At 42.0% G+C, this 62,809-nt stretch overlaps 1 protein-coding gene across 2 annotated transcripts; it reads right to left on the bottom strand.

Moving 5' to 3' along the window:
* Window positions 1-21,218: 21,218 nt before the first annotated feature.
* Window positions 21,219-32,248, bottom strand: LOC123519890. Of its 2 annotated transcripts, XR_006679123.1 has the most exons (3): window positions 31,270-32,248; window positions 21,814-22,109; window positions 21,219-21,697 (listed from the first exon to the last, which is right to left on the bottom strand). XR_006679123.1 is itself a non-coding variant. In XM_045281527.1 (2 exons), the coding sequence occupies exons 1-2, from the start codon at window positions 32,233-32,235 to the stop codon at window positions 22,038-22,040; spliced, it is 1,038 nt and encodes a 345-aa protein (XP_045137462.1). In that variant the 5' UTR covers window positions 32,236-32,248; the 3' UTR covers window positions 21,219-22,037. The 2 variants fall into 2 exon arrangements, 1 of the variants encoding a protein (XP_045137462.1); XM_045281527.1 differs by having other exon boundaries at window positions 21,219-22,109.
* Window positions 32,249-62,809: the final 30,561 nt, after the last annotated feature.

Here is a 62,809-nt window from a genome sequence, read left to right as displayed (position 1 = left end):
AAGAGGGAGACGAGGAAGAAGAACCTGTGCGTGGCCTGACAACAAAACTCTTAGAGAATGTCTCAGTGGTATCGAAAAAGCTCTGGAAACTCTGAAGGAAGGTGACCCAAATCTTGCCAGGAGTAGCAAAGAGGCTCATGAAAAAACAAGAAAAACCAAACAGTCCTCCATCTACTCGTTCTTCAAGCTAGTCAGACATGCCATCCCTCTCACACCTGCCGACCCTGCTACAGCTGGCCCTTCCTCAATATCCTCTTTCTTCAAACCATTGAAACATGCTGCCGATCCTGCTACAGCTGGCCCTTCTACATCTGCTTCCGACAGTCCAGACGACGACGTCTTGTCCTTGTCTGCTCACTCAGCGAAAGATGAGCAAGGGCTGAAATCCCTACTGTCCCTTAGCCTCAGGAAGGACATCATCTGGTAGAATACATGGCAATTGAAAGGTAAATAAAAATATTTTCTGTTTACTTCTTTTGTGCAGTACTTTACTTTTTTTTTTTTTAAATGATTATTTTCATGTATTTTCATTTCTGTAGGGGTGACTTTTGACGTGGTGGAACGCATTCCCTATTATTACATGTTATAATGGGTTCGGTATACAGTAAATTCGATATGTGGTAAGGTTTTCAGGAACGCATATGTACCGTGTAACGAGGACTTACTGTAGATGGAGTCAAGCCATGGTGGCGAGCAATGCTCACTTGGTTAACTCACCTGGTTGGCTACCCTTTAGCACTTTGTACTACATTGTTGGAGGTACTGGAGAAAAGTAAGGGCAGCACAGTTCAAAAGGTACGCCAGTCAACTAGTTACTAGCATGACAACAGAACAATTACGAGGTATAAAAAAACTGAGTTGTGTACTTTTATGAAACATGGAGAAAAATTCAAATGAGTATTAATGTTAGTGAAGTTAGCTATGAGTAATACAACAAAGAAACATTGAAAAGACTTTTACAAAAGTGTAAGTTGTAAGAGAAGTAAAGAAATAGGATAACTAGTCAGGGAATTTGTAAAGAAGTGGACCTAGAATATGATGCAAAGCTGATTTGTATGAGGTGATAGATTTTTGTGCCACAACTTCGTCTGGTAGAGAGTTCCATATGCTGGTGCACCGTAGTGAAAAGAATCTCCTCCTGGCCTCTATTGAACTGTGGGTGATCTGAATTTTGAATCTGTGTCCTCTTGTACCTTGAGAAGGTACCACGGTAAATATTTCCACTCTTTGTGGAAAATTTTCCAGTAATTGAGGAGGTCAGCACGCAGCAGTCACCCCTGGACTGAGTATAGGTCTAATATTCTGAGTCGCTCACCATATGGTACCTCGGACAGACTCTCAATGTGGCGAGTCCAGGTTTTTTGTACTGATTCCAGCAGATGAAGGTCTCTCGAGAAGCCTGTGTTCCACACACAGGAGGCATATTCAAGAATTGGTCGTATGTGAGTTTTGTAGAGAGTGATCATGAAGTCTTGGGATCTGCAGAGGGTGCTTTTGAGAAAATTTGCCAACATTCCAGAGGCTTTGTTGGCAGTAGACCGAATGTGGTGATGGAATCTTGAGACTGCAGTCTACTAAGACACCAAGGTCCTTGTGTTGGTCTACCATGGTGATGGGGAGTCCTTGGATCGAATACTTTAACAACGCACCTATGTGTTGCCAAGACACTGTACCACATTGTAGCCTTAACACTACACACTTGTCCTTATTAAGGTCAAGACCCCAAGAGGAAGCAACATCACAAATCTTATTTATGTCATGCTGACAGGACGAAGTTCCAAGGGCTAGTGATAGGGGGTAGATGGGCTGTACTTCAAGTAAATCTTTAAGTCATTGGCAAAGATTTTACAGTTGTTCTGTATCATGGATGGCAGATGGTTAACATACAGTAGGAAAAGTAAGGGTCCCAGTACCGAGCCCTGAGGTACACCACTCTTTACATCCTTGTAGCTGGTTTTAACACCTGCAACAGATACTCTCATGGATCTACCAAGTAGGAAAGAGCAAATCCAGCTTAACAGGTTGCCGGTGATACCAATGCTACAGAGTTTTTGGAGTAGCACTGAGTGGCTAACCACGTCAAAGGCTTTAGAGAAGTCAAATAGTGTCAAGTCCAGATGAGACAAAGTCGTAGGTAAGCAATAGTTGATCATCAGCTGTTCTACCGCGCCGCTATTAGTTTTCTTGTCTCTCTCGTGTCTGTGGATAATATCCAGCTTCACTTTGAGAGTAAAAGACTTCCTTTTCTTCTTAGCAATGCTAGGCGACATTGCTGGGCTGTTGCAGGGCGTTTTGGTAACATGTTGAACATGAGATGACGAGCTGATGCTGGATCCTGTTTTTTGTTTTAAATTAAGAGCAAGGAACGGTAGTGGAGTGAGTGGTGCGCGTTTTGTCCACGAGAGGCGCTGGTGTATTCAAAAGCCTGTCAGCTTGTGTGATACGGCAGGGCTTTCAAACTTGGAAAAAATTACCTGGATGAAATTTTGTTAAAGCGAGTTTGGTGCTCATTATACAAGCAGATAGTAGTAAAAGGAAACATTCATTGTAGCGAAATTTCGTTGTGTGAACGTTCGTTAAGCGGGGATTGCCTGTATATATATATATATATATATATATATATATATATATATATATATATATATATATATATATATATATATATATATATACAGTCAACCCTCGGCTATCACAACTTCGGCTATCACGTTTTATTGCTATCATGCACCCATGAAAAGCTGCTAAAATTTCATTATCAGGACCTCAGATGCCTGTTATCGTGCGCCCCGCCATGACGTCATGGAATATCTGAGCGCTCATTGGCCAAAACTGCCTTCCCGCCAAGATCAATTTGGCTATCGCGTTTTCGGTTATGGCACGACTATTTCGTCCCCAAATGGGTGCGATAGCTGAGGGTTAAGTGTATATATATATATATATATATATATATATATATATATATATATATATATATATATATATATACAGTAAGGTCCCGAGTTACGTCAGAGTTACGTTCCTGAAACATGACGTAAGTCGATTTTGTACGTAACTCGAGTTTTTGTACTTTCAAAGCATATTATCGAGTTTTCAACCAATAATTTTTTATGGTTATTTAGGTAAGTAAAAGGTTATATTGTTATATTAGTATATTATTTACAACTATGTAGGAATATATTGATTAGGGCCGCGAACGCGAAGGACTGCAGGTTGCGGAGAGGGGCGGCCTGAGGCCGCCAGGAGGGTGGGCAGGTCGAATGTTGTGACGCCCAGGGCAAACAGCTGGGAGCTTTGTGGAGTGCGGTAGGAGTAGAAGTGTTATATAAGTAAAAGGTTATATTGTTATATTATTTACAAGTATGTAGGAATATGAAACACAAGCTTGTTTTTGTTGTTGATTAGGGCCGCGAACGCGAAGGACTGCATGTTGCCAGAGGGGTGGATGCCTGAGGCCGCCAGGAGGGTGGGCAGGTCGAATGTTGTGACGCCCAGGGCGGACAGCTGAGAGTGTAGTGCAGTGCGGTGGGAGTAGAAGCGTGGGCAGCGGGGCAGGAAATGCAATAGGAAAGGGCAATAGGGATCAGCAGACAAGCGCAGACGGTGCAAGTGAGCTGCGAGTGTCGTGTGGCCCAGAAAGCTCCGGAGTTGTTATTGTTGTGATAGGTGCGTGAGCCCTCAAGGTTGTCAACCTCCCCGTTGTCATGGTAACGGGCTTCCCATTTTCTTCTTCACTCCCTTACACACAGCTGCTGCCTCCCTTCTCATGTCTTTTAATTATGTCCACTTTTTCTTGTAGCATAATGGTTTTCCTTTTCTTAGCATCACTGCTATCACTCAGGAGTTTTTTTTTTTGGTGCCATTGAGCAAGATACTAAGATAGATGTAGGAACACTCTTGCCAGGGGCGACGGTGTGGTGGAACTGAGGTACATAGAGTGTTTTTGTATTCAAGCATGAGGTGGGCGGTGTGGTGGATAACCACTAGTGACGCCTGGCGGCCAACAATAACAATAAACCCCGCGCTTTACGATTTATAAATTTTCAATTTTTTAAATCTTAAATTGCCTTATAGTGGACTGACGTAATTGCGAGTTTGACGTAACTCGAGACCGACGTAACCCGGAACCTTACTGTATATATATATATATATATATATATATATATATATATATATATATATATATATATATATATATATATATATATACATACATACAGTAAGGTCCCGAGTTACGTCAGAGTCACGTTCCTGAAACATAACGTAAGTCGATTTTGTACGTAACTCGAGTTTTTGTACTTTCAAAGCATGTTATCGAGTTTTCAACCAATCATTTTTTATGGTTATTCAGGTAAGTAAAACGTTATTTTGTTATATTGGTATATTATTTACAACTATGTAGGAATATATTGACTAGGGCCGCGAATGCGAAGGACTGCAGGTTGCTGAGAGGGGCGGCCCTAGGCCGCCAGGAGGGTGGGCAGGTCGAATGTTGTGACACCCAGGGCGGATAGCTGGGAGCTTTGTGCAGTGCGGTAGGAGTAGAAGCGTTATATAAGTAAAAGGTTATATTGTTATATTATTTACAATTATGTAGGAATATGAAACACAAGCTTGCTTGTTTTTGTTGTTGATTAAGGCCGCGAACGCGAAGGACTGCATGTTGCCAGAGGAGTGGATGCCTGAGGCTGCCAGGAGGGTAGGCAGGTCGAATGTTGCGACGCCCAGGGCAGACAGGTGGGAGCGTAGTGCAGTGCAGTGGGAGTAGAAGCGTGGGCAGCGGAGCAGGAAATGCAATAGGAAAGGGCAATAGGGATCAGCAGACAAACGCAGACGGTGCAAGTGAGCTGCGAGTGTCGTGTGGCCCAGGCGAAGGCTCCGGAGTTGTTATTGTTGTAATGGGTGTGCGAGCCCCCAAGTTCGTCAACCTCCCTGTTGTCATGGTAATGGGCTTACCATTTTCTTCTACACTCCCTTACACACAGCTGCCTCCCTTCTCATGTCTTTTAATTATGTCCACTTTTTCTTGTAGCATAATGGTTTTCCTTTTCTTAGCATCACTGCTATCACTCCAGAGTTTTCTTTTTGGTGCCATTGAGCAAGATACTAAGATAGTCAGCAAACGCAGATGTAGGAACACTCTTGCCAGGGACGACTGTGTGGTGAAACTGAGGTATGTAGAGTGTTATTGTATTCAAGCATGAGGTGGGCGGTGTGGCAGGTAACCACTAGTGACGCCTGGCGGCCAACAATAACAATAAACCCCGCGCTTTACGATTTATAAATTTTCAATTTTTAAAATCTTAAATTACCTTATAGTGGACTGACGTAACTCGAGACCGACGTAACCCGGGACCTTACTGTATATATATTTACAATAAGTCCTCGTTATATGGTACATATATGTTCCTGAAAACCTTACTGCAAATCAAAGTTACCGTATACTAATCCCATTATACCATGTAATAATAGGGAATGTGTTCCAGCACATCAAAAGTCACCCCTACAGAGATATAATCACCCTAACATACGATTTTTTTTTTATATACAACAAAAAATTTAATCTAATTCATGCCTTGAAATACAGCGATATTTTTAAGATATGAATAGCCATCAGTAGGTGGCGCAGCGATCGCTGAACTACCCGCGTCCAACCAAACATTCAGCCCACATTGTGTAGCCCACATTGATCATCCTTTGTGCATGTATGTGTTTGTGCTCCTCGGCAGTGTGTATTTTTTCTTAAGTTTTGTGAACTCAAGACCCATGATCATTGGTCCCAAAAGTAAAAGTTTGGTGAGAAACACACAAAATAGTCTGTATTCACATACTGATTACACATAGAAATTTAACCCGTACAGCGTCAGAGACGTACGAGATACGTCGGCTACTCTGAGCGAACCAGGCGTCAGAGACGTATGAGATACGTCAGCGAGCTTTCTCATGTTTTCAGAGGTATTGTGTCCTCAAAACCTACCATTACACTGCCATCATGCACTGTAGACATTGCTCATGCTGCCTCCTCGTCCCTGCTAACATGAATGCTTCCTGTATTTATTTATTACAATTCTGAACCCTAGCAGTTTCTCCTGCCTTCAGCTAGGTGTAGCGGGAAACTGACGCTTCAACTCCGCTAATATGAACAAAGTGTAATTTCCATTACTTACTCTTACCATTTCAGTTGTTTTTGGTAACTGTTATATTGTGGTAGTGAAAACTTTGTATGACATAAATAAGAATTTTCCAGTCGCTTTGTTATAAGGAAAAACAAGTACATATTACTCGGAAAATATTTGCACCGTGAAAGGCAACACTCCCTCACGATATCTTATGTCTATTTTTAGCCACAAACACTCCCAAACACCAAAACATGACATGTTGTTTTTCTTTCAACTCAGGAACGATATTATGGTGAGAAGCGAGGAAGCAATAAACTAGTCACATAAGGCTTTGCTAAGTCGCTAACCTTAGCGCAAAATACCTCGCACCTATTAATACCACTTCCAGTCAGTTCTGAGAGGAATGACTGTCATTTCCATTTGTTTCACATCATTTAAGACTGGTTTAGCAAAAAAAATAAAAAATCCATGATGTGGCCAGCACTGGCGAAATCACAAAGTCTCAGATCTGCTGACGCTGTACGGGTTAATAAACAAGTAAGTACAAATGGTTTTCTGCCCACAAGCAACTATTCTTCTTGCATTGCAAACAACAAAAAGTCTCCAGATGTCATGGTTACCAAAATATCACAGGTTGAATGAGGTAGTATCATCGGTTTACGTGACCTTGCGTCGGATTGGGTTCAGCGGCTTTGGCTAGAGCGAGAGAAAACGGGGTCCTTGTATCATCTCTCTCTCTCTCTCTCTCTCTCTCTCTCTCTCTCTCTCCTGTTCTGATATCACTCTCATTCAAAAGTTGTCTCCCCATAACATGGCAAGAGACGCCGAGGTATAGAAGTAAGGCACCCGGGAGAGGTGGCGGAATCAGAGACAGTGAAATCACTGTCGCTCCTACTATTCATCATTGGTGACACAGTGACGTAGAGCATATGTTTACTCCTAATAAGTGTTGTCAGCTGTCACAAGCAAAGAAAACGGGAAGAAAATAGCCAAAATATAGCCATAAAAAGCCTAAACATCTATCGACGTGCCCTGAGTCTTGCGTGATGAACATCTATCGATGTGTTTTTAGTTATTTTTTTAGGGGGGGAGGAGGGTAAATTCACATTACAAGAACGAATTTATTCTATTTCCATTAATTCCTATGGGAAAAATTAATTTGATATACAATTTTTTTGATATTCAACGATCATCATGAAACAAATTAAAAACATGTGTCGAGGTACCACTGTATATATATATATATATATATATATATATATATATATATATATATATATATATATATATATATACAGTAAGGTCTCGGTTTACGTCAGAGTTACGTTCCTGAAACATGACATAAGTCGATTTTGTACGTAACTCGAGTTTCCGTACATTTCAAAGCATATTATCGAGTTTTCAATCAATCATTGTTTATGGTCATTCAGGTAAGTTAAAGGTTATATTGTTATATTATTTACAACTACGTAGGAATATGAAACACAAGTTTGTTTTTGTTGTTGATTAGGGCCACAAACGCAAAGGACTGCAGGTTGCCAAGAGGGGTGGACGCCTGAGGCCGCCAGGAGGGTGGGCAGGTCGAATGTTGTGACGCCCACAGGGCGGACAGCTGGGAGCGTAGTGCAGTGCGGTGGGAGTAGAAGCGTGGGCAGTGGGGCAGGAAATGCAATAGGAAAGGGCAATAGGGATCAGCAGACAGGCGCAGATGGTGCAAGTCAGCTGCGAGTGTCGTGTGGCCCAGGCGAAGGCTCCGGAGTTGTTATTGTTGTGATGGGGTGTGCGAGCCCTCAAGGTCGTCAACCTCCCCGTTGTCATGGTAACGGGCTTCCCATTTTCTTCCCTCCCTCACACACAGCTGCTGGCTCCCTTCTCGTCTTTTAATTATGTCCTCTTTTTCTTGTAGCATAATGGTTTTCCTTTTCTTAGCAACACTGCTGTTACTAAGAGTTTTCTCTTTAGTGCCATTGAGCAAGATACTTAGAACTTGAGTCAGTAAACGCAGAAGTAGGATAACACTCTTTCCAGGGGCGATGGTGTGGTGGAACTGAGACAGGGTGTTATTGTATTCAAGCGTGAGGCGGGCAGTGTGGCAGGCAACCACCAACAATAACAATAAATCCCGCACTTTACGATTTATAAATTTTCAATTTTTTTTAATCTTAAATTGCCTTATAGTGGACTGACGTAACTACGAGTTTGACATAACTTGAGACCGACGTAACCCGGGACTTTACTGTATATATATATATATATATATATATATATATATATATATATATATATATATATATATATATATATATATATATATATATATATATATATATATATATATATATATATATATATATACATATATATAAAGCTTAATCTTGTCAGTCGAGAAACATCCATCAAACTAATTCCATAGTTTTATACCCACGTCACATCCTTTTGCTGTTTTCTTTTAGGCTCTCTGGTTTTTATTGCTTTCAAACCTCGTTTTTCCATACTAAATAGTGCAGGCACTGCAGGCACTAGTCCGGGTAATGAAAAGTCCGGATAACACAAATGGATCCTTCGTTTGCCAAATACGGTCATTTGTCTCCTCCCAGTGGATTGCCCTTTCCTTTATAGATAATAAGTTATCCAAAAGGCAGGGATAAAATGTCTTGAAACCTCCTTCTTAAAAGAAGTCAAGTTGTAGGAAGATGGAAATACAGAAATAGGCAGGAAGTTCCAAAGTTTACCACAGAAATGTTTAAATGATTGAGAGTACTGGTTAACTCTTGTATTAGAAAGCTGAACAGAAAAGGGATGAGAGGAAAAAGAAAGGATTGTACAGCAAAGCCACAGGACGAAAGGAGGCATGCAGTTAGCAAGATCAAAAGAGCAGTTAGCATGAAAATAGCAATAAAAGATGGCAAGAGATACAACTTTCTGGCAGTGAGAAAGAGGCTGAAAACAGTCAGTCAAAGGAGAGGAGTTGATGAGATGTAAAGCTTTTGATTCCATCCTATCTAACAAAACTGTGTGAGTGGAATCCCTCAAATATGGAAGGATAAGGCCCTTGTACAGAATTAGCAGTTTGAGGGACAAGAAAAACTGGTGAAGATGCCTCAGAACGCCTAACATTATAGAAGCTGTTTTAGCAAGAGTTGAGATGTGAAGTTTCTAGTTTATATTATGAGTAAAGGATAGACAGAGGATATTCAGTGTAGAAGATGGGGACAGCTGAGTGTCATTAAAGAAGAGGGCATAGTTGCTGGAAGGTTGTGTTGAATTGATAGGTGGAGGAATTGAGTTTTTGAGACATTGAACTCTATTAACTTTTCTCTACCCCAATAAAGAATCTTAGCAAGATCAGAAGTCAGGCGTTCTGTGGCGTCCTTGCATAATCTGTTGACTTTCTGAAGGGTTCATCATCTCTGGAAAAACGTGGAAAGATGTAGGGAGGTATCATCAGCATAAGAGTGGATAGGGAAAGAGGTTTGGTTAAGATCATTAATGAATGATAGAAAGAGAGTGGGTGACAGTACAGAATCCTGAGGAACACCACTGTCAATAGATTTAGGAGAAGAACAGTGGCCATCTACAATGGCTGCAGTAGAATGGTTGGAAAAGAAACTTGAGATAAAATAGTAGAGAGAAAGATAGAAACTGTAGGAGGGCAGTTTTTAAATCAAAGCTTTATGCCAGACTTTATCAAAAGCTTTTGATATGTCTAATGCAACAGCAAAAGTTTCACTGAAATCTCTAAAAGAGTATGATCAAAACTCAGGAAGGAAAGCCAGAAAATCACCAGTAGAGAACATTTGATGATCGAAAGCCATACTGGCAATCGGAGAGAAGATTTTGAAGTGACAATTGTTTAAGAATCTTGTTATTAAGAATATTTGAAAAAAAAATTAGACAGGCAAGAGGTTAAAGCTACGAGTATAGTACAGTAGTTTGAGGGATTAGAATGGTCACCTTTTTTTTAGGAACAGGCTGAATGTAGGCAAACTTCCAGCATGAAGGAAAGGTAGAAGTCAATAGGCATAGTTGAAAGAGTTTGGCCTGGCAAGATGCAAGCATGGAAGCACAGTTTTTGAGAAGAATAGGAAAGACTTCATCAGGTCCATAAGCATTCCGAAGGTTTAGGCCAGTGGGGGCACAGAAAGCATCATTACGAAGAACTTTATTTGAAGGCGTGAAATTGTCAAAGGGAGGGACAAGCCCAGAATCATCTAAGGTGGAGTTGTAAGCAAAGATTTGAGAGAAGATTTCAGCTTTAGAGAAAGACATGTGATGGCAGTTATGCCATTAGGATGAAAGAAATGAAGGAAAGATGAAAAATTTGTTATTAGAAATGTTTTTGGCCAGATGTCAAAATTCTTGAAAGGATTTGAAGTTTGAAAGATTTTAACATTTTCTATTTATGAAAGAGTGTTTGGTAAAGTGAAGAACAGACTTGGCATGATTCAAGGCAAAAATATAAAGTGCATGACATTCAGGTGATGGAAGGCTCAAGTACCTTTTATGGGCAATCTCTCTATCATGTATAGTACAAGAACAGGCTGTGTTAAACCAAGATTTAGATTAGAAGGTTTAGGTTAAGAAAAAGAGTGAGGAATGTACGCCTCCATGCCTGACACTGTCACCTCTCTTATCCAGTTAGCACACAGAGACATGTCTCTGACAAGGAAACAGTAATCATTCCAGGGAAAATCAGCATAATACCTCCTCAGGTCCCCCCAACTGGCAGAGGCAAAATGCTAGGGGCACCTTCACTTTGGGGCATATTGAGGAGAGATTGGAGAAATAGGGCAAGATACAGATATTAGGTTATGATCGGAGGAACCCAACAGAGAAGGGTAACAGCATAAGCAGAGGGATTAGAGGTAAGGAAAAGATGAAGAATGTTGGGCGTATCTCCAAGTCGGTCAGGAATATGAGTAATACGAGGAATACGAGTGTTGCACCATTTGCTCTAGGTCATGGAGGACAAAAAAGTTAAAGGCTAGTTCACCAGGATGTTCAATGAAGGGAGAAGAAAGCCAAAGTTGGTGGTGAACATTGAAATCTCCAAGGATGGAGTTCTCTGCAATAGGATAGAACAGGGTTTCTCAAATGGGATTCCCTGGAACCTTAAGGTTCCACAAAAGATCCCTAAGGGTTCCGCAAGAACAAGTGAGATAAGCTAATGCACTTTTGACCTTTTATTTAATTTCATATAAGAAATATAACTAAACATGCACAATATATTAGTGGTTATTGTAATATTATAATATATTATTTTTTCCTTAAACCAGTTATTCAGAAATTTATATTATGATATTTGTCATGTGAAATACAATGAAAATAAAATGAGAAATACTGTATATGGTATATAATTTTATTTTTGCACAGGGTGTTCCTTAAGACATGTAATTTATTTTAAGGGTTACGGAAAGGTAAAAGGGTTGAGAAACGCTGGGATGAAGGGATAGAATGTGCTCTACTTTGGAAATGAATTAATCAGAGTATTTAACATATGTAGAGGAATTAAATGAGAGATAGACAGCACAGATAAATGTAGTTAGAAAGTGACTATTGAATCGAAGTCAGATGGTGGAAAACTCGTTGTGTACATAGATGCAGCATGCAGCTTTGGAATGAAAATGAGGATAGAAAAAGTAGGAGGGAACAGAAAAGTTGTCTCAGACACCTGTGTTTCGGTGAGGAAAAGAAGATGAGGTTTAGTAGAGGAGAGGTTGTGTTCTACAGTTTGAAAATTAGATCTAAGACTACAAATGTTGCGTAAGTTAATGAAGAAAAAGTTGAAGAAAGTGTCAAGACATTTATGGTCAATACCGAGAGAGCAGTCCGATCCAGGGACATTCATGGTCCCCAACCTAGAGGCAGTCTCTGAGGTTGGTGTTGGAGTCGTCCTTTTTTTTTTTTTTTTTTTTTTTAAGCGAAGAGTGTGTGTGTGTGTGTATTTTACCTAGTTGTATTTACCTAGTTGTAGTTTTACAGGGCCTGGGCTTTATGCTCGTGTGGCCCCGTCTCCATATCTACACTTATCCAATCTTACTTTAAAAGTATGCACACTCGTTGCAGACACTACTTCTTCATTTAAACTGTTCCACGTCTCAATACATCTTTGCGGGAAACTATATTTTTTAACATCTCTCAGACATCTTCCTTTTCTCAGCTTTTTACTATGCGATCTTGTGCTTCGGATGTCATATTCTTCTCTCAGGATCAGTTTCTCATTATCCACTTGGTCCATTCCGTTGATCAATTTATAAACTTGTATCAGATCCCTCTCTCCTTCTCTGTTCCAGTGTTGGTAGATCCAAAGCCTTAAGTCTCTCCTCATATTTCATTCCTTCAAATTCTGGAACCATTCTTGTAGCCATGTTTTGTAGTCTCTCCAACTTCCTTATGTGTTTCTTTTTATGAGGGGTCCACACTACTCCTACATATTCCAATCTGGGTCTTATTATAGTATTTATCAATTTCTTCATAATTTCTTTGTCCATGTAGTGAAATGCTACTCCAATATTCCTTAGCAAATTATATGTCTCTGAAAATTCTATCAATATGGCTTACCAGTTGACTGTTTTCTTTCATTGTCACTCCCAAGTCCTTTTCCTTTTTTACTTTCTCTAGTTCTACTCCATCTCCCATCTTATAGATTCCCACTGGTCGTCTTTCACTCTTTCCCATTTCCATGACATGGCTTTTGTCCACATTGAATTCCATTTCCCACTTTGTACTCCATTCCCAGATCTTATTTAGGTCTTCTTGCAGTATTTCACAATCCTCTTTTTGCTTTATAACTCTGCACAGTTTTGTATCATCTGCAAACAGATTTATGTAGCTGTTCACTCCTTCTGGCATGTCGTTAATATAAATGAGGAAAAGTATTGGTGCCAATACTGACCCTGTGGCACTCCACTTTCTACTGCTCTCCACTTGGACTTCATATCTTTAACTACCGTCCTTATTTCTCTCCCCCTCAAATAATTTTCTATCCATCTCAATGTGCTTCCTTTTAAGCCACCCTTCTCCTCTAACTTCCATAGTAATCTTGCATGTGGCACTTTGTCAAATGCCTTTTTTAAATCCAAATAAATACAGTCAACCCATCCCTCTCTCTTGTACTCTATCAACTATTCTAGAATAGAAACTCAATAAATTAGTTACACACGACCGTCTTTTTCTAAAACCAAATTGGCTATTTGATATTAATTTGTTGTCTTCAAGGAACTCGATCCATTGTTTCTTTATTATTCTTTCACATCTTGCATATTACACTAGTTAGTGATACCGGTCTGTAATTTAAAGGTTCTTCCTTCCTTCCGCTCTTATATATGGGAACCACCTCAGCTCTTTTCCATTCTACTGGTACTGTTCCATTTTCTATTGAGCATTTTATGATGTTGTATATAGGACTTGCTAGTTCTTCCCTACATTCTTTCAGTATTCTGCCTGAGACTTCATCTGGTCCCATTGCCTTCTCTTCATCCAGTTCCTTCATTAACTCTTTTGTTTCAAGCTTGGTTACTTTAATCTCTTTCATATAGACTGTCTCTTTATTACCCTGTGGCCTTTCAAATTTGGATTCCTTAGTAAAGACCTCCTGGAATTTATTATTTAATAGTTCTGCCATACTTTTTGGGTCTTCCACCATCCCGTTCTCTCCTTTTAACCTTTCTATTGTTTCTTTTTGCCTAATTTTTCCATTTATGAATCTGTAAAGCAATTTTGGTTGCTCCTTACATTTTTCGACAATGTTCTTTTCAAAGTTCTTTTCCTCTTTCTTCCTCATCTTAACATATTCATTTCTCGCTGCCTTGAAGTTTTCCTTATTTACTGGATTTCTATTTCTCCTCCACCCCTTCCATCTCTTTTCTCCTTTGCCCTAGCACACCTTGCATTAAACCAATCTTTCTTTCCTTCTTCTTTAGGTCTATATTTCGTGACATATTCCCTGACTCCTGTTTTGTATATTTCCAAAATTAAGTTATACTTCTCTTGCATTGTCTCTGAGTTTTCCATCTCCTCACAGTTTACGTTTTTAAAATAGTTCTTGAGATTCTCAATATCAGCCTTTCTGTAATTTAATCGGTCTCCTTTGTATGAATCGTCTTTATCTTCCTTTCCCTCTTCTATATCCATTTCTAATATTACATGGTCACTTTCCCATGGGTACTTATATCTTATATCATCGTTCATTTGTATACCCCTTGTAAAAACTAGGTCTAATCTCGCCGGCTCGTCGTTTCCTCTGAATCTTGTGCATTCCTTTACTGTTTGGTCCATCATATTGTCTATCATTAGATTCAGGAATCCTTTTCCCCAGGCTTCTTCCCCCATACCACTTTCATAATTTTCCCAGTCCACTTCTTTACATTTGAAATCTCCTACTAATAATACTTTTCTCGTTTCTTTAACGATTATCGTTAGACTCCATATTGTGTCATCTATCATGTCTTTATATTTTTTATTCTTTCATGAATTTGTTTTTGGTGGCACATATGTTACAATGATTGTTAACTCTTTTTTATTAATATGCATCTTAACATACAGTACTTCTGCTTTTCCTTCCCCACATTCCACTTGGTTTAACTCTTTTTTATTAATATGCATCTTAACATACAGTACTTCTGCTTTTCCTTCTCCACATTCCACTTGGTTTATCACTATCTCCTTCCTTAACATCATCATGACTCCTCCTCCTCCTTTACCCCTTCTGTCTCTTCTCCATACATTATACCTATTATCCAAGTCTATTTTGATTGCCTTATTTAGTTTTGTTTCAGCCAGGCATACAATATCCAGATTTTCTTTCTTTATGTAATCTCTTAATTCTAATTTACTTGATAAAACCCCCGTCTATGTTCGTATACATAATTTTTAGTCTCTTGCCTTTATCATTTTTTGTTAAACTTGTTCCACTTTTTTCTCTTCCTTCTCTCTTATATACCAATCACTATCTCCTTCCTTAACATCATCATGACTCCTCCTCCTCCTTTACCCCTTCTGTCTCTTCTCCATACATTATACCTATTATCCAAGTCTATTTTGATTGCCTTATTTAGTTTTGTTTCAGCCAGGCATACAATATCCAGATTTTCTTTCTTTATGTAATCTCTTAATTCTAATTTACTTGATAAAACCCCCGTCTATGTTCGTATACATAATTTTTAGTCTCTTGCCTTTATCATTTTTTGTTAAACTTGTTCCACTTTTTTCTCTTCCTTCTCTCTTATATACCATTTTTTTATCCTGTCGCCTAGAATTCTCCAAAAAAATGCCCCTTCTTCCTCTTCTGACCTTTCATTATTTTTTTCCTTTACTGCTGCTGCCAATTTTCATTGTATCTCTTCTTTTCTTCCTCATTTCTATTTTTCTTTATATAGATATCCTTGCAGCCCTCTGTTTCTCTGAGTTTTGTTGTTCTATATAATATTTCTTCTGTTGCTGCTTGTGATTTTAGTAGTATCTTAATTGGTCTCGTTCCTTCTTGATATGGTCCCATTCTGTTTATTTCTTCTACTTCCTCTTCTAAGTTCTGCCTATCTTCGTCGTTTAGATATTTTAGTAGGTCTTTGACTGATTTCATTTTTTCTTTTTCTCTTCTTGGTCTATATTTTATATTTTTTTTCTTTTAGTCCAAATACAATTACACTCTTCTTTTTTTCTGCAATTTCTCTAACTAGATTTTCTTTTTTTCTTGAGGACTCCTATCATTTTGTTTGTCATATATTCTTCTTTTTCTTTTAGTTGTTCTTGAATCACCTGAAAATCAGCCTTATCTTTCTTATCTTGGACTCTCCATGCTTGTACAGCAATACTCCACTTAATGAACAGGATAGGGGGTGTCAAAGCTGTTCGTAGATCGAAAATTCGTTAAGCAGACGTAATTTTTCCATAGCAAATAATGGAAATAGGGGGAGATGTGTTCTGGGCTGGTCCCCAACATACCACATGGGTTTAAAAAAAAAAAAAAGTTATATAAACGTTTGGTGTACCACTACTTTTATGATGTCATATGAGTCATTGGAAGTTAGAGGAGCTACGTACAAATTCTCTCACGTTCTCGCATTTATGTTCACAAAACAACATTTCTGTTAGCATTTTACAAACCTTGCCCTCAAAGAAAGGATTGTTTTGTAATGCATAAAGTGAAATCTTACATGGAATACCAAAAAAATAAAGCAGAGATGAGATGAGCTACATACGAAGCGGGAGACTCGCGACGACTCGGCCGCTTCTTCTTCTTCTTCTTGTGACCCTTTTAGCCTGCGTGTTATCTTTCCCCATGATGTTTATGTTTTCACTCCTCTATTGCCTGCTATAATGGATATCACATCTTAGTGTGCATATACGCTCATGCCATGAGGATAACCTCAACTTCGTGGTACTGAGTGACAGTGAATTATTGATGAAATACCGCGGTATTTCATTAGTAGTTCACTATCACTCAGTGCCACGGAGTCAAAGTTATCCTCGTGGCATGAGCGTATATGAATACTAAGATATGATATCCATTATAGCAGGCAATAGAGGAGTCTATCATCATGATGAAAGTAACACGCAGGCAAAAGGGTCACAAGAAGAAGTGGCCGAGTGGCTGCGAGTCTCCCACTTCGTCTGTGGGTCATCTCATCTGTGCTTTATTTTTTGGTATTCCATGTAAGATTTCACTTTATGCATTACAATCCTTTCTTCATAAAAAGCTAATAGAAATGTTTTGTGAACATAAATGCATATATAAGACAGTAACACCATCTCCAGAGGTGGTGTTCCCAGCAACCTTAGAGCAACCTGATAGCAATCTTTTCACCGTCCCTCCAAGCGTTCATGGATGCCATTTCGCTGCAAGAGGTTGCTCTGACGTTGTTAAAGAATCTTGGATCCAGCTCCAGGAGCGCTAGAGACAGAGGTGGGGAGGCAGCCAATCACAGCGAAGCTGCCGCGTTCAGTCCCTCACCCGGCAAATTCAAACCCAGAAAATTCGATAAAACGGATGTGGTTATACATTATGTAGACTTTTTGGTCTAACTTTATATAGTACGTTAAACCGGAAATTCGTTAAACGAACGTTCGTTAAGCGGAGTATTACTGTACTTCTTTTTTAATCACATTCTGTACTCTTTCCTCTTCTTTGTTTACTAGATCTTTCAGCTTCTCTTTTTCTTTCTCGGCTTTACTGAGTCCTTCTTCTATCTGCTTCTTGTAGTTAGCTACTTCCTTTTTCAGTTCTTCATTTTCTGCTTTTAGCCTAGCTTCGTTTTCCATCCACTTTTACTATCCTTTCTCTCAGTTTTTGAAACTCTTTTTCCTGTTCTTCATTCTCTTTCATTCCCATATCTAGTTTACGTTCAATAGTCAACACTCTCTTAAGTAGCAAAGTATTCGCCATATCGAAACCTTCAAATGCGCTCTCTCCCTCATCAACATAGAGATCATCTTCTTTCATTCTTTCCCTATTCTCATACCTGCATTTTGATGGAATCTCTTCTTTACTCATGATTCTTTAACAGTTAATTTCATGAAAAAAACGAGTCCACACTACTTGCTCAGGCCACTGTAAATACTATACAATAGGTACGTAGTGAAGTTCAGCTGATTCTCTGAGCAATGCCACTGCGTCCTTCCTCGACCGCATCTGTGTGTCTATTTACCTAGTTGTATTTACCTAGTTGTAGTTTTACAGGGCCTGGGTTTTATGCTCGTGTGGCCCTGTCTCCATATCTACACTTATCCAATCTTACTTTCAAAGTATGCACACTCATTGCAGGCACTACTTCTTCATTCAAACTGTTCCACGTCTCAATACATCTTTGTGGGAAACTATATTTTTTAACATCTCTCAGAAATCTTCCTTTTCTCAGCTTTTTACCATACGATCTTGTGCTTCAACTGTCATATTCTTCTCTCAGGATCAGTTTCTCATTATCCACTTGGCCCATTTTGTTGATCAATTCTGTTGTATCAGATCTCCTCTCTCCCTTTTTTGTTCCAGGGTTGGTAGATCCATAGCCTTTAGTCTCTCCTCATATGTCATCCCTTCAAATTTTGGAAACATTCTTGTAGCCATTTTTTGTAGTCTCTCCAACTTTCTTATATGTGTCTTTTTATGAAGGGTCCACACTACTCCTGCATATTCCAATCTGGGTCTTATAGTATTTATCAATTTCTTCATCATTTCTTTGTCCATGTAGTGAAATGCTACTCCAATATTCCTTAGCAAATTATATGTCTCTCTGAAAATTCTATCAATATGGCATACAGGTTTATTGTTTTCTTCCATCGTCACTCCTAAGTCCTTTTCCTTTTTTACTTTCTCTAGTTCTACTCCATCTCCCATCTTATAGATTCCCACGGGTTGTCTTTCACTCTTTCCCATTTCCATGACATGGCTTTTGTTCACATTGAATTCCATTTCCCACTTCTTACTCCATTCCCAGATCTTATTTAGGTCTTCTTGCAGTATTTCACAATCCTCATTTTGCTTTATAACTGTGCACAGTTTCGTATAATCTGCAAACATATTTATGTAGCTGTTGACTCTTTCTGGCATGTCGTTAATATAAATGAGGAAATGTATTGGTGCCAATACTGACCCCTGTGACACTCCGCTTTCTACTGCTCTCCACTTGGACTTCATATCTTTAACTACCGTCCTTATTTCTCTCCCCCTCAAATAATTTTTTATCCATCTCAATGTGCTTCCTTTTAAGCCATCCTTCTCCTCTAACTTCCATAGTAATCTTGCATGTGGCACTTTGTCAAACGCCTTTTTTAAATCCAAATAAATACAGTCAACCCATCCTTCTCTCTCTTGTACTCTATCAACTATTCTAGAATAGAAACTCAAGAAATTAGTTACACACGACTGTCTTTTTCTAAAACCAAATTGGCTATTTGATATTATTTTGTTGTCTTCAAGGAACTCGATCCATTGTTTCTTTATTATTGTTTCACACATCTTACATATTACACTAGTTAGTGATACCAGTCTGTAATTTAAAGGTTCTGCCTTTCTTCCACTCTTATATATGGGAACCACCTCAGGTCTTTTCCATTCTACTGGTACTGTTCCATTTCCTATTGAGTGTGTGTGTAGTTTTGTGTGAAGGAGGATAATTTTCTTTAGAGGGCAAGCTGTGACTGTCCCCTTGAGTTCTGAAACACAAAGGAAGACATTCAGTGAGTTGACAACTAGCTTTAATGGTAAGTTCACAGCATTCTCTGAACTAGATCATATTTAAACTAGAGACCTCGCTTGGAGTAAATTATTGTTTTGGCAGATGTCTACTATGTCCTGCTTTTTACTGCTTATTGCATGACAAGGCACAAACACTCTACGATGTGTGTGTGTGTGTAGTTTTGTGTGAAGGAGAGAGAGAGAGAGAGAGAGAGAGAGAGAGAGAGAGAGAGAGAGAGAGAGAGAGAGAGAGAGAGAGAGAGAGAGAGAGAGAGAGAGAGAGATTATTTGCGATCATTTGTGTTAAGTACAGTGGAGACTCAATACTCAAACTTAATTCGTTCCAAATGGCTGTTCAAGTATTAAAAAGTTTGACTATTGATACCCATAAATCTGGTAATTCGTCCCAATCTTAGCAAAACCTCACTTTTATAAAAAAATCAATGTATATTTTTTTACAATTTTGATTTGTACATACCGTAAGTGAAGGCTGGTGATGAATAACTTAGAAGAGGAGGGGAGATGGGTGGGAAGGAGGAGGGAGGTCGCCAGAGGATAAGTCACCATCCATGAAAACTTCTTCGTAACTTTTCTCCTTGTGTGATTCCTATTGGAGTGCTGCAGGTCACTAACACTCGCAGTCTTATTAGATTCCTTATTTTCATCACTAATAAGCCTCTTTGGTGCCTTCATAAGTTTCTAAGTGAAAAACTACCATCAGAATGCAGAAGAATGCTGTTTATCTCAAGACTGCAGTAGGACTAGTGATGCACACTACCATCCGGTATTACCAGTAATACGGCATCAGAATGGTACAGTGGCAGCTGCGAGAAGGGAGATGACAGAACTTTGTATATGACCAAATTTGCAGCTGTTTGATTACCAGATATTTTCACCACAAATAAGCCTTTGGTGTTAGTGTAAGTTTATAGATAAAAAACTGCAGACAGAATGCAGGAGAATGTTATTCTGATGACAGCAGCAGCCCAGGTCACAACAGGCAGAGGGGGAAGGAGGATGCCAGGGAGCCTTTGTTTACCACCACGGGTGTGGATGTTCGACTATCAGGTATTTCTCGAGTATTAAATCGAACTTTTGCATTTGAGTATTGAAAAGTTCGAGTATTTAGACGTTTGAGTATTGAGTCTCCACTGTATTTGTATACCAAGAAAAGTAAACTTTCAGGCCAACTTTCATCTCATATAGTTTTTTTTCCTTTATCTATATGCACATACTATATATTTACAGGTCCAGCTATATGTTCACCCCCAAAGACAGCTTCCTACTTCTCACCCATGTCAACTCAAAATTAAAAACACTGTACAATTTCATTAGTATGATATGCCATCTAAATCTTCGTGGCACGGCTTACAACGAGAATAAAGTCTTCCAAGGTCATATTTATGGTAGATGACCTCAAAACATGGACATAAGACAAAAAATAACAAGTGTTATGGGATGCTCCTATGTATTTCTTTATGCTCAGCTGATAATGTTCTGATGTGTAAGGACAGCAGCAGACCATTAGCTCGTTAGTTTCACTTTTGTGACGCCATGCCGTCTTTTCTAATTCAACCTCCTTTGTATCACATGATTTAGTTGTTTTAATGTTAATGGACATGAGGCAGGGTGTGTGTGTGACGACTAGTGCAGCTCGATAAATTGTCTTAGAAAGTGACAGGCTTGAGGTTCCTTACTTAACATGTCAGAATGTCCTGAGGAAGGTCCAGCGTTGCTTGTTCTTTTGTGTGAATTTCTCGCCGTGTGGCTTCAAGCAGGTGAAGCGTTGGGTGTCAAGAAGCTCTGGGAGAGTATACTTAACATACCCATACTTAAAGAGTTTCCTTACCATACCAGAAAATGCTACAGATAAGAAATGGAGATAAGAAAAAATATGGATAAATAAGTCAGGGAACATGTTTTATTTATTTATTTTTTTTTTATTGTGTATTTATGCCGTTTTTGGTGATGGTTATGAAAAAAGAATTGTAAGAGTAGAAGTAATGTAGTGTTCCATAGGTATACAGCACGTAAAATAACGTAGCAGTGGTATTTGCATAAATCATACTCATCTGATCTGTATTCCCCCTACTATCTTTGTATGGGATTGTGCTCAAAAACTTTCGGAAAATGCTTAACAATCCTCAAAGTATGCTTTTCAAAATTATATTCCTCGCTTTAAGCTTCTAATGTGCATCCTATTATGCTCCCCAAAATAACCTAGTGTCTCTCACTCATCCGTCATCTTTATATTCTATTCCCTACCCTTCCTCCTTCCCTCTTTGGATCCTATCCATTATCTTGCTCTCACAGAGTTTTTGTGTCCACGTCGCTCTCTATATGTACCAGGTTTTTCTTCGCTTCAAGGACCGAAAATGATGAGAAGTCGGTCTGGGGTGGGATATTAGAACTGCCAGAGAGGAAATTAAAAAGATAATATGGAGCAGAACACATAACACAAATATAGGTTTATTAATATATAAAGGTCAGGTTTTCAACATGACAGGTTTAAGTCACCTTGCTTACCTTGTTCACATACATCTGGAGGTTTAGGGGAAGATCTACAACATACAAGAGAGAAGCAAGTAAAATGCCTGGAACAGGCCTTTTTCACAGTACATAGGTGTGTGTGAATACGTGTATCCTTCAGGTAGTCTTTGCTCCAGGTTAATAACTCACTTAAACAGTTGTCCATTTTCTCATCACTCTTCCTCTCTCATTATTTTTTCCTTCACTATACAAAGGGGTGTTTACAAGTTGTAGTGATGGGTGCTGTACATTAGAAGGGTGGTAGTGCATCTTTGTGGGTAACCATTGCATGTCTGAAACATTAGGAACCATCGTAACAAATAGTCTTTCATACAATATGGCCTCCCTACACACACACACACACACACACAACACTGTATAGAAATACCTATTGGTTTAAAAAAGCTGACTGAAGATACTATGGATAGGGATTTCTCGGGTTTCCAAGATGAACGAGGAAATACGAGGAGACTTGTAAATGTAGAAAGAGAATTAAGATATTTGAAGGAGGCGATGTCCAGTCTCATGGACAAACATGACCGACTGGTATCAGAAAACACAGCCTTGAAATTGAGAATAACTGAATGTGAAAAGGTCAGTGGAATAAACCAAGAATTAAAAGAGGAGATTTTAGAAATAAGGAAGGAAAATGACACTCTAAAAACCACATGCCAGAACTTGCAGGATAAAGTGTAGCAAGGGGTTACAGACAGGATAAAAGGTGGTCTAGGTGAAAACAAATTGAAAGAACAAAGAAATGAATGGAAACAAGAACAAGAGGAGGAAAAAGTCAAATTTTCAGAAGTGGTAAAGAGACAAATTCAGGAGAACACAAAAGTTGCTGTATTTGAGGTTATCAAAGAAAAGGAAAGCATGGTGTGGGATGCAGTGGACAAGAAAAAAAGCTTCGTGATTTATGGGATGAGAGAAAAGAAAAATCCAAATAAATTCACAAGAGAACGTGAAGAAAGGGAAATGGCCAAAACGGTTATCAAAAGGGTACAAGACAGCACACAAGAATTTGACCAGGAGGTGGAGGAAGTGGTTAGGCTGGGAAGGTACATTGAAGGGGGTAAGAGACCAATGAAGGTGAAAATGAGATCTCAAGTGGCTGTAGAAAAAATAATGGCTAGAAAAGGGAAGTTAGCCGATGATGTTGATCACAAGGAAATATGGATAAAAAAAGATATGAACTTAGAGGAAAGGGAAAAGAAGAAAGTGCTAAGAAGTGAGGCTAAGGAAAAAAAAAACGAGAAAAGACAGATAGAGAAAAAGAATTTTCACTGGAGGGTTCTGGATATGAGACTAAAGAAGTGGTATTTAAGGAAAAAAGAGGAGGTCGTGGAGGAGGCAATAAATTAAGAGTGACTTATACTAACATAGATGGTTTGTTATCAAGCATATTGGAAGTTCGGGACTATTTGAAAGAGAAAAAGCCAGATGTAATGTGTATTGTTGAAACAAAACTGAAGAATGAGATACATGTCAACTTTAAAGAGGAAGGATATAATACCTGGAGGAGGGACAGGAAGGATAAAGGGGGAGGAGGAGTGCTAATAATGGTTCGTGAAAACATTTGTGTGGAGGATATGCAATATGGAGAGGACAAAGTGGAAGCATTGGGAGTAACAATCAGAACAGAAGATTTGAAGAAGAGAAAAATTATAGTTACATATGTTCCACCAAAGACTAATACATGGGGATCAGAAGAGCATAAAGATATGCAAAGAAAGATGATCAAGTATCTGGATAACATGATAAGAAGAGATAGAAGAATACTCTTAGTTGGAGACTTCAACTGTAAAAAAATAAACTGGGGAGAGATGGAAGTAATGGACAATGCTGGGCAATGTAGTGAGAAAGTGTTACAGATGACTATGGTTAATACAATGGACCAGTGGGTAGAAGAGTCAACAAGATACAGGGAAGAAGAGGAACCATCGTTACTTGACCTAGTCTTCACAAAAAAAACCGGTGTCCCCTCCAATCATACAGTACCTTAGTCCAATGGGGAAAAGTGATCATGTGACAGTAGAGATGGAAATGCAGGAGAAAGATGAGATACAGAGAGGACTATAAAGGAGAGAGATTAAATTATGCAAGAGCAGATTTTGAAAAACTAAGGAGTTATTTTGCTGATATTGAGTGGAGTAATATTATGAGCTTCCTGGGAAGACTGTACAAGAGAAATATGACATATTCTTACAGGAATACAATGAAGGAGTAAAAAAGTTTGTTCCTGTTTATAGAGTTCAGAAAAAAATGCATACATGGTACAATGCTAGATGCTTACAAGCAAAAAAGGCAAAGGATAAAGCATGGAAGAAACTTTTAAAGCAGGGAAATGACTATAATAGTCGGCAGTACAAAGATACTAGAAATGAATATATTAGAGTAAGGAGAGAGGAAGAAAGAAAGTTTAAGAAAGATGTAGTGGATAAAAGCAAGGATGAACCCAAACTTTTTTACAAGTTTATAAATGGCAAAACAAAGAATAAAGAAACAATTGAAAAAAATAGTTAAAGAAGGGAAGACATACCAAACAGAGTAAGAAATGTGTGAAATAATGAATGAAAGCTTCAAAACAGTTTTCACTGAAGAAGATGACTTCACAGAACCTAATAGGACATTGAATTGCCTAGGATTACAGGAAATTGCAGTTCATAAAGAGGATATTGGAAGATTACTGGACAAGTTGGAAGTCAGGAAAGCAATAGGGCCAGATGGTGTATCAGGCTGGGTGTTAAAAGAATGTAAAGAGCAATTACTGGAGCCAATTAAGGAAATAATTAAAAGTTCAATAACTGAAGGTAAATTCCACTAGAGTGGAAGAGAGCCAACGTAATACCAATATTTAAAGGAGGAAAGGCAACTGAACCACAAAACTACAGACCAGTGTCACTTACAAGTGTCATAGGGAAGTTGTGTGAAATAATTATCAAAGAAAAATGGGTTAAATTTCTAGAAGAGGAGTAAGTCATATCAAACAGACAATTTGGGTTCAGGACAGGGCAGTCATGTGTATCAAACTTATTAAACTTCTACTCCAGTGTTATTGCAGGACTTGAAAGTAGAGATGGATGGGTAGACACAGTATACCTGGACATTAGAAAGGCATTTGATAAAGTCCCTCATGGAAGACTTCTTTGGAAATTAGAGAACATAGGAGGACTGCGTGGAACCTTGCTCGAATGGACAAGAGATTATTTGAAGGATAGAGAAATGAGAACTGTGATCAGAGACACATACTCATCTTGGGGTAAAGTAACCAGCGGGGTGCCACAAGGATCAGTGTTACCCCCCATTATGTTTCAAGTTTATGTAAACGATATTCACATTGGAGTAAACAGTTATATGAATTTATTCGCTGATGATGCAAAGTTGCTAAAAGTTATCAAAACCAGAGAGGACTGTATACTGCTACAGGAAGATTTAAATAAGCTCTATGACAAGAAGTGGAAATTGGAGTTTAATGCCAAGAAATGTCACATAATGGAACTAGGAAAGAGTAAGAGAAGACCAGTATGAAACTATTTGATGGGAAAGGAGCAAATAATGAAGACTAAAGAGGAAAAAGATCTTGGAGTGATCATACAAGAAAATCTGAGCCCTGATAAACACATAAATAAGATATTTGGACTATCATATAGGATGTTGACTAATATAAGAGTGGCATTTCATTACATGGATAAAGATATGATGAAAAAAATCATCACAAGCATGATACGCCCAAGGCTGGAATATGCAGCATTGATGTGGTGTCCGAGTTCTAAAAAAGATATAAGAAAGGATACAGAAGATTGCTACAAAGATGGTGCTGGAATTAAAGGACCTCACAGATGAAGAACGACAGAAGGAAATGGGATTGCCAACCTTACAAGATAGAAGAGAACGAGGGGACCTAATAACAATGTATAAAATAGTAAATGATATTGAAAAGATAGACAAAGAAGACGGTGTTGTTGGCGGAAGAGGATGGAAGGACAAGAGGACGTGAAAAGATCAGGATGAGGCAGTGTGTGAAGGATGTTGGAAAATACAGTTTTCCACACAGAACGGTGGAAAAAGGAATGCAGTGGATAATGGAATTGTTGCAGCACATAGTGTGCATAACTTTAAAGAAAAATTAGATAAATGGAGATATGGACAGGACACTATGAGCCCCGCTCGAACCCTGTACAATACAACTAGGTAAATACAGGGTGGAATAGAGCCATAGAGCTTTCCTATCTCCAAAATAGCAAGCTTTGGGTGCTATTTTGAGGTGAAAAATGGAGGGTGAGGCGGATGTAGGTGGCACTGCAAGACATGTGTTTTCAAAGTATTCTAATCATCATTTCTGGAGAACCCAAGAATTACTGAAACCACAAGAGTGATTGAAACTTCAGTTGGCCTAAGGAAATTGGGTGAAGAATGCACTGACAAGGAGTTTTCAGGTTTTAGGGAAGAAAAAGATAACATGAGAAGGCTGGTGAGTGTGGAGAGGGAGATGAGCTACATGAAGGAAGTACTATCAAGTATCTTGGAAAAACAAGACAGATTGATTAAAGAAAACACTGAACTAAAGGAGAAAATATAAGAATGTAAGAAAGTAAGAGAAGTAAACCAAATGATGAAAGAAGAGATGGAGGAGTTAAAAAAAAAAAAGTTTGTTAATGGCTTCATGCAACAAATTTGAGGAATCATTAAAAATCCTACAAGAGAAAATTCAGGGTAGGGCAGGCAAAGTTTAAAGTGGAACGGGTAAGATAAAATTGAAGGAATTAAGAAATGCCTGGAGGAAAGATCTGGAAGAAGAAAAGTCTAATTTTCAGAAGTAGGCAAAAGACATACAAGAAGAGATAAAGAACACAGTAATACAAGTAATTAAGGAGAAGGAAGATTTGGTGAGGGATGCAGTGGACAAGAGGAAATGTATCCTAACTTTTGGGCTGAAAGAAAAGAAAACCATAACAAGAGAGAGAGAGAGAGAGAGAGAGAGAGAGAGAGAGAGAGAGAGAGAGAGAGAGAGAGAGAGAGAGAGAAAGCTAGTTAAGACTGTTATAAAATTTGTTCAACACAGCACCCAGGGGTTAGAACAAGAGGTGGAAGAAGTGACCAGATTGGGAAAGTTTAGTGAAGGGAAAAGAGACCACTGAAAGTGCGAATGAGATCTCAACTGGCGGCAGAGATAATGGCAAGAACAGGGAAATTAACTGAAGATACTGAATTTAAAGATATATTGATAAAAGAGATATGAAGCTGGAAGAGAGAGAAAAGGAGAAAGTGCTAAGACATGAAGCTAAGAAAAAAAAATGAGAAAAGGACAGAGTTTGAGAAGAAATTCTACTGGAGAAGACTGAAGAAGTGGTTCCTTCAGGAAAAAGAAGAGATAATGGAAGTAGCAAGAAATTAAGAATGACTTATGCAAACATAGATGGGTTGCTGTCCAGTGTGTTTGAGGTTAGAAACTACTTGAAGGAGAAAATACCAGATGTAATGTGCATAGTAGAAACAAAACTTAAGGAGAAGGTTCATGTTAACTTTAAGGAAAAGAATTATAAAAGTTGGAGAAGAGACAGAAAAAGAAAAGGGGAAGGAGTGTCAATAATGGTTCGTAATAATATATATGTAGAGGAAGTACACTATGGGGATGTAGCAATCAAGACAAAAAAAGGGAGAAAACGGAAAATCATAGTCACGTATGTGCCACCGAAGACAAATACATGGAGAGCAGATGAACATAAGAACATGCAAGGAGAGGTGATTAAGTGCTTAGATAATATGATGAAGAGATGGAAAAATACTTTTAGTAGGAAACTTCAACTGTAAAAGATTAAACTGGAGAGAGATGGAAGTAATGAGTAATGCTGGATTGTAGAGCGAGGAGTTGTGAATACACTGGATCATTGGGTGGAAGAATCAACACAGTACTGAGGATAAGAAGAACCATCATTGCTTGACCTAGTATTCACAAAGAAGCCGGAGCCGCCTTCCAGCATTCAATACCTTAGTCTGATGGGAAGAAGTGACCATATAACACTTGTATTAGAAGTGCAGGAAGAAGATATGATAAGATACAAAAAGGAATACAAAAAAAAAAGACATTTTTTATGTAGGGTAAAGGTCCAGCCAAGGGGAAAAAAAAAAAAAAAAGCCCACTTCGGTGCTGGTTCTATACAAGAAAGAAAACCCTCAGCCAAAATTAGGGAGCAAATGCCTCGATATCTCGCTTTAAAAATTAAGACAAGTCATAGGAAGTCGGAAATACAGAAGCAGGAAGGGAGTTCCAGAGTTTACCAATGAAAGATATGAATGATTGAGAGTACCTACTGGTTAACTCTTGCATTAGAGAGTTGTACAGAATAGGGATGATATGAAGAAGAAAGCCTTGTGCAGCGAGGGTGCAGGAGGAGGGGAGGCATTCAGTTAGCAAGATCAGAAGAGCAGTTACAATGAAAATAGCGATAAAAGATACCAAGGGATGCATCATTCCGGCAGTGAGAAAGAGGCTGAAGACAGTCATTCAGAGGAAGGGAGTTGATGAGATGAAAAGCTTTTGATTTCACCCTATCTAATAAAACTGTGAGAGTGGAACCTCCCCCAAACATGCGAAGAGTACTCCATACAGGGGCGGATAAGGCCCTTGTATAGAGTTAGCAGTTGGAGGGGCGAGAAAAACTGGTGGATGCCTCAGAACGCCAAACTTCATAGAAGCTGTTTTAGCAAGAGATGAGATGTGAAGTTTCCAGTTAAGATTGTGAGTAAAGGACAGACTGAGGATATTCAGTGTGGAAGAGGGAGACAGTTGAGTGTCAATGAAGAAGAGGGGATAGTTGTCTGGAAGGTTGTGTCAAGTTGATGGATGGAGGAATTAAGTTTTTGAGGCATTGAAAACTACTAGATTTTCGCTGACCCAATCGGAAATCTTAGAAAGATCAGAAATCAGGCATTCTGTGGCTTCCCTACATGATCTGTTTACTTCCTGAAAGGTTGGTTGTCTCTGAAAGGACATGGAAAGATGTAGAGTGGTATCATCAGTGTAGGAGTGGATAGAGCAAGAACTTTGGTCAAGAAGAACATTAATGAATAATAAAAAGAGAGTGGGTGACAAGACAGAACCCTGAGGAACACCACTATTAATAGATTTAGATGAAGAACAGTGGCCATCTACCACAGCAGGAATGGAACAGTCGGAAAGGAAACTTGAGATAAAGTTGCAGAGAAAAGGATAGAAACCGTAAGAAGGCAGTTTTGAAATCAAAGCTTTATGCCAGACTTTGTCAAAAGCTTTTCATATATCTAATGTGACAGTAAAAGTTTCACCAAAATCTCTAAAAGAAGATGACCAAGACTCAGTATGGAAAACCAGATGAACACCAGTAGAGCGACCTTCACGGAAGCCATACTGGCGATCAAATGGAAGACTGCAAAGTGACAGATGTTTAAGAATCTTCCTATTCAGGATAGATTCAAAAACTTTAGACAAGCAAGAGATTAAAGCTATAGGATGGTTTAGGAACAGGCTGAACGTAGGCAAGCTTCCAGCAAGAAGGAAAGGTAGAAGTTGATAGACAAAGTTGAAAGAGTTTGGTCAGCCAAGATGCAAGCACAGAAGCAAAGTTTTTTGAGAACAATAGGAGGGGCCCCATCAGGTACATAACCCTTCCGAGGGTTTAAGCCATTGAGGGTATGGAAAACATCATTACAAAGAATTTTAATTGTAGACATGAAATAGTCAGAGGGAGGAGGAGAGGGAGGAACAAACCCAGAATCATCCAAGGTGGAGTTGTGAGGAAAGGTTTGAGAGAAGAGTTCAGCTTTAGAGACAGAAGAGGTGGCAGTGGTGTCATCAGGATGAAATAAAGAAGGGAAAGATGAAAAAGTGAAGTTATTGGATATGTTTTTGACTAGTTACCAGAAGTCATGAGGGGAGTTAGAGTTTGAAAGATTTTGACATTTTCTATTTATGAAGGAGTGTTTTTCAACTTGAAGAACAAAATTGAACAAGTAGACGAGACTTACCTCTAAGTTGAAGTATGCTTGGGATTTTACGAAGCAAACCGCCACTGCTGGCCTTGGAACCTTCACATGAGATATGCTTGCCTCGAATCACACCAGACTTTGAAACCAGACGACTACCCACATGCCATAAGAAAGTAAGCACATATCGTACATAATAAAAGTACCTGGCCAGAGAATGATATTACCAGGGCGGGGAGTGGAGGGCATGTGAAGGTTCCAAGGGCAGCAGTGGCGGTTTGCTTCATAAAATCCCAAGCATACTTCAGCTTACAGGTAAGTCCTCGTCTACTTGTTCAATTTTACTTCAGCAAACCGCCCTCTGCTGGTGGAACCTCCACATGAGGCTTTGAAGCCATGTCGGTAGTGGATGTAGGAGGAAGGAACATATGTGAATGAAAGCAAAGGAAGATGCAAAACAAAATTTACTGGAAATACCTGCCAGCATACATGAAGGTACATGTACAAGATAAGAAAGTAAATGAAACCTAGAAAACTTAAACTGAAAGTACACCTGCAGTTCCAAACTCATAACCATACTGAATACAGAATGTCAACCAAAAAAACAATAAGACAACAAAAGTAACTCCAGTTAGGTACAGTCAAAAGTGGCATCCTGGAAAGGATCCGACCCCAGAGCAATAGGTTTGTCATAGAACTTGGCAAAGGTAGTTTCCCTGGCCCAACCTGCCTTGTCCATAATGCATGAAGCGGGCACAGCCAAGGCCTTCGCTTTTGATGCAGCAGCAGGCCTAACACTGCTTGCAGTGAACTAAGCTGTGTCCACCCCAGACATGGACAGCATAGATTTAACCCACCTAGTGATGGTGTTACTGGTGACCGGTTTGTGAGGCTTAATGAAGCTAATAAGGAGCTTGTCGTCAGCGGAGCAGCCTGGCTGTCGAAGCGACTCTGTAAGGTGAGGGTAATGTTGCAGAGTAGTCAAGACACAGACACGGGGATCCTTCGGATAAGCCACAAACTGGACCCTACGGATGTTGTGTTTCGGTCTGCATTGTTTGATACTACCCCCCAACTGAACTGAACAAGAATCCTCTCCCATGAAAAGTCTGTAAAATGTAGAGTCTTGACCCTCGCTGCTTGTGTAAGAGCCATAAGAGTAACTAGCTTTAGGGTTAATGTTTTAAGGGGTAGCTCATGGAGAGGATGCAAGGAGCGCAACGTGTCCAGGACTGGAGCCACATCCCAAGTGTCTGGGGAGCGGAGGCCAGAGGTTGAACACCCCCTTCATAAATCGGACCACCAGAGGGTGGTTCCTCGCTCAGCAGCCATCAATGACAATACCCAAAAAAGAAAGAGCACTTCTGGCAGTATTAAGGCATTCATACCCCACGTTCCTGTGAAAAGATTCAGTTAGAAAATTAATAACACAAGTTACTGTGGGATTAAAGGGATTAATGTGTCTCCTACTACAAAAGTGTGTCCACCTACTGATGTGTGGTCTGTATTGTCTGGCCGTCCCCGGCTTCCAAGAGGCCATGATGATGTCTGAACCGTCTGCAGATATGCCTCGTGCTTTGAGAGACTCCCTGATAACCTGCATGCCATGAGTTGTGTGTGGACCAAAACTGGGTGTTGGGCTGCCGAGGACGGATGTGTCAGAACTGCTTGCCCCCGCATAATCAACCAAGGGTGGTCGACCAGCATGTGCAACAACATGCCCATCCATGGCTGTGACAGCCACAGGGGCACCACCATCCAGCCCTCGACTTGTTCGGCCCGCAATTTCTGTAGGCACCTAGAGATGAGTGAAAAAGGGGGAAACATGTAACAAAGAGGAAACATTGACCACTTGATGGAAAAGGCATCAAAGTAAGCAGCTTCGGGGTCCGGTCTCCAAGAACAGAAAAGTGGAACTTGTTTGTTCAGTCTGGAGGCAAACAGATCTATGGTAGGAGTGCCAAAAACATGACACAGGACACGAAAAATGGACACATTCAGTTGCCATTCATGGCGTTCGTTCTTATGACGAGATGCCAAGTCTGCCCTAACATTGTCTTTACCTGGAATGAATGAGCAGGTAATCCAAGCATTATTTGCCAAACACCAGTCCCAGATAGCTGTGGCAATGTTGTTGCAAGTAAGAGATTTGGTACCTCCCATTTCATTAATGTAAGTCATTGCTGTGGTGTTGTCACAAAAGACTTTGATGTGCTTGTCTTTTAGGTCAGTGCGGAAGGTCTGCAGAGCAAGTAAAACAGCCTTAAGTTCAAGGGCATTTATGTGAAGGTGTTGTTCCTCTAACGACCAACTGCCCCCAGTGATACGCTCATTTAAATGACCTCCCCAGCCTGTGTTGGAAGCGTCTGTGTGCAAGGCAATGTCTGCACCTCCCCTGAAAATCAGTCTGTTCTGGATGGAAACATTATGAACCCACCATGTCAAATCATCTGTCATATCATTAGTGACCTCCAACGTTTTGTCAAAATCTTCTTTTGCTTGTTGCAAAGCCAAAATTTTTTTGCCCTTTCCAGTGTCCTGTAGTGCAATTTACCAAGAGTCACAGCTGGAGAGGCAGCCACCAAAAGACCAGTGACTCGAGCGACTTCTCGAATTTTATCCCTGTCTTTACTCATGAGAGACTTACAAGCCAGCAGGATCTTATTGATCCTGCGTTCAGGCAAGGACACAGTCATACTTCGCGTATCAATTATGTTACCTAAATACTCAATACGCTGAGTGGGAACAAGCACTGATTTCTCGAAATTAATGTGAAACCCCAGCTTCGTCAACAACTCGATAGTGTCATGAATGCAGTTTAAACAACCCTGCCTGGTACTGTTACAAATGAGGGTGTCATCAATGAAACTAGTAATCCGGTGACCTTTCTCCCTTAAAGCAGCAAACACAGGTTTCATAAGCTTGGTGAAAAGACGTGGGCCTTCAGACACACCATTAGGTAAAGAGGTAAACTGATAAATGTTGTTATGCCATGTGAAACAAAAGAAACACTGTTGTTCCTCTGCAATCCTAACTGAATAATATGCATGTCTCAAGTCAACAGAGGCCATGAAATCCCCCTCACTTACCAAAGTAATTGCCTGTTCAAAATTTTCCATTTTGAAGTGTTTGTATGGAATGTAGGTGTTGAGTTCTTTTAAGTTCAGCACCACCCTAGCCTCACCATTCCTTAAAAAAATTGGAGAGATGATTTGATCATCCGTCCTCTGTGTAAGTTTGATCACCTTAAGCTGTAAAAGTTTGGCAATCTCCCTAGAAACAATCTGTTGTTCTGGCACACTAAAATGATATTCAAGATCACCTGCAAATAAGTGGGCAATGTCAGCTAAATTGATGTCAAAATGGCAGTGTTGAACAATATCTAAAACAAAAGGATCCCTAGTAATTTTACGCCACTCATGAGCAAAATACTGAAGCCTGCCAGCTTCAAAAGGGGTACTTGCCTCTATTATGGGCGGGGCCAGTACTGGGAGCGGCCTCTGCCATTTTTTTACTCCGTGTCCTGGCGGCTGGGGCCTGACCTCAGACCACTCCTGAAGGCCGGTCGCGACGGCACGTAAGGATGGACTCTGGAGGACCAGCCTCTGTGAGCAGGCTGACCCCAGACTCCACGCGACCTGCCCCCTGCGAACTTCCATGCAGACACCGGCTTCTTCATGGTAATTTTGTTCTTGAGCTTCTCTGTGTCCTCAATTTGCTTTGCAGAAAGAGAAACATCATCGCCAAAAAGGAACCGTGACATTGGGACCTTATCCGAACACAGATGGGCATACTTTTGGTTCAACTCCCGTTTCATCACGAACCGACGAGCAATATTATTCTTATGGTTAGCATTGCCTAACAAGGCCAGAGCCCCATTTAACAAGCCCACTTCGTGCGCAAGCACAGAATGACCCTCATCTTGTGCCAATTTATCCAAGCGCAAAAGAGATTTCACAATGATGGTAGCCGCCCTCTGAATGTCTTTGTTGACGTCCTTCAACCGGAAATCCGCCTTCTTGGCATCGGTGCGCAAAGCCTCCAAGACTTGCAGGTTACAGTCCATCGGCGCGAGGGCAGGACAGTTAGCAGGCCTCTTGACCACGTCATCCTCACAGATGTCTTTGTAGTAATCTTCTCGCAAACCACTGTCAAACACAAATTTCACCATCTCGGCAACCTTCGGGTCAATGTCAGCCGAAACCTGATCGGCAGGCCCAAAGGCCTTGGCCGCCTGCAACAAGGCGCTGCCGCCCGTGTCCTGCCCTACCGACTCGCCGTCACTAGCAGAGTCGTGAAAACCCGAGAAGTAAGCAGGGGAACTCGGCCGCTGCTGACCAGTAAAAGTCCCTGCCCCGTCAGTCACTGGCGGCGCAGGGAAAACCACCGATCTTGCAACCTTCAACGTGTTGACGTCCTCCCACAGCTCTGCCAAGGCTGCCATCATTGCATCCCACAGGGCACCACTGGCAGATGATGCCGGCCCTGCTTGCGACCGACTACCACTAGACCAGCGCTTCGGTCTGTAAACATCCGACCGCCCAGCAACTGGCGATGAACTGCTGGACCTGCGGCTTAAATCGACGTCACAGGGCAGCGCAAGGCCTGGCCTGGAAAACCTGCTGCGCCTCAGAGCAGCTGGTGAACCACGAGGGTCAGCAGACACCCCCTCAGCGGCAGACATGGTTGCAAACCTGGTGACGAAAAACACAATCCAGCCGAGATCAATATGAGCGGCACATGCACTGCGTAACCATGGAAAAAACAACCAAATTCCAGTGCTACCCGCTCCTAACAGGATCACGGGTAGAAAGCACTGTACCTGCGTAACAAGTGACGTGGCCTTACCTGAAAAAACAACACCGTGCGAAAAACACTAAGCCCGCACAGCGCGTCCGTCCAGTGCAGTGCCAAGTAAACAACTGGTGTGGTCTGAGGCAAGCATATATCATGTGGAGGTTCCGCCAGCAGAGGGCGGTTTGCTGAGGTAAAATTGGCATGACTCTGGGCAGAAATATAAAGTGCGTGAGATTCAGGAGATGGAAGGCTCAAGTACCTTTTGTGGGCAACCTCTATCATGTATAGTACGAGAACAGGTTGTGTTAAACTAAGGTTTAGAAGGTTTAGGTTGAGAAAAAGAATGAGGAATGTACTCCTCCATGCCAGATACTATCACCTCTGTTATGTATTCACAAAGTGATGGGTCTCCAACACGGAATAAATAATCATTCCAGGAGAAATCAGCATAATATCTCCTCAGGTCCCCCAACTGGCAGAGGCAAAATGCCAGAGGCACCTTCACTTTGGGGGGATCCTGAGGAGGGATTGGAGAAATACGACAAGATACAGAAATGAGATTGTGATTGGAGGAGCCCAACAGAGAAGATAGGATAACAGCAAAAGCAAAAGGATTAGAGGTGAGGAAGAGATCAAGAATGTTGGGCATATCTCCAAGACAGTCAGGAATATGAGTAGGGTGTTGCTCTGGGTCATGGAGGATAGCAAAGTTGAAGGCCAGTTCACAATGATTGTCAGTGAAGGGAGAGAAAAGCCAAAGCTGGTGGTGAACATTGAAATCTCCAAGAATGGAAATCTCTGCGAAAATTTAGAGGGACAGAATGTGCTTCACTTTGGAAGTTAATTTGTCGAAGAATTTACTATAGTCAGAAGAGTTAGGGGAGAGATAGACAGCACTTAGAAAGTGACTGTTGAGTCGAAGCCAGGTGGTGTAAAACTCGAAAGATTCAAGAGTGTAGGCACCAGAGCAGTTTAGGTTGTTGCTCTCATAGACGCAACATACAGCTTTGGAACGAAAATGAGAATAGAAAAATTAGGAGGGAATAGAGAAGGAGCTACTGTCAGTTGCCTCAGACAGCTGTGTTTCGGTGATTAAATTATGCAAAAGCAAATTTTGAACAGTTAAGGAAATTGTTTTGGTGAAATAGAATAGAGGAACATTATGAATGGAAGGACAGTACAGGGGAAATATGAAATATTCCTAAAGAAATACAGTGGTATCTCAACATATGAATTTAATTCATTCCATGACGATCGTTGTCTATAGAAAAAATTGTATATCAAATCAATTTTTCCCATAGAAATTAATGGAAATAGAATTAATTCCTTCTTGTGATACGAATTTACCCCCCCCCAAAAAAAAAATTAACATGCTTTAAATACCAACCAAATATAGATTTAATATAAGATAAATACAATGTTTATTGTATACATGATATAAATGTACTACAGGTTGAACCTCCTTAATCCGGTATTCTTTCATCTGGCAACACCTGTAATCCGGCAAAATTTTTGTTTGCCGGAATTTTTGAATTGGCCGGAGTAATTTGCCGGACCGCCGCTAGGAGGCGGCGGCGCTGTACTGTGTTTTGGAGCCCGGGCATTCTGGGTCAAATTTGGATCAGTACCATGCTGCCGCTCATAGCAAGTACCACCCCCCTAGGTGTATAAATATTTTTTTCTGTAATATTTGCCCCTAAACATGGCTTCCAAGCAACCAGGAAGTGATAGTGTTGTGTGTGAACCAAAGAAAAAGCGCAAACATATGACAATATCAGTGCAACAGAAAGTGGACCTATTGAGGAAGCGAGATAAAGTGTTTCAGTGCAGACCCTATGCCAACAGTACAACATTGGCTCATCAACTGTTTATGATATAAAAAAGCAGAAGAATTAACTTAACAAGTTTTACAGTGAGTGTGAGAACAAGAAGAACATGGAGGTTCATAGAACACTTAAGGGTAAAAGGGTAAAAGCAGTGATTTAGACAGTGCTCTCATACAGTGGTTTAAGCTTCTGCACGCTGGTAACGTCGCTGTGTTCGGCGAGATGATAATGGCGCAGGCAAAAATTTTCCATGCTGAACTTAATTTGCAACAACGTGTTTTTCTATATATTTTTGCATGTATATTTTCATGTACAACTATCATATATCAAAAGAATGTTACAGCTACACTTGTATAATGCAGGGTAAGTATATAGAGGGTGTTTTGGGGACCACCTATAGTTCAGAATTTTCCATGGTCTGGCAAGTCTAAGGTCCGGTGGTTGCCGGATTTGGGGGGTTCAACCTGTATATTGCCCAAAATAACAACTTATCCGTAAAACTCAGGACACGTCGATAGACGTTCATCACGCAAGACTCTGGGCATGTCAATAGACGTTTAGGCTTTTTACAGCTATATTTTGGTTATTTTCTTCCCATTTTCTTTGCTTGTGAGCTGGCAACACTCTTCAGGAGTAAATATCATCAGGAGTAAACATATCCTCTACGTCGCTGTGTCACCAACGATGGATGGTGGGAGCAACAGTGATTTCACGGTGTCTGATTCCGCCACCTCTCCCACGCGCTTTATTTCTATACCTTCGGTCTTTCGCCATATTATGGGGAGCCAACTTTTGAATGAGAGTGGTATCAGAACAGGCGACAGAGAGAGAGAGAGAGAGAGAGAGAGAGAGAGGATACAAGAGGCCCTGTTTTCTATGGCTCTAGCCAAAACCGGACAACGATACACAACGTGGGCTGAATGTTAGGGTGGACGCAGGTAGCTGAGTGATCACTACGCCACCTACCAAGGACTATTCGTATCTTAAAAATATCTTCGTATTTCAAGGCGTAAATTATATAAATATTTTTGTCGTATATAAAAAAAAATTGTATATTGAGGGGTTCATATCTCGAGGTATTGCTGTATAAAGAATGTGTGAAGAAATACGTACCTATCTATAGAGCAAAGTATACACGCTTTACAATGGCAGATGTGTAGAAGCTAAAAGGGAAAAAGATAAAGCTTGAGAGAACTTAAAAAGCAGAGAAATGAAAACAACAGACAGCAGTATAAGGATGCCAGAAATTAATATATTTGAGTGATGACAGAGGAAAAAAGAAACTTTGAGAAAGATGTGGTGCAGAAAAGCAAAGATGAATCCAAGCTTTTTTTTATAAGTATGTAAATGGTAAAATGAAAAATAAAGAAACAATAGAAAAAAAATAGTTAAAGGAGGGATGACATACCAAACAGCAGAGGAAATGAGTGAAATAATGAATGAGAGTTTTAAGACTGTTTTCACTGAAGAAGAGGATTTTACAGAACCAAATAGGACAATGCATTTTCAAGGCTTGCAAGAAATCATAGTGCACAAAGAAGAAATTAGAAGACTACTAGAATGTAGATGTCAGAAAAGCAATGGGATTGGATGGTGCATCTGGCTGGGCACTAAAGGAATGTAAAGGTCAATTGTTAGAACCAGTTGGGAAATGATACTAAACCATTAAATTAAAGACCGGTGTCACTTACAAGTGTTGTGGGGAAGATATGTGAAATTGTTATCAAAGATAAATGGGTTAAATATCTGGAAGAAAATCAAGTTATATTGAATAAACAATTTGGGTTCAGGACAGGAAGGTCATGTGTGTCAATTTTTTAACAGTTTCTACTCAAGAGTAGTGGAAAGACTATAAAGCAGAGATGGATGGATGGAAACTATGTACCTGGACATAAAAAAAGGCTTTTGATAAGGTCCTTCATAACAGACTACATACTTTGCAAACTGGAGACCATAGGAGGACTGAGAAGAATTTTAGATTGGATAAGAGATTACTTTACAGACAGGGAGATGAGAACTGTGATCAGGGATACATACTCATCCTGGAGTAAAGTATCAGGTGGGAGTGCCGCAGGGGTCAGTGTTAGCCCTCATTATGTTCCAGGCATATGTAAATAACATACAGTATGGAATGACCAATTATATTAATTTATTTGCTGATGATGCAAAATTGTGAAGAATAATTAAGACCCGAGAAGACTGTTTGCTGCTGCAGGAAGATATAGACAGAATTTGTGAGCGGAGTAAGAAATTGAAGTTAGAATTCAATGCCAAGAAATGCCATGTAATGGAATTAGGAAAAAGTAAGAGAAGAGCAGTATGAAACTATTTAATGGGAGAGGAATGAATAATGAAAACTAAAAAAGAAAAGATCTGGGAGTGGTTACACAAGAAACTCTGAGTCCCAAAAAACACTTAAGTAAAATATTTGGAACAACATATAAAATGTTGGTAAATAATAGGGTGGCATTTCATTGCTTGGACAAAGATATAATGAAAAAAAATTATTACAAGTATGAAACGTCCATAGGTGGAATATGCAGCAGTGATGTTGTCACCAAGCTTGAAAAAAGATATAGCTCCCAGACTGTAGGATGTTTATGCAATAAGGTGTGCTATATGTGCATTTATTTATTGAAATACCTGTATTCTTGTTATGTATACTGTCTAGTGTTATATTTTTGATACTTTAAGTCTTTGTCCAGGGGGTGGGTGGCAAGGTACATCCTTCTCCTCTGTTGTAGTTATTTATTAATTCAACAATAAATGTATCAATCAATCAATCAAGATATAAGAAAATTTGAACGGATCCAGAGGATAGCTACAAAGATGGTGCCGGAAAAAAGGACCTAACATATAAAGAAAGGCTGAAGGAAATGGGACTGCCAACCTTACAAGATAGAAGAGAAAGAAGGGACCTAATAACAATGTATAAAAGAGTTAATGGCATTGAAAAGATAGACAAGCAAGACCTGGTGCTGGTTGCAGAAGCTAGAAGGACAAGAGGACATGCAAAGAAGATCAGGAAGAGGCAGTGTGTGAAGGATATTGGAAAATACAGTTTTCCATTGAACAGTGGAAAAATGGAATGCAATGATTGTTGAAGTTGTTGCAGCTATAATGTGCATAGCTTTAAAGAAAAATTAGATAAATGGAGAGATGGAGACAGGACACTATGAGCCTTGCTCGAATCCTGTGCAATACAACTAGGTAAAATACAACTAGGTAAATACACACACACACACACCAAAAAAATTGATAAATGAAAAAAAAAAAAAAAAAAAAAAAGGATTGGCATCGAGGATGAAAGATGGTGATTTATGTGTTTGTCAATGATTCTCAGGGACATGGTTGATGATGCAGGAGCTCATAGGTGCTATATGGTAACTCCCATTGTAGGTTACAAGTAATCTCGAAGTTTGTTTTCTTTATAGTTAGACACCATTATTTTTATTAATGTTTCTTAGTTTGATCTCTTACGCATTAATGACTCACAATATACTGACTGAATCAGTTGAATGAATGCAGAAAGCTTGAGAGAATTAAGTAGATTGAAATGATGAGGAAAATCATTAAAAATAGTTGAGCAAATACTTAACGTAGAAATTATGATTGTAAGAGGAGCAATTAACTTGCCTTGCCGCCTATTTGTCGGCTGTATGTCTCTTATTTGCTTGCCAACGAGGCAGGAAAGATTAGACAGAGACTTTCCAGGGTATAGGCTTATCCTCCTCATTTTCATCTGTCACTGTTATTGTCAGCTAATATACTCATCAATCACCCGCATGTTGGATGCTTTTCCCAAATTTTTATCCGCTTCACCTGTTGTTTCTCTTCTCCTTACTTTTATTAATTAGATATGATTTCAATCCGCATTTTATGTCATTCCTCTCTTTTTCCTATTTTGCATTGTTTTTGTTTTTGCTTGTTCCTGGCCAGATGCTGTCCAAGGAAGCTTATTCTCATTCGCTTATGGCAAGTGTGGCTGAAAAAAAAGTTGACTTGGGAGTGTAATATGTAATTGAAATTCAAAGACAAATTGCAAGAATAGCCACCGATAAAATGGAAATGAAGATACATACCAGATTAAGAAAATATATAAATGAGAAAACTATGGGGAGCAAGGTCATGCAGTTAATCACAGCGTAGCTAGGGAAAATCACAATATCACAAGTGGTGCATTCCAGTGAATTTAATGCAGATTTTGCGAGGTCTACAGAGAAAAAGAGGACCGGACGCTATAGGATGTAAGGAGCGTACAACAAACTATCACGGCATTATATTGTAAGTAGAGACTGAGTATTCCACCTCCAGAACGTTCATATATGGGACAAAGAAAAATATGTACGAAAGAAAATTACCCAGGTATAATATTGAAAGTACTGTGTGTGTGTGTGTGTGTGTGTATTTACCTATTTACCTATTTGTGTATTAAAGGGCCCGAGCTAAGGTCTCTGTGTCCTGTCTCCTTGTCCACTCCTGTCATATCTCTCTTTCATCTGATTGACACACACTGCGTCAATGACATCACTGCTCAGTTTATTCCACTTATCAATACTACAATGCGGGAAACTATACTTTCTCACGTCATTTAGACAGATGTCTTTTATTAGTTTTTTTCCATGTCCTCGAAGATAATTACTTGTGGTCACCTTTATCAACTCTCTGTCCAGTATGTCAATCTTGTTCACCAATTTATACATAGTTATCATGTCTCCTCTTGTTCTTCTCTCTTCTAATGTGGTCAGCCCCAGCTTCCTCAGTCTTTCCTCATAGTCTAATTCCCTGAGTCCTGGTACCATCCTTGTTGCCAGCCTCTATACCCTTTCCACTTTCTTCACATTTTTCTTCATATGCGGTGACCAGACGCAAGCTGCATATTCTAACTTGGGTCTTATTAAGGTGCATAATATCTTCTTCATCATTCCTTCATCTAGGTAGTGGAATGCAAGGCCAATATTTTGAAGCATGTTATATGTTTTCCCAAATATCTTGTTAATGTGTTTCTCCAGTGACAGAGTGTTTTGCACGTGTGTGTGTGTAATTCACCACGGTGGCCTGCTGGTCACCCGGCCAGTCTTCCCCATTATGGAGCGAGGTCAGAGCTCATAGACCGATCTTCGGTTAGGACTGAGACCACATCAACACACAACACACACCAGGAAAGCGAGACCACAACCCCTCGAGTTATATCCCGTACCTATTTACTGCTAGGTGAACAGGGGCCACACATTAAGAGGCTTGCCCATTTGCCTTGCCGCGCTGGGACTCGAACCCGGTCCTTTCGATTGTGAGTCGAGCATGCTAACCACTACACTACGCGGTGTGTGTGTGTGTGTGTAATTCACCTCGGTCGTCTGCTGGTCACCCAGCCAGTCTTCCCCATTACGGAGCGAGCTCAGAGCTCATAGACCGATCTTCGGGTAGAACTGAGACCACAACACACTCCGCACACCAGGAAAGCGAGGCCACAACCCCTCGAGTTACATCCCGTACCTATTTACTGCTAGGTGAACAGGGGCCACACATTAAGAGGCTTGCCCATTTTCCTTGCCGTTTTCCAGGACTTGAACCCGGCCCTCTCGATTACACACTATGTGTGTAATTTACCTCGGTAGTCTGCTGGTCACCCAGCCAGTCTTCCCCATTATGGAGCGAGCTTAGAGCTCATAGACCGATCTTCGGGTAGGACTGAGACCACATCAACACACAACACACCGGGAAAGCGAGGCCACAACCCCTCGAGTTACATCCTGTACCTATTTACTGCTAGGTGAACAGGGCCACACATTAAGAGGTTTGCCCATTTGCCTCGCTGCTTACCAGGACTTGAACCCGGCCCTCTCGATTGTGAGTCAAGCGTGCTAATCACTACATTATGCGGTGTTCAGAATTTTCTGAGGTGTTATCGTAATGAAAGATTTCATCGTTTCATTATATCATTTCCATATTGCATAACTGAAACATGTTTGTTGATTGAAAATTAGTCATAACTGTGTGGCCCTCACCATGCAAGTGTGTATAACTTTTTACGTAAAACTTAATACTGCAAAAATTACTTATAAACAAAATAATCATATAAAGTAAGTTAAGTTAATCTTGGTTAGTATTCTCATAACCAATGGTTTCAAATCCATTGTGCTGTAGTGCTGACTAAGAGTACTGTAGATCATTAGAAACTTTAAAAGACAATTATTGCAGGGAAACAAAGAAGTAATATATACATGCCCTATAGTTTTGTGATACATACTTAGTTTTAATAAAGATGTGATATATTACACTAGGTCTCTTGTGCAGATTTGGAAAATTGTCAGTAAAGCTTAAGTAGTACATATAAAAACTCATGGATCAACATCATTAACAAGCAGAATGGTTGCACTTTATTTAGTAAGTATTTTCTGTTAACTATTAAATGACTACTGTAGTTGTGGAAATCAAAGACAAAAGCCAAGTGCTGAGTAAAGGATAGGTAGATCTTTGGAAATCTTACTAAGATTTTAGAAAGAAAGGTTCTTGCAGTCTTCAGTCATAGACTTTTCTTGAAACTGCTTATTTGTAACCACTTTGGTTATGAATTTTACTATTTTAAAACTTTGAATAATAGAAAAATAGGTAGTTTGCAGTAAATGAGAAATAACGTGTGTGTGTGTGTGCCACTGATGCCGCCCTGCAAGTGTGTTGAGGTATTGCGTCACTATTTGTCTGACTCTATCTATTTAATTAAGAGAATGAGTTTCGTGTAACCACTACCTGAGCCCACCTGTGCACACCAACAACAACGACGACGACGCCAACAACTAATGTTTTGATTTTACCACTGAAACACACACACACACACTCTTTCCACAGTGTCCATTCAGCATATTATGTATCAAATAATAATAGATCACCAACAGTTTACTTATTTTAAAACAAAGTATATAATAGTAATAGACACTTACCGAAAGGATCATTTACTCCCAGCAACGTCTAATAGCACTAGTTCTCTTCTGGGCCAGTTCTGGTCTGAATCAGTTCAGAAAGTGCTGTGAACTCTCCATCAAAGCTAGTTGTGATCTCACTGAACGTTTGTTTCCCTTTCTATCTCACAACTCCAGGGGGCAATCACAGCCTGCCCTCTAAAGACAACTCTCCTCCTGACACAAAAATTACAAGCATTTACTACACATACACCCTTCACTCAGAATTCAAAATGGCGACTCCAACCCAGCTTCGGAGTCTCGTTCTGAGAAGAGGACAGGTCGGACTGCTCTCTCGGTGGCGACCCAAAATGTCTTGACATCTCCCTCAACTTTTTCTTCATTAATTTCTGCAACATTCGTGGTCTTCAATCTAATTTTCAATCTGTAGGACACCACTTCTCCTCTAATAAATCTCATCATCTTTTCTTCACCAAAATACGGCTGTTTGAGGGAGCAGACAGTAGCCCTTTTCTGTTTCCCGCTTTCTCTTATCCTCATTTTCGTTCCAAAGTTGGATGTTCCGACTATGTGCGCCACAACTTGACTAACTCTTGGGCCCACGCTCTTAAATCTCTCTTGAGTTTTCCACCATTTGCCTTTGACTTGTAGTATTCTCTGACTAGCCAAGACACGGATGGAGAGGTAAACTAGAAATGTACATTACTGCTGTTTATTAGTGTACACACAAGCGAGCGGAGATGAGTCGAGTGGTGCGTATGTCCCGAAGTTTCGGTGCTGACTGAGGAGTCCTCGGCTGAGCATCCGGCCTGTGACCTCACACCGTCCAGCTGGGGTCACGTCACTGCACCTGGCCTGGCTTAGGTAGTTCCACACCTGGGCCGGATTAGCGTGGTGGTAGTAGTAGTGGTAGCAGTAGTAGTAGTAGTAGTAGTAGTAGTAGTAGTAGTAGTAGTAGTAGCAGTAGTAGTGTGGTTCACTACAGTACCCCCCTCCCCAAAAGAAAGGGGGAAAAAAAAACGAGGCATAAGGGGAGTAGCAAGGAGTCTCTAAGAGGCCTGGAAAAAATTACGGGGTTGGCTTAACCTGCCAAAGCGGGTGATGACGCCGGGAGAAGTGACAAGAGGAGGAGATGGGGGCTGGGAGACAGGCGGGGTGGGTGGTGGTGGTTGGTGGCTTGCCGGCGGCTCCTGGTCTGCCAGGGGCGAGGTGAGGACGCCGGCCCCGACGAGGAGGGATCCCGCGGTGGCGCCCGCGGCGGCAGGCAGCACGGTGCCACCTCCTGGGGTGAGGAAGGCGCAAGGGTTCCGCCACAGGAGGAAGGTGCTGCTGTGGGAGTAGGGGCGGCGCCGTGGGCGGAGCAGGAGACAGGTGAGCCGCCTTCACCCGGTCCCACGAAGCGACGTACGGACGGCCCTTAATCTCGAGGGTGACGTATTTCTCGCCCCTGTGCAGCACACGGTATGGGCCCACATACGGCGGCTGAAGAGGCCCTGTGGTAGCGCCAGTCCTCAGGAAGACAGCTGCCGCGTCACGAAGGTCCGCCGGGAAGTGAGTGGGGCGGGAGGGGGGTGGACGAGGAGGAGTGGGCCGGAGGTTCGCCATAGCCTGCCGCAACACCGGAAGGAAGGCCAGAGCGTGTCCGCGGGCGGCCCAGGTGCCGCGAATTGGCCAGGAAGCCTCAAGTCCTCCCGTAGACCAGCTCCGCCGGCGTGTGATGCAAGTCCTCCTTCTCCGTGGCCCTCCAGGTCAGCAGGATGATCGGGAGGGCGTCAACCCAGCCACCAGGATGGGGGAGGGCGCGAATCGCCTCCTTGAGACGCCGGTGAAGCGCTCCACCATCCCGTTGGCCTGGGGGTGATAGGCTGTGGTGCGTTGGCGCGACGTGCCGAGGAAGGCCATGAGCTCACCCCAGGCGTGAGACTCGAACTGCACCCCCTGGTCGGTGATGATGGTGACCGGCGCCCCGAAGTTTGACACCCACCCCGAGAGGAAGTGGGCGGCCGTACACTCCGCCGTGCTGTCAGGCATCGGAATCGCGGTACCCCAGCGTGTGGTCCGGTCTACACAGGTGAGGAGGTACCGGTGGCCGCGGCAAGGTGGAAGGGGCCAACCAGATCTATGTGGACTGTGTGGAAGCGTTCCGTGGGTGTGGGGATGGTTTGCAGTGGCCTGCGGGTATGGCGGTGAGTCTTGGCGGCCTGGCAAGGAAGGCAGGTATGAACCCGCTCTTTAACTTCCTTCCTCATTCCTGGCCAGACCACCCGCCTGCTGATGATGCGGTGCATCCCCAAGATGCCAGGATGGTTGAGTGGTAGTGGTGGAAGATCTGCTGGTGGAACGGCCGCCGCACATATGGGCGTGTCTACCCGCACGATACATCGCACCAGAGTTGCCGTGGAGAGTCGGGGAGCTGTAGCTGAACGAGCTGCAGTGATGTGGGCCCCTCAAGCAGTGCCTGTAGCTCCGGGTCGTCCTCTTGCGCTGCCGCCACCGCTTCGTAGTCCAAAGGTGGAGGACAAGACAGGGCGGCGACCGTGCGGGAGGGAGAGTCGCCACGGGAGAGAGCATTAGCCACTGTGTTTTCCTCCCCCCGAATGTGCCTGAGGTCCATGGTGAACTCAGAGATGAAGGCAAGCTGCCTACACACTCAGGGGGTGAAGTTGTCGCCCGTTTGGGCCATGGCGTGAGTTAACGGCTTGTGGTCTGTGAGCACGTGGAACTCACGGCCCTCCAGGAAGTGGCGAAAGTGACGCACTGCCAAGAGCTCCCTGTCAAAGGCTCTGTAGGAGTGCTGAGCTGGTTCCAACCGCTTGCTAAAGAAGACAACCGGTTTGAGCTCTCCGGCGACTTCCTGCTGTAGCACCGCGCCCACAGCTTCCGCCGATGCGTCCGTGAAGAGCACCGTTGGGGTGTGGGGGACTGGGTAGGCGAGGTGGATCAGGGAAACGAACCGGCGCTTGATGGCTTGAAAAGCGCGCTCTGCCTCTTGCCCCCAGTCTAGGGGCTTAGGTGAGTTCTTAACGCCCTTCAAGAGGTCGTTGAGGGGAGCCAGAAGAGCGGCGGCCTGGGGGATGAACCGGTGGTAGTAGTTAATCATCCCCAGGAATTCCCTGAGTTTCCTGACGTGGGGCGCGGGAAATCCTCAATGGCTGCCACCTTCTGGGGGAAGGGCTCCAGACCCTCCGCACTCACCTTGTGGCCCAGAAAGTCCACGGACGGGACACCCAACACGCACTTCTGAGGGTGGAGTTTGAGGCCGTGGTCCTGAAGGCGACTAAGCACCTGCCGCAGGTGGACTGCATGCTGCTGAGGCGAGGAGGACGCGATGAGAATGTCATCGATGTAAACGACGACGAAGTCCAACCCTCTCAGGACCCTGTCCATGAACCGCTGGAAGGTCTGGGCGGCGTTGCGAAGACCGAAGTTCATAAAGGGGTATTCGAACAATCCGAAGGGCGTAATCACCGCGGTCTTCGGAACGTCGTCCTCTGCCACAGGAATCTGGTGGAACACCTGCAGGAGGTCGATCTTCGAGAAGATAGACTTGCCATGGAGTTTGGTGTGGAAGTCCAGCACGTGGGGGATGGGGTATCTGTCGGGGCGGGTCATGGCGTTAAGGGCCCTGTAATCCCCGCAAGCCCGCCATTCTCCATCCTGGGCCTTGGGCACCATGTGAAGTGGCGACGCCCAGTTGCTGTCAGACGGGCACATAATGCCTTCCTCCAGCATGAGGTCAAACTCCTTGCGTGCAGCGTGAAAACGTTCCGGGGGCAGCTGCCGGGGCCGAGCGAAGCACGAGGGACCAGTTGTCACGATGGAGTGCTGTACCCCGTGTTGGACCGGAGGCGGGGCGGACTGTGGGGATGTAAGGAGGGGAAACTCCTGGAGGAGGGCCTCAAACTGCGTCGCTTGCCGGAGGGTGGTGAGGGACGGCGTCGGCTGCGCGTGGATGATAGTGGCCGAGGGCTGGTGTAGGAGGCATTTGCGGCATGGATCCACCTGGAGGTCGTGAGCAGCGAGAAAATCCATCCCCAGGATTGCCTGCTCCACGTCCGCCACCACAAATGCCCACGGGAAACGGCTGCCGGGCAGGAGGGCCACGCGATGCGTCTGGGTCCCATACGTTGCGATCGGGGTGCGGTTGACGGCCAGGAGGTCGTACGCCGTATGGGATTGGGCACGGCGGTCAGTGACCGCTGCCAGAACTACACTCACCTCTGCCCCGGAATCCACCAGAAAACGGGCCCGGAGCAAATGTCTCTCACCCAGAGAAGCAGGCGCTGGCTGGCAGGAAACCACTCTGGGTGCTGTGGTGGTGACAGCGCAGGGGAGTCAGACGAGCTGGGAGTGGGCTGATGGGGGCTAGCGGCGGGATCGAGGCAAAGCCCTCCGCGGGCTGCGGAGGAGCAGGCGGCCAGCAGGAGTGCCTGGCGCCGACCGAAGGCTGCGAAGGGGCGCGCCCAGTTGAGACTGGCAGATGGGTGGGCGGCGCGGAAGCCCGGCCACCAGTAGGCTGCAGACGTGATGGTGGAGGAGACGGGGCCCGGCCATCCCGGGACCGCTGCTTCGCCGGCGGGGACGACGTGTGGGCGACAGTAGGCCGTCCAGGGGACGCGGGCGCGTCATGGCCGCCCATGGAACACTGCGGGGCCAGCGGCGGAGGCGGTGCAGGTTCCGTGGGGCCCGGGGCAGGCTGTACAGCTGGCGGAGATAGGGCGGCGGGGCAACGGGTCGGGGCAAAGACGAGGAAGAGAGGCGGGGGCGGGCAATGGTGTTAGTGGCCCCGCCCGCCCCGTTTCCCTGGCGGGGCCAAGCATATGGCGGTCGGCAGCTGCGTGCCTCCTCCCTGAAACGCCTGTGGTAGAAACAGACCCCAGCGTCCATCTGGGTAGGAGAGCTGGCGAGCAGAGCTTCCAGGCGCCGCAGGAGGCCTCCACCGAAGCAAGGCGGGTCTCAGTGGAGCTGGGCACTGCAGCCAGGGGTGGGTTACAGCAAGCCCCCAAGGTGACCGCCGCCTGTTGCTGGAGGACGTGGAGAGAGAGATTCCGCTGGTGCGGTTGGCTGGTCCGTCAGGGCCGCGGCGTTGACGGGGCACAGGCAGGCCGGGGCCGGGGTCTGCTGGGGCGGCGACACCACATGGGTCTCGTGCATCCTGTCCATGAGGGCTGAGAATTCCTTCAAGGAGAGGGCCTGTGGGGCAGCCGCCAGCTGGAGAGAGGAGAGAGGAGAGTTTATGGGGCACCATCTCCTCTGACCACGGGAACCCTGCCGCCCTATTCAGGGCAGACAACCTCGCCAGGAGTGCCGACGGGCAGCTGTGCCGACGGGCAGCTGTGCCGACGGGCAGCTACCGTTGTACCGGGCTGAGTCAAGTGGGGCGAAACAGGCTTCGCGGGACCGCCCAAAGGCCCCCGTGATGGCCGACTTAAGGTCGCCATACCTGTCTGCCTCCGGCGGGTTGGAGAAGACACTGTACAGACGAGCGACCACTTCTGAGGGGAGTTCCCGGAGAACCGCCTGGTATCACTGGAGGTCAGGGAGGTCCATGCCAGCCCACACAGCTTCGAGGTGCAGGAACCAGGCCTCGACATCATAGGTGAAGGGCGGCACACGCAATATGTCACTGAATGCACTGCACTGCTCTATCACGTGTCAAGGCTACAGTTTCGGGGTCACCAAATGTAGTATTCTCTGACTAGCCAAGACACGGATGGAGAGGTAAACTAGAGATGTACATTACTGCTGTTTATTAGTGTGCACACAAGCGAGCGGAGATGAGTCAAGCGGTGCGTATGTCCCGGAGTTTCAGTGCTGACTGGGGAGTCCTCGGCTGAGCATCCGGCCTGTGACCTCACACCGTCCAGCTGGGGTCAGGTCACTGCACCTGGCTCGGCTTAGGTAGTTCCACACCTGGGCCGGATTAGCGTGGTGGTAGTAGTAGTGGTAGCAGTAGTAGTAGTAGTAGTAGTAGTAGTAGTAGTAGTAGTAGTAGTAGTAGTAGTAGCAGTAGTAGTAGTAGTGTGGTTCACTACAGACTCAATAGTCAATCTCTAACTAAATTCATCTGTGCTGTCTATCTCTCCCCTAACTCCTTTGACTATAGTAGATTCTTTGACTATTTAACTTTCAAAGTGGAGCACATTCTGTCCCTCTACCCTTTCGTAGAGATCTCCATTCTTGGAGACTTCAGTGTTCACCTGCTTTGGCTTTCCTCTCCCTTTATTGACCATCCTGGTGAACTAGCCTTCAACTTTGCTACCCTCCATGACTTAGAGAAACTGGTGCAACACCCTACTCGTATTCCTGACCGTCTTGGAGATACCTCCAACATTCTTGACATTTTCCTTACCTTTAATCCTTCTGTTTATGTTGTTACCCTATCTTCTCCGTTGGGCTCCTCCAGTCACAGCCTTATCTTGTCCTCTTTCTCCAATTTCTCCTCAGGATCCCGCAAAGCATTTTATATCTGCCAGTTGGAGGGACCTGAGGAGGTATTATGCTGATTTTCCTTGGAATGATTACTGTTTCCGTGTCAGAGACCCATCTTTTCTTGTGCTATACATGATAAAGAAGTTGCCCACAAAAGGTACTTGAACTTTCCATCACCTGAATCTCATGCATTTTATATTTCTGCCTGGAATCATGCCAAGTATGTTCTTCAACTTACCAAACACTGCTTCATAAGTAAAAGATATCAAAATCTTTCAAACTAACTCCCCTTGAGACTTTTGGCATCTGGCCAAAAACTTTGCTTCTTCATCTTTCCTTCCTTAATTTCATCCTGATCACCACTGCCTTCTATCTCAAAAGCAGAACTCTTCTCAACCTTTGCTAACAACTCAACCTTGGATGATTCTGGGCTTGTCCCTCTCCTCTCCTCTTTGACTATTTCATGCCTTTAATCTAGATTCTTCGTAATGATTTTTCTATGCTCTCGTTGACCTATACTCTTGGAAGGTTTATGGACGTGATGGGTTCCCTCCTCTTGTTCTCAAAAAATGTGCTCCTGTGCTTGCACCTTCCCTGGCCAAACTCTTTCAACTATGCCTATCGACTTCTACCTTTCCTTCATACTGGAAGTTTGCCTAAATTCAGCCTGTTCCTAGATAGAGTGATTTTGTAATCTCTCAAACTACCACTCTATAGCTTTAATCTCTTGCTTCTCTAAATTTTTTCAATATATCCTCAATAGGAAGATTTTCAACAATATGTTACTTCACAATCTCCTATCTGATCGCCAGTATGGCTTCCGTCTATTGATCTTCTGGCTCTCCTTACTGAATCTTGATCATCCTCTTTTAGAGATTCTGGTGAAACTTTTGATGTTTCCTTTCCGACCGTTCTATTGCTGCTTTGGTAGACGACCACTGTTCTTCTCTTAAATCTTTTAAGAGTGGTGTTCCTCAGGGTTCTGTCCTGTCACCCACTTTCTTTCTATTATTCATTAATGCTCTTCTTAACCAAACTTCTTGCCCTATCCACTCCTACGCTGATGATACCACCCTTCACTTTTCTACGTCTTCTCAGAGACAACCAACCCTTCAGGAAGTCAACAGATCAGGTATGACTTATGGACGCCACAGAACGCCTGACTTCTGATCTTTCTAAGATTTCTGATTGGGGCAGTGAAAATCTAGTAGTGTTCACATTTTCTAATAAAGGATATTTCATTTTCATTATTTTTTTTCTTACTCTGATTTAAATAGTTTTAAATCAAGTGATTTTAATAATTTGATTGAAATCGGTTGGCTACATGTACATTTCGTGTCTTCATGAAATGTACTCATCTCGTTTTTGCTCTTACTCTCGTATGTATTTTTTTTTTTTTTTATATATAATTCCTCTTCTACATACGAGTATGTGTGTGTGTGTAATTCACCTCACCTCTGCCGCCTGCTGGTCACCCAGTCAGTCTTCCCCATTACGGAGCGAGCTCAGAGCTCATAGACCGATCTTCGGGTAGGACTGAGACCACAACACACTCCACACACCGGGACAGCGAGGCCACAACCCCTCGAGTTACATCCCGTACCTATTTACTGCTAGGTGAACAGGGGCCACACATTAAGAGGCTTGCCCATTTGCCTCGCCGCGCCGGGATTCGAACCCGGCCTTCTCGATTGTGAGTCGAGCGTGCTAACCACTACACTACGCGGTGTGTGTGTGTGTGTGTGTGTGTGTGTGTGTGCGAGCGCGAGCGCCCAAACATTTACTTTATTTACACAAAAACAAAAACTCAGATAAATGAGTGTAATACTCTTCTACTATCAAGTGAATAATTTTATTGTCAGAGAGAGAGAGAGAGAGAGAGAGAGTGAGAGTTGAGGGAAGGGGAGGGGTGAGAACACGAAATAGAATAATAAGGAAATACCCTAAATGTCCACAAAGGGAATTAATCATTGATGCAACAACAGCAATAACAATTTTACCACTCTATCACCAACCCGGCCTGCTTGCCCTTCCTCTCACTGCCCTCTCACTGCTCTCTCACCTCTCTCCTCTCCTCACCGCCCTTCACTACCCTTCAAGGTGAGCTCAGAGAAACCGTGCCGCGTGCCCCGTGACTGCCGCGGGACCACCAAACTAGACCGCTCGTGACACCTTTTTCTTTTCCACCTCCTCTCGATCCCATAGGTGCTGGAGGAGGAAGCGGAAAGAGAGAGAGAGAGAGAGAGAGAGAGAGAGAGAGAGAGAGAGAGAGAGAGAGAGAGAGAGAGAGAGAGAGAGAGAGAGAATATAGTAAATGAGTAAAAGAAGAAGAAAAGAAAACCGGAGGAAAAGAAAAATAGAGGGAGAAATTAAGAAAGAGAGAGAGAGAGAGAGAGAGAGAGAGAGAGAGAGAGAGAGAGAGAGAGAGAGAGAGAGAGAGAGAGAGAGTAAATATAGTAAATGAGTAAAAAAAGAAGTAAAGAAAAATGGAGGAAAAGAACAAGAGAGGGAGAAATTAAGAATGAGAGAGAGAGAGAGAGAGAGAGAGAGAGAGAGAGAGAGAGAGAAAAGTGGGTGGGGAGGAGGAAGGAAGGTCAGGGAGCCCACCTTCGCGACAAGGACTTCCGCTTCGCCAAATTATCAAGCAGGTGATGGACGTGAGACCCTGGTCGTAGTGAGGAGAGAAACTGGTGAGCACGACGCGCCGAGGATCGTTATCAGGGGTGAGGAGAGTCAAGGGCGGCGGGAAGGAATGGGTGGGGTGGTGGGTCACGCCCTTCTCACAGCCTCCTTCCCCACCACCCGCGGCCGGTCCCTCTGGCTTTTGTTTTGGGGCACTTGTCTTGTTGCTGTTGTTGCTTCTGCTCTCTCTCTCTCTCTCTCTCTCTCTCTCTCTCTCTCTCTCTCTCCCATACTTCTATTGCTTCTTGTCATACATTCTTCACTCCATGTAATTTTTTTATAGATTTTCTTTTTTGATTCAGGGATAAGAATTTTCCAGTGACAGTTGAAACAACATTGTAAATAGCTTTATCAGGTGCAAGGAGCGCCAGCGCGCACACACACGCACACACACACCCGGCCGGGTGGAGATATTTAGGTGTGTCTCCTTTCACGTGTAGCCCCTGTTCACCTAGCAGTGAGTAGGTACGGGATGTAAATCGAGGAGTTGTGACCTTGTTGTCCCGGTGTGTGGTGTGTGCCTGGTCTCAGGCCTATCCGAAGATCGGAAACAATGAGCTCTGAGCTCGTTCCGTAGGGTAACGTCTGGCTGTCTCGTCAGAGACTGCAGCAGATCAAACAGTGAATTACACACACACGGCCCGGTAGCTCAGTGGTTAGAGCGCTGGCTTCACAAGCCGGATGACCGGAGTTCGATTCCCCGGCCGGGTGGAGATATGTGGGTGTGTCTCCTTTCACGTGTAGCCCCTGTTCACCTAGCAGTGAGTAGGTACGGGATGTAAATCGAGGAGTTGGGACCTTGTTGTCCCGGTGTGTGGTGTGTGCCTGGTCTCAGACCTATCGCAAGATCGGAAATAATGAGCTCTGAGCTCGTTCCGTAGGGTAACGTCTGGCTGTCTCGTCAGAGACTGCAGCAGATCAAACAGTGAATTACACTACAAGTATCAATATCAGTACATATTACTGGTAAAAAAACAAAAACTCCTTTTTACAAACGTATACTATGTAACATGTAGGATATCCTCCTCCTCCTAATCCTCTTCCTCCTCCTCCTCCTCCTCCTCCTCCTCCTCCTCCTCCTCCTCCTCCTCCTCCTCCTCCTCCTCCTCCTCTCACAACAACTCAGAAGCAACAGCAGCAGCAGCAGCAACAGCAGCAGCAGCAACAAGAACAACAACAACAACAACAACAACAACAACGTACTAGTTCTACTATCACTACTACCACTACTGCTACACTACATGGTAGTAGTAGTATTAGTAGTACTGCTGCTACCACCACCATCACCACTTCAACGACTGCTACCATTACTATTACGAAAATTTTTGCTATTACATTGTTATTATTCATATAAACAAAGACGCCATGAACAATAGTGTCTCCGTGGCTTTCGATTTATTCCTTCTTTGACACTGAACCGTCATGCTCTACTCTATCAATTCGATGTGTGAATATATATATATATATATATATATATATATATATATATATATATATATATATATATATATATATATATATATATATATATATATATATATATATATATATATATATATATATATATATATATATATATATATATATATATATATATATATATATATATATATATATATATATATATATATATATATATATATATATATATATATATATATATATATATATATATATAAAAAAAATATATATATATTTTTTTTTTTTACGTTGAGGCCTATAGCGCCCGTAGGCTCACTTGAAGAGTGTGTAGAAAGCGCTGTTTAGTTTCCGCCCATTAGTGGTGCAGGCAAGTTTATTTATAGTGGTACCCATATTAGGGTCCATATCACCACCCAAGCTCATCTTGAGTGTAACCACCTAGAATCTGGGTATCATGGTGACATGTAGGTAACTTTAAACCACTCAAGATTTCAAGATTTCAAGATTTCAAGATTTATTAAGAAAAGGGGGGGGAGGATACAAACAAGGGGTGGTACAGTACAAGACACAAAATAACAGAAATACAGAAATACAGAAGAGAAATAAAGTTGCTGGGCGGTCCAGCCTGCTATTGTTTTATACACACAGATACATACTTAATTAAAGAAAGAAAAGAAAAGAGACACAAATAAAAATAGACAGAGTTAAAGACATAAAAAATAAATACATTATGCATGAATAAGTTGAAAAACAAGAGACGATGGTCACCCGTCCAGGTTCACGTCGGACACAGCGTTGCTTAACCTCACTGGCCCGGGTGGTCGCTCGTCCAGGCACGGCCGTGCAGGTGTTTACTTTACTGCACTAGATTTTTCCTTCCGAGTCCAGGGCGTTTTTCTAGTGATCACGGTGGGCATCGCGCCATTTTTGCCGGGGATGAAGATACCAGGCATCCACGAGTAGGGATCTTCGCGAAGGGTGGTTGATGTCTTCGTTGCTCCACTGGGCTCCGGTATCGTCGTCGGACAAATGGCATAGTATTTAAGGCTGTACGTGGTGGGATTCGAACCTACGCGTGGACGTCTGCCCGATCCCACGCTCACCAACTTACCCACTACGCCACCGCATATATATATATATATATATATATATATATATATATATATATATATATATATATATATATATATATATATATAGATAGATAGATAGATAGATAGATAGATAGATAGATAGAGAGAGAGAGAGAGAGAGAGAGAGAGAGAGAGAGAGAGAGAGAGAGAGAGAGAGTTGGGGGGCATTAGAATGCAGAATAGAAGCGAAGTATAAAGAAAAGTAGATAGGTAGCGATGAGAATGAAAGAAAACAAAGTGTGTGTGTTTATACAAGAAGAGATGTTGGCCAATGGCAACAAAAAATGAGAATTAAAAGGTCCACTGGATTGTCAATTCCCTAAAAGATCAAAAGAGTATCCAAAAGTCAGGAACAAATGTCTTGAAACCTCCCTCTTAAAAGAAGTCAAGTCGTAGGAAGATTGAAATACAGAAGCAGGCAGGGAGTTCCAGAGTTTACCAGAGAAAGGTATAAATGATTGAGAGTACTGGTTAACTCTTGTAATAGAGGGCTGAACAGAATAGAGGTGAGAGGAGAAAGAAAGCCCTGTGCAGTTAGCAAGATCAATAGAGCAGTTAGCATGAAAATAGCGATAATAGATAGCAAGAGATGCAATATTCCAGGGAAAAAAAGTAAATATCTACTCGGGTCCATCCAAATGGGGATCCTGAAGAGGGATTAGAGAAATAGGGCAAGATACAGATATGAGGTGATCGGAGGAGCCCAACGGAGAAGATAGGGTAACAGAGGTTAGGGAAATTTGATGAATGTTGCTCGTATCTCCAATGCGGTCAGGAGTACGAGTATATGGTGTTGCACCAGTTGCTCTAGGTCATGGAGGATAGCAAAGTTGAAGGCTAGTTCACCAGGATGGTCAGTGAAAGGAGAAAAAAGTCAAAGGTGGTGGTGAACATTGAAATCTCTAAGGATGGAGATCTCCGCGAAAGGATAGAGGAATAGAACGTGCTCCACTTTGGAAGTTAGATAGTCAAAGAATTTACGATAGGCAGAGGAGTTAGGGGAGAGACAGACAGCACTAATAAATTTTGAGAGTGATCATTGAGTCGAAGGCAGATGGTGGAAAACTCAGAAGTTCAAGAGCGCGGACACGAAAACAAGTGAAGTCGTTGCGCACATAGACGCAGCATCCAGCTTTGGAAGAAAATGAGGATAGAGAAAGTACGGAGGGAACAGAAAATGGGCTATTGTCAGTTGCCTCAGAGAGTTGTGTTTCGGTGAAGAAAAGATGGGATTTATTAGAGGAGATGTGGTGTTTTACAGTTTGAAAATTAGATCTAAGACCAAGAATGCTGCAGAAGTTAATGAAGAAAAAAAATTGAGTGAGGTGTCAAGATATTTTGCAGTCTCTACCTGAAGAGCAGTCGGACCTTGGACATCTAAGGTCCCCTCCCTAAAAGGGGACTCCGAGGCTGGATTAAGAGTGCCCATTTTTTAAATTTTGAGTGAAGGAAGTGTGTGTAGTTTTGTGAGAAAAAAAGAGAGTTGTCTTTACAGACCAGGCTGTGACTGCCCCCTCGAGTTATGAGGCACAAAGGGAAACGTTCAGAGAGATCACAACTAGTTTTAATGGAAGTTCACAGTACCTTCTGAACTGATTCAGACCAGAATTGGTCCAAAACAGAACTGGTGCTATTAGATCTCGCTGGGAGTAAATTATCGTTTTGCTAGGTGTCTACTACCTCCTCATATATGCAATTCACCACGGTCGTCTGCTGGTGACCCAGCCAGCCTTCCCCATTACAGAGCGAACTTAGAGCTCATAGACCGATCTTCGGGTAGGACTGAGGCCACAACACACACCACTCACCGGGAAAGCGAGGCCACAACCCCTTGAGTTACATCCCGTACCTACTTGCTGCTAGGTGAACAGGGACTATACATTAAGAGGTTTGTCCATTTGCCTCGCCGCGCCCGGGATTCGAAACCGGGCCTTTTCGGTTGTGAGCCGAGCGTGCTAACCACTACACTACGTATGTGTGTGTGTGTGTGTGTGTGTGTGTGTGTGTGGTGTAATTCACTGTTTGATCTGCTGCAGTCTCTGACGAGACAGCCAGACGTTACCCTACGGAACGAGCTCAGAGCTCATTGTTTCCGATCTTCGGATAGGCCTGAGACCAGGCACACACCACACACCGGGACAACAAGGTCACAACTCCTCGATTTACATCCCGTACCTACTCACTGCTAGGTGAACAGGGGCTACACGTGAAAGGAGACACCCAAATATCTCCACCCGGCCGGGAAATCGAACCCCGGTCCTCTGGCTTGTGAAGCCAGCGCTCTAATCACTGAGTGTGTGTGTGTGTGTGTGTGTGTTTTGTGATAGAAAACCTTCACGAAATTTTCAAAGAATGAAGACAATTTTTTTTATTGATTTTTACTTCTGTTGCATCGGCGTCAGGCGTCCTGTAACTCTTAACCTTGTCAGCTTTTTATCCACAGCTACACTTTCAGTCTCTCACGTTTCCATCATGTTTCCCACCCTTCCCTCTCCCCCCCGTCTCTCTCTCTCTCTCTCTCTCTCTCTCTCTCTCTCTCTCTCTCTCTCTCTCTCTCTCTCTCTCTCTCTCTCTCTCTCTCTCACCACCCGTTTTCTTTGCTGCGTCTGGTGTTTTCAACAAATTCTGCAGTATTGATGTAAACAAATCATTGGTAACGATGCCTGTTTTTTTTCTTATAAATCAGCCATATCATGAGTGAGCACAGCGACATCCACGAATGTTGCAATGTAGAAAGCCATACCAACAGGGAAAGAAGCAATAACCCATAAGAAATGTACGCGCGCACGCAAACACACACACACACACACACACACACACACACACACACACACACACACACACACACACACACGAACAGGAGGGAACCATTAGCCGTCCGTTTCACCCTTCCAGTCCCAGTTTCTGGAAAAGAAACAGATTGTGGCGCTAAAGAAGAGCTGCCAAACAGTGTCCCTTTGACTGATATAATTCTAATCCTGAACATAACGATTAAGCTCGCCCATTTCTACAAATCCAGTGATAGAGGTGGAAAATAAATACAGAGAGAGAGAGAGAGAGAGAGAGAGAGAGAGAGAGAGAGAGAGAGAGAGAGGAAACTAAAAGGTTAAGACGTATAGGAAATGGAAGTTCGTCTGTTTGTTTTCATTATAACCATTATCGTTCAGAGACTTAACACGGAGCCTTGAGTACACACAAAAGGACCTTGAGGAGGTGAAACAACGAGTGATTTGTCTAGAAGGAATCAAGAAAGAACACGAGGGAACAATTACTGCTCTCAGTGAGGATGTGCAGGAAAAAGACCAGCTAATTCGAGACCTGGAATCACGTGCAAACTACCAAGAAGATTACAATCGGAGGAATAATCTTCAAATTGTTGGTTTAGAAGAAACACCTGGTGAGAACTGGGAGCAAACAAGTGTTAAGGTGTCTACTTTCCTGGAACAGAAGCTCCAGTTGCCTAATCTAGAAATTGAACGCGCTCATCGAGTAGGGGTCCGGGATGAACAACGTCACCGCCCGATCATTGCTCGTTTTGTGAAATTTGCTGATCGGGAAGCTGTCAAGAGGAATGCCACTAAACTACGAGGGACAAGAGTGTATATTAATGAAGACTTGTGCCCAGCCTCGCAAGCAAAAAGGAAGGAGCAGCTGCCCCCGTCTCAAACAGGCACGGGACGAAGGCAAAATTGCTTACTTTAACTATACTCGACTAGTCATCAAAGAGAGGCGTGATATTGCTAACGAGGGACAACGAGCGGAATCAACGACCGAAGCACCGACGCAAGCTAGGAGTGGCAGTTCAGCTAAGGTCGACAGTTCGACCGCAACGAGTCCTACTGCTGACGTTGTCTCTCGAGGCGTATGGGGACCAATAGGAGGAGAACGGCCTGCTACTGGTGGTAATGACGAGGATAGTGCACGGGCCGTTATGCACTTCGCGGGAGCTATGAGGCGGTCTGGGGATCCAGTGGAACGGAAGAAGCACACCAGGTCCTCCAAGAAATAAGGCCTACCTATATGTTAAACTTAAAGTAAGTTTCTCATTACGTGGTCATGTCAATCCAACAACCAACTCTACCGTTTAGTGATGATTCTGATAATGACTCTTTGATCAACCCAGATGATTACCACAATTTTTCGTTAGAAACCATTAATGCAATGACGTTTGAATTAACAAAGTATAATGATGAAGGTAAATTTTCCCTAGCTAATAATAATGATTATGTTATATCGCAACCAGCATGTGATTATTATTTTTGTGGTGATAGAAATGTGGACCCAGACATTATTGATGAATCCTTGAAAATGTTATTTTTCAATATTGGTAGTATCCCTGCACACTTTGAAGAGTTTCAGACACAGTGTTTGAACACTTTATGTTTTGATGTTGACGTCATAGGTCTTTGTGAAACCAGACTTAATACTTCATTAGAACCCTTGTTTCAGTTAACCAATTTTAATGGGAACTTCAGTAGTAAATCAACTAGTGGAGGGGGACTTGCTATTTATATGCGTAAGAACTTTCTCTATGAACCAATGAGTAACATCTCTTTACAACTGCCACATTTTCAGTCATTGTTTTTTAAAGTAACTCATCCTTATAACTTTATCTTTGGAATAATTTACCGCCCACCTAACTCGAATATTAATGACTTCTTCACTGCTATCGAAGAAATCCTAGGTGTTTTGGTTAATTACTTGCATATTCCCTGTCATATAATGGGCGACTTTAATATAAATTTACTAAATAATGAAAAAAATACAAAGGAATTGATAAATATTTTATGTTCTCATTCCATGTTTCCATCCATAACTAAACCAACACGAGTTACAGGACATTCAGCCACACTTATTGACCATGTTTGGACAAATGATCTCATTAACTGTATGAAGAGCGGAATTATCAATACAAGCATTAGTGATCACTTTCCAATTTTCAGTTGTTTTAAAGCAAAAAACAAAACAATTCAAGTTAAACCAGTGCGTAAAAGAATTATTAACAGTGAGTCTATTGAAAGGTTCAAATTAGATTTGACAAATTATAAGTGGGAAGAAGATATAAACTTAAGGTCTGTTGATGAAGTTTTTGAGAAATATATAACATCATTTACTTCCTTGTATAATAAAAATTTTCAATTTAAGGAATATGTAGTTAAAGAAGACCACGTGGACAAGCCGTATATCACCTCTGCAATACGGCAATCTATCAAGCAACGTAACAAATTGCAAAAATTATCTGCGAAATGGCCGTTGACATACACGAGACAATTCAAAAGGTACAGAAACATGCTCACTACAGTAATTAGAAATGCTGAAAATAAGTACTACAGCGAAACATTGAAAACAAATGCCAGTAACAACAGAAAAACATGGGAAGTAATTAATAATATTATGGGAAGGTGCAGGAGATCCAAACTCCCACCATATTTTACCTTTGACGGGGAATTAACCACCAACGACCAAAAGATAGCTGATGGTTTTAATGCGTATTTCAATGACGTTGCCGAACAACTGGCACAAAACTTACCGCCTGCAGCAAGATCATTTAGAGAATTTCTACCACAGCCTATTCATAACTCTATGTACTTATCCCCAACATCAGTAGAAGAAGTACATGGAATAATAAAGAAATTGAAATCTACCTCGCCCGGGTATGACGAAATTCACCCAAAAGTTGTTAAAGAATGCACAGATATTATAGTACCTTTTCTTGTACACATTATAAATAGATCATTCGAAGATGGTATTTTTCCAACCCATTTAAAAGTTTCTAAAATTATTCCAGTATTCAAGAAAGGCATAAATACGCTTCCTCATAACTATAGACCCATCTCAATGTTAACAACTTTTAGTAAAATATTTGAAAAAGTAATGATCAAGCGTGTAAGTAATTATTTAACCGATCATGACATATTAACTAACAACCAATTTGGATTCAGACCTGGTTATTCAACAGATTTAGCCTTGCATAAATTGTGTCAGTCTATTTACAACACACTCGATAACAAGATGTACCAGATAACCATTTTTTGTGACTTAGCCAAAGCTTTTGACACTATCTCTCACACTATCTTACTGGAAAAATTGTCTTTGTATGGTATTAGAGGTGCTGCTAACAACTGGTTTAGAAGTTATCTTTGTGGTAGAAAACAATATGTTTGCATAAATGATCATGTGTCAGCTCAAACAACGATCCGTCATGGAGTACCACAAGGATCAGTTCTGGGACCCTTACTCTTTTTGATCTATATAAATGATTTAGTAAGAAGTAGCACAAAATTAAACTTTCTCCTTTTGCGGACGACACAAATATGTATGTTAGTGGGCAAGACCTCAGGGAGCTAGAACTTATTGTTAACAGTGAACTTGTCAATGTATATAACTGGCTCAATAGTAATAAACTTACTACAAACATTAATAAGACACATTACATGTTAACACACACAAAGACACGAACCCTAACTGCAAACATAACCATTAAGATTAACAACTTAGATATCCATAGAGTAACAGAAACAAAGTTTTTAGGAGTTGTTATTGATGATAAATTAAGATGGAAGGCGCACATTGATTTCATTAAACTAAAAATTAGCAAATTAATAGGGATAATGTATAACATAAGAAATAAATTAAACTCTGCTAATATAAGACGAGTATATATGTCATTAGCGTATTCACATTTGTTTTATTGTGCAGCAATTTGGGGAGGGCATGTCACACATATGTACAAAATCTCTTTATAACTCAGAAAAAATTATTAAGAATTATGTATTTTGGTAGTAAGTATGAACACACCGATCAGTATTTTAGAAATAATTGCCTGCTGAAATTAGATGACATCATATCCTATAGCACTTCAATTTTTGTCTATAATGCCTTACATGACTGCCCAGTAACCATAGAATACTCTGGAAATAATCACAACACTAACACTAGAACGAGACATGAACTTAGACTGCCTCGATGCCGGACGTCCCACGCCCAGCAAAGTGTGCTGGTGCGGGGTGTCAAGCTGTGGAATCAATTGCCAGGTGACACAAGAAATGCCAATACAAAAAATACTTTTAAGGCAAGAATCAAAAGACAATTCATGACTAGATATTAATTTCCTTTGTTTAAATATTTGCAATTATATGTATTTTTCTAATATTCATACTGTATAATTATATTTTTGTAGGTATGTACCTGTATGCTCTGAGTGTGTTTGTTGTGGAGATAAATATACATTATTAATGTAAGTAGTAAATATTCTATGAATTATGTATGTAAGAATGAGGATATGTATCTTTGTTGTTAAATAGTGTACGCATATAACTATGTGTTTGTGCTTGTTTGTGACTGAAAATTATCAATTAGTTAATAGTATGACTGCGTTGTCTGTGATATTTGTTTAGTATCAAGGCCTGTATAAGAGATTCTCTCAACGGGCCCATTAGTAACTATGTTAAGAATATTCTCTTTCTTGGTATGTACAAATCAACCAATAAATTTATCAATTATCAATAATACTCCCCACACCAGTCTTCCTCTCCTACATTTCTTCTTTTAACTAAAATTACCTTTCTCCTCCACCTGAATGTGTAGGGCAGTGGTTCCCTAGCTAATGGGAGGAGGATACAAAAGTATGAAGCCATCTGCTCAAAAATAATTGTTTAATAAGAATGATTAAATTATTCTGAGAACAAGTATATCTCCTTATATATGTACAGAGTATTATTATATCACTCGTTTGTTTCATTCGTTGTGATACAAGCAAATATCCGTTTTCCCTAAACAGTGCTAAAACATAAGTACAAAATGAATATATATATATATA

The sequence above is a fragment of the Portunus trituberculatus genome, chromosome 46 (assembly GCF_017591435.1).
Source record: "Portunus trituberculatus isolate SZX2019 chromosome 46, ASM1759143v1, whole genome shotgun sequence".
Lineage (NCBI taxonomy): Eukaryota > Metazoa > Arthropoda > Malacostraca > Decapoda > Portunidae > Portunus > Portunus trituberculatus.
Note: the sequence above shows the minus strand (reverse complement) of the source record. Positions and strands in the feature narration are given on the sequence as shown.

Coding starts and splice junctions, on each gene's coding strand:
- LOC123519890 (XM_045281527.1), bottom strand. CDS start 32,235: ATGACAGATGATTTGACATGGTGGGTTCATAATGTTTCCATCCAGAAC. Junction 22,110..31,269: donor ACAATACAGACCACACATCA/GTAGGTGGACAC, acceptor CTAATGTTTCAG/ACATGCAATGGTTACCCACA.